The sequence below is a fragment of the Theropithecus gelada genome, chromosome 17, assembly GCF_003255815.1.
Source record: "Theropithecus gelada isolate Dixy chromosome 17, Tgel_1.0, whole genome shotgun sequence".
In the NCBI taxonomy this organism is placed as follows: Eukaryota; Metazoa; Chordata; class Mammalia; order Primates; family Cercopithecidae; genus Theropithecus; species Theropithecus gelada.
The window spans coordinates 49,603,748-49,674,955 of record NC_037685.1 but is presented as its reverse complement, the minus strand read 5'-3'; the positions used below and the strand labels follow the sequence as shown (position 1 = coordinate 49,674,955).

Sequence of the window (71,208 nt, the reverse complement as noted above, 5' to 3'; positions counted from 1 at the left end):
CTTTTAACTGAGATGATTTTTAGGGCTAACTGACATGAACTCCAAAATTCCTGTTCTCCACATGACAGAGACCAAGAGAAAGTACCACCACATGATTACAAGAACAAGTTCCCAAGGACATGAAACAAGATGAGAGGAAAACATTATTCAGTGTTTTCTCCTCAGGAACCTGCAGCAAAGTTTGTTACTGACCAGTTTGCAAGGCCATTTTGAACAGCAGGCTTATGGCGTCCTAAGCCTGCATTTTATCCTAAGGTACCCCACTTTATGACAGAACAATAGAGAAAGATACGCAAAGCACACCAGATTTACTACAGCTTAAGACTAGCCTTACGAATCCCTTTTCCTATTAATCAAAACTTTATAGAAGAGGTAAACTGATTTTTACCATTCATTCAATGGGCACAGAGAGAGAGAGTAGCTTGCAGAGAGAGAGAGAGAGAGGACAGAAGTCTGACTGGTAAGAAATCTTTTCCCTTTTGCTGGCATGCCAGGTTTCTGTGTTCCCTTTCCCTGAATGGCCCTACTGATCTGGCTCGCTACTCCACAGCCCTGGGGGCAAAGCCGCAACACAAAGGAAAATTATCTTTTTCTGTTCTGGCCAGAGCAAAATATGTGTGACAAAACACGGACATTAGCGTCTCTGCTTAGCACTCAATATCAAACTGGCAAAGCTCAAGCTTCCCCCGGCTGGGCCCCGTCACTTTTAATCCAAACTCCAACCAGGAGTTTCAACTTGTGGTCTCTGCGCAAGATGTTCGCCCTGAGTAATAGAAAAGATAAGAAAGGAAAAGGAGAGAGAGAAAAACCATCGCCTACGGCAGGGTGGGGAAGGTGAAGAGCTCAGGGAGGCCAGAGAAACACCCACCCAGTGTAGGGACACTGAAAAGTTCAGGCAGCCATTTGTCAGTAGCAAAGGGATCTTTTCCAGCAGTCCCATTAGCTCTCAAGTTTCCCCCATTAGTGAGCAAAAAGCCCCCCTGTGTCCCATGATTCTGTACATGCATAATTCTGTCACCCATAGCCATCAGCAAAGAGTGCAAGGCAGATTAATCCAAAGAGAATAGCAGTTAACATCTCTTCGTGCCAAACACGTTCTTAGCTGAGAGGGACTTTACTGAGAGGGGCCTCTCACCCCCTAAATCTTAGGAAGAACTCTAACCCTCCTAAGTTGGGCCTTGAACCCAAGTTTGGTCAAGCTTTCTTGCCTTTTATTAGGAGGTGCCTTTAACCCACTCTGTCTTAGGAGAGACTCTAACTCCCCTAAGTTGGGCCTCTAACCCAATCCCATCCTTCACCCAGGTAAATGCAACCGACTTACCCAAGGTCAGCCAATCGGTGTGCAGTCTATTTCCTTTGGGTTGGGGGTCTCCTTAGTAACATCTCTTCCACGGTTCACCAGAAAGGTTTTACCAGAAAGTGGCCCCAATCTAGACCCCACGGGAGCGTTCTTGGATCTCACGCAAGAAAGAATTCAAGGCAAATCCATAAAGTGAAAGTAAGTTTATTAGGTAAGTACAGGAATAAAAGAATGGCTATTCTATAGACAGAGTAGCCCCAAGGGCTGCTGGTTGCCCATTTTTATGGTTATTTATTGATGATATGCTAAACAAGGGTGGATTATTCATGCCTCCCCTTTTTAGACCATACAGGGTAACTTCCTGACGTTGCCATGGCATTTAGAAACTGTCATGGTGCTGGTTGGAATGTAGCAGTGAGGATGTCCAGAGGTCACACTTGCCATCTTGGTTTTGGTGGGTTTTGGTCATCTTCTTTACTGCAACCTGTTTTATCAGCAAGCTCTTTATGATCTGTATCTTGTGCTAACCTCCTGCCTCATCCTGTGACTTAGAATGTCTAACCTCCTGGGAAAGCACTCCAGCAGGTCTCAGCCTTATTTTACCAAGCCCCTACTCAAGATGGAGTGGCTCTGGTTCAAACGCCTCTGACAGAGGTGCATGCATTGTGGGAGCTGTCATGAAGGAGGTCAAAGTGTTGCTTTCACAAAAGGAGATGCGCCCTCTTACTTTGCTTACCTCAAAACAGCTGGGTGAGCCTAGACATCCTTGGGACCAGGACATTGTCTCGGCCTCTCAAGGGGTGATTCCAGGGACAAGGAGGGCAGGTTCAGCTCAGAGCTCCTGGGCAATCATCCTCCATCCTCACAGCCACCCCAGGGATGAACATTTCCCCCCATTTTACAGACAAGACGCCCAAATCCCAAAGAACTTTCCCAGGGTCATCTCTCATGGCCTGCAGGAGGGACTGGAACTCAGGCAGGGCTCTGTCAGGCCTCTGAGCTGAAGCTAACCCATTGTAACCCCTGCAACCTGCACGTATACATCCAGATGCCCTGCAGGAGTCAAGAAGTCTGGAGCAGCTGAGAAACCACAAAAGAAGTGAAACAGCCAGTTTCTGCCTTAACTGATTAACCAACCTTATGACATTCCACCATTATGATTTGTTCCTGCCCTACCCTAACTGATCAGTCGACCCTGTGAGATCAGTCGACCCTGTGACATTCTTCTCCTGGACAATGAATCTCATGATCTCCCCACCATGCACCTTGTGACCCCTCCCCTGCTGACAACAGATACCCACCTTCAACTGTAACTTTCCACTGCCTACCCGAGTCCTATAAAGCTGCCCCTCTCCTATCTTCCTCCGCTGACTCTCTTTTCGGACTCAGCCCACTTGCATCCAAGTGAATAAACAGACTTGTTGCTTACACGAAGCCTGTTTAGGTGGTCTTCGATAAAGACACGCCTGACAGGCTCTTTCCTCTAGAGGGGGCTGGTGGGCACCCGCAAAACCCTATCCATTTAAAGAGAAGCAAATGCAAATTCAATGAACATTGTTAAACTCTAGGGCTTTTATTTCTCCCTAGGTTCAAGTTCTGGCCTGCCGTCAAGTTTATCAAGTTTTTAAAAATATGGATGACGATATGGCCACAGTATTTGGTAAGGAAGTCCCTCCTATCAACCTCTGGCCTGTATATGAAGGGAGCTGGATGGTTGTCTGTGGCTTTTTCCAAGATAACCTGGTACAAGCTGCGGACAGTGGAGGGAACTGATTGGTTTGAGGCTAGAATCACATTCCCATGGCCCATAGATTTAGTGCTGACATCTAAGAGTCAAACTCAAGAAAGTAAGGAAGACAGAATTTTAGACCATTACACCTAAGAAGTGCCTGGGAGCCTTGCTTCTCAAAGTGACGTCCGAGGACCCGCGGCATCTGCATCACCTGGGAGCTTGTTAGAAACGCCCAGCGGCAAGCCGGGCCCAGCCCTCTGGCACCAGCGCCACATTCAACCTGATGCCGCTGATTCCTTGCACCTGAGAGGCCCCGTGGCTGAGCTGTCCCCTCCTCCACTGCCTCAGCCCTACGAGCCCCCTGAGAAGATAGTGGAAACCACGGACCGCCTGGCCTCACCCCGGGGATGCAGACCATGCTGATTTGGCTGGACCTGGTGCCTCTGTGCTTCTCTAGAGTTCTGCAGGTAATGCTAAAATACAGCCGCTGTGTTTCTATTGGACGGCTGGGCCAGGGCCACTCAACAGAAACACAGCGCAACCCACAGATGTGCTTTTCATTGTCTAGTGGCCACATTAAAAAGACATAGATGAGGCCAAAGTGGGCAGATCACGAGGTTAAGAAATGGAGACCGTCCTGGCCAACACGGTGAAACCCCGTCTCTACTGAAAATGCAAAAATTAGCTGGGTGTGGTGATGTGTGCCTGTAATCTCAGCTACTTAAGAGGCTGAGGCAGGAGAATCCCTTGAACCCGGGAGGCAGAGGTTGCGGTGGTCCGAGATTGCGGCATTGCACTCCCACCTGGCAACAGAGCGAGACTCTGTCTCGGAAAAAAAAAAAAAAAAAAAACACAGATGAAACTCACTGTAATAACATTTTATTTCGTGTGATGATTTCAACATGTGATCAGTGTAAAATCATTACTGAGATGCTTCAGTCTTTCCATCACGCTGGATCTCCACAGTTTGATGTGTCCTTTGCACTTCACGGCCATTTCCGCGTGGACAGCCACACTCCAGTGTGTGAACGTGTGGCCAGTGCCCGCAGTTCTGGTCTGACCTCTCATTTTACATGTGGGAAAACTGAGGCCTAGGGTGCTGGGACTCAGAGCACGCGGTCCTGACCCCCGTTCACATCGATGCCCTTGGGAAGCAGTCAGCTTCCAGGACCTCTGCCAGCGTCACCTGTGCAGTGGGGTCAGGAGTAGGGGCTGGGGGCCACCTTCCACCCGGCAGGGCCTGGGACTGCGGCTGCGGAGGCTGCACGGCCTCGAACAGGGGCTCCCGTGGGAACGCAGGGGCCCCCAGGTGCTGGGCCGCTTTCCAGGAGCTGCTGCTGTCAGAAGTCAGGCTTTGCTCCATTTCCACGTCTGGGTGGGAGAGTCTGGGAAAAGCTCTGCCTGCGGCGTTCTGATGGGTTAGGTGGATGGATGAGTGAGTGCCCCCGTGAATGAATAGATGTTCCCATTCTCGCTTCTGCCGCCCCGTCCGCTTTCCGGGTACTCAGTGGAACTGCCCCAGGTGGGAGTTAGGCTCCCCAAGGTCAAGGAATGGCTGTGACTGGACTCACTTTCCTGGTGAATCTGGCGGTTGCCAGATTCTGAGTTTTCGTCCTGAGACCAGCACCTGCTCCAGCCAGTGGCTCAGTCACCACCGACGAAACAGCGGCCTCAGGAAAGGACTCAGGAAGAGGAGAGACTGGCTGGAGTTTCTGATCGTTTTCCTGGGTCCTGACCAACTAAACCTAGAAGGAGGCGGCAGCTCCTACCCCCATCTGCACCCCCAAATTTCCTCTAGGTAGAAAGCTGAAAGCGTGACAGTGAGAATTCAAATCCCCGTGGACATCAGCAAAGCCCACCCAGGCAGGCCAGGCCCAGACTGTCTGTCCAGAGCTTGCCCCGGCAGGGGAGTCGCCACCATCACCTGCAATTTCAGAGCCTCCCAGTCAGGCAGGGGATGGGGCCTCACTAGGGCAAGAGAAGCCCAGGTCCCAGGCAGGCTTTGGCCAGGGGCGCTCGGGGCGGCTCATCAGACAGGCGGCGGGTGTTGGCGAGGGAGCGTGTGTGAATGTCTCTGGGCGGCTCTGAGTTAGAAGCGAGGACAAAAGCCAGAGGAGCCGTCGGTGATGAATGCACTCCTGGCCCTCTGGAGCTGGCTGGCACAGGGGTTGCGGTTTGGCTGCCTGAGTTATTACTAGAGGAGCTCTGATTTCCTGCAATTTGACTGTGGAGCAGGCCAGCCCCCTGGACTGGCTGCTGCAGATGTGATCAGCTCTGTTTCAATGGATGCGCTCGTCATTGTTTGTATTTTAGCCTCTCCTCTCTCAAAAAATTCAACCATCAGCAATTAGACATGGTTTTAAAACCTTGTTCCACCTGCTAGCTTCATCTCTACCTAAAGCATTTTTCTATCCCTGACCAATCTCCTCGTGGGTGGGGAGGCCTGTGGAAGGGTCCAGGCAACCTGTCACTGTGGGCAGCTCACCGTGGGTTGGCTCGGCCTCCCGCCTCTCCTTGGCCCCCAGACCTGTGGCTGCTCTCCGAGCAGGAGCGCGCCTCCCCGCAGCTGGGCCTCTATCCACCCATCTCAAGGACTCCCAGGGTGTCTGCAGCTTGAGGAGTTTGGGTCCCCAGGAGGCCACTCCCAGCTTCGGCCATGGAGTGGACTGGTTCACACTGGGCCAGGTCACGGACTGTGGGTGCAGTTGTTAGAGATGAAGAGTTGCAGAGAAAGCCCATCCTCATGGACAGGAGTGACTCCCAGTAACGATGGAGTAACTGAAGCTAGAATTGGCCAGGAAGTTCAGACAGTGCCCCAGGAGGACCCACTTCTTTTTTTTTTTTTTTTTGAGACGGAGTCTCACTCTGTCGCCCAGGCTGGGGTGCAGTGGCCGGATCTCAGCTCACTGCAAGTTCCACCTCCCGTTCACGCCATTCTCCTGCCTCAGCCTCCTGAGTAGCTGGGACTACAGGTGCCCGCCACATAGCCCAGCTAGGTTTTTGTATTTTTTAGTAGAGATGGGGTTTCACCATGTTAGCCAGGATGGTCTCGATCTCCTGGCCTTGTGATCCACCCGTCTCGGCCTCCCAAAGTGCTGGGATTACAGGCTTGAGCCACCGCGCCCGGCCGAGGACCCACTTCTTACCTAGTCAGCTGAATCCTGTCCTCTGCCTGCCCCCATCTGCCCTGGGGACCCATCTGCCCTTGGTGGGTGTTCTGTTACTGCTGACCTGCTGTGCCTGCTCACAGCTATAGAATCCTGACTCCTGGACATGGCTGGCTGGAGTGGGACAGAGACCAGGGACCGAGGCTGGGCCATCCTTGGCACCCCAGCACCTGGGCAGTGTCTGGTTCAGATGAGTGCCCAGTAAATGCTTGCCATTCAAATGCGTATCCACTCTTCTCCAAGACCCCTGTCTCACTGGACACCATGACTGTTTAGGAACTTGGAATTCCTAAGATTGGTGCTTCTGTCCAATCACTGGCCAAGGTCTCCTCAAGGTGGAGGCCAGTGTTGCCAAGGCAGTGCCCCAGCTGGGACCACAGCCGGCCCCAGTGGACAGAGTGGGTCCTGAGTGGTAGCACCCAGCCCCTTGGCTGGGATCTTGGGGCACCTGAAGCTAAGAGGGAGGTGGCGCCGCCTCTGGTCTGGCAGTTCCACAACACGAGGGCATGTCCCTGAGGTTGTCCTGGCCTCTCCTCAAGCTCATGCCTCATGATCAAGGATGGTATCCACAGTGCCAGACACCTCATCTACTCCCAGGGCAGGAGGTGGGGGTGCAGGCCTGGACACTGGTTCCCCTTTTATCAGGAGGAGCAAATTCCTCACAGAGCTGGTGGACTCTTGCCGACCTTACAGGGCTGTAGCCCACCCGGCTGCAGGGGTCCTCACTGGGGGCACGCATTGCCAAAAGCCAGCGCTGTGAGCGAGGCAGAGGGAGAGTGCGGCTGCTGGGCGAGACACCGAGAGCCCAGGATGAAGCATTTTTCTCAGGCGTGTTGGTGGCATCTTCATTTCCAGTGGCATTTTCAGCCTCTTCCCCTTTACCCTCGCATTCCGCACGAGCTGGTCCTGGGGTGACCAGACACCCGCTTTGCCTGGGGCTGAGGAGCTCCTCGTTAAGGGACTTTCTGTGCTAAACCCAGAGGGCCCGGCAAACCAGGACCCACTGCCCAGGCCAGCACTGCAGCCTGGCCTGGTGACTGTGCTGCAGAGACAGCGGTGACTGTCAGTTGCTGCAACACCTGGCCATGGCCCAGGCTTCATGCTGAGCGCCTTCTGCATACACTGCTTTACTGGACCCTCAGAAAAGCCCACGGGCAAATACAAACCCCTGTTTTACAGACAGAAAACCGAAGGTCAGAGCTGTGAGGACACTTGTCCAAGATCACATTCTGGTGGGAGCAGAGCCCGTGTGATTTTTCTGGGTCTGTCAGACACAAAGCTCAGGGCTCTCATGGTAAAAGCTCCCCAGGAGGACTCGTAGGGACGTCAAAGAAGAAAATGAGGCCGCGTTGACGCAGAGATCAGGAGCGATGTTCGCTCACACGTGGAGGGCAGCTTCGGGAGAGCCTCAGGGATGGGACAGAGGGACCCAGGGCAGGAAGGAGACTTAGGACCACATGTGGGCCAAGCGTCCAGCCTTGTACCTTTGGGGGGCAATGTTCAGTGTCCAAAACGTCCCCGTGGTCTCAGTTTTTCTGAAGTGATTGAGGGAGGCAGCGGCCTGCCCACCCAGAGAAGGTTCTTTCCAAAGTCAAGTCCCACATCCCCTGGGGTCCCGGAGTTCCTGTTTCCCACTCACTGTGTGCACAGATGGCCTTAGGGGACAGAATCACAAGGGCCAGCCCTGCAGGGCCAGCTCTAATGTGCTCTTGTGTGCTTCTCCCAAGATGAAATTCTAGTCCAGGAGATTTTGGACATGAATAAAACAACATGGACCGAAATGCCAAGCACAGCATCGACATTGTCAACAATACGTAAGGAAAACCGCGAGCACACCCCTTTCTAACCCGCTAATCGTACTGATTCCTGGAGCTCTGTGCTATTGAGTACATGACCTACTATTTGAGCATTAAGACCAGCTATTTCCGGGGCAAGGGCACATGGAGATGTGAACAATATGGTGTCTAAAACCATTTCTACAGCTTCCCGAGACAGAGGAAGTCAACCCTAGACTGGCAGAGATAATTCCCTTTACTCTGGGATCTTTGGAGTGCAGGTTCAGGCACGTTCTCGCCGTTGGGAGCCACTGCAGAAACGCAGGGCACAGGAACGTGAGAACCCGGCACTAACCAGCAGTTTCCAGTTCCTCCCACACACGCCCAGGCTCTCACTTCACGCTCACCTAAGGCTTCTGAGAGAGCAGGGCAGTTATCATTACCCCATTTGACAGAAGGTAAAACCAAGGTCTAGCAAATGACTTGCCCAAGGCCACACAGTGAGTCATGAACAAACACAAAGAATGTGCCTTCCCCAAGCTCAACTTCACGTGGGCAAAGACATATGCAAGTAAATAGAACACCACGTTTAGAACCAAGACAGAGTACTGAATCCACAGTTGCCAAGGAGAGAACTGGGAATCGGAAATCCCCACGCAGTGCATGAAAATGTATTCCGCAGCAGGAAAGTTCAGCCCTCTCTTGAAATCTTGCGTCCAGATGTAAATTCCAGTTCCTAGGATTGGTTCACCTGCCATCTGCCAAGGTCCACACTGCTGGTTCAAGGGAGTCAGAGGACACCTGACTCTGTTTACACATTCACTTGCCAACGCACATGTCCAAATAGAGCTTGCAAATCATATTAGCATCCCATCCCTACATTTTAAAATAAAACATGGGCCAAAAATGTTTATACCTGTATAATCACGAAAACTTTTCCCCATTTTTTCCATGTTCTTCATCAAAGAAGTCCATATTAAAAAGGATTATGACAACAGCACTTCTCAGAAATATCAGAAAAAGCAACCGTCTTCTGGGAATACAGGCAGACTTTCCTTTGATTGTAATTTCAGCCTTGCAGTTACACCTGCCCAAGTCCAGCTGTAACGGAAGAGGCACGAGGCAGGCGGACGCAGGCGGAAACATCTCCTTTGTGGAGGATAAACCCTTGGTGGGTGAACGTGCCTGCTGCCCCCTGTTGGGCAGATCTCCCGTCTCTGCCAGGACTCTGTCAGGGACCCTTAGGTCTCTGTCAGGGTCCCCTAGCACCCCCCACCCCCTGCCGTGGGGCCAACCCTGGAAAAACCACAGCCCAGGGAAGCACAGCAGAAATGTCTCATGGGCAGGCAGGTGTCAAGACAGGGAGGCAGGCACTGCCACAATACCTGGCCCCCTCTCTCAAAGCTTCAGCTATGTCACTTCTCCTCCCTGGGGCAGGTGCAGAGAAAGCCAGAGTGTCCCTGGAGGGTTCCCTCAGGAGCAAGGAAAAGCCTCCCTCCAACAGATGAGTTTGCTGCAAAAAATACAAGTGTGCAAAGGCTCAGAGGGTGAGGCACTTAGACTCCATAGGGTGTGAAATATCTCCTCTTTACCCTAAAGATTTAAATCCAGAAAGGACATCAGTGTATAGCCAGAACACATGTGCAGGATGTCTGTCGTATACCCCACACTCAGGACCAGGTCACAGCTCCCGAGCCCAGTCATGCTCCAGGCACCAGGGAGGAGAGCTTACTAAATACACATCCCTGGGTCAAGCATCTCTGTTGGAGCCCAGGAATCTGCATCCCAACCCATTCCCCAAACAGTCCCCCAGTGGGACAGCCTCTGGAGCTGGGAAGGATTGAACTGGAGATTTTCTGGGCTTATGCAAGAATAAGATTCCACTTAAACCTAACATTCTTAATATCTCTGAATTTTTCCCACTCATTGGCTTGTGCAAATTGCCTGATGGTTATCGGTTAAATATCACTGGGGATCTTCTTGCCAGTGGGCCCCATGGCAGGCGAAGTCACAGGCGAGTCTACAGGAGGGACCTCAGGATCCAGCTCTGTGAGTCAGACCCATGAACACACTGAAGGAATGAGAGGAAATAAGAACAGACTGAGGCCCTGAGGCCGAGGCTGAGATGGAGGCAAGCGGGGAAGGTCTGAGCCTGGGGAAGCGGTGGAGGAAGAGGGGACGGCATAAGGCACACCTTGCTGTCAGAGAAGCCACGGAGAAAGAGCCCTCCAGGGCCCCGGGTCCACAGCCACCCTCCGAGGGCTCGGTGCTCATGAGGACAGCCCAGGAAGTCAACCCACATCGTCCTGAGCCTCCACCACGTCGTTGCTACCTCCTCTGCTCAGCCCTAGAGGCTGCCTCAAGGCCTACAGGTGGAGCCTCCCTCCCTACACAACTCCTGAGCTCAGGACAGCACCAGATTCCTTTGAGCTCCAAATGCTACACTCTAGTGTAAATGAATCAACTGAATTGAATTGTTTAGCTCCTAACCACCAAGCCAAGACCAGCTGCATTAGGGACTGAGAGAAAAGAAAGGTAAGTGATGAGTTTGGGATGATGGGGAGGGCCAGTCTAGAAGGGGACGTGGGGACACACAGAGGCTAACATGACAGCCTGGTAGACTGGGGAGAGGGAAGGCATGGTGCCTAGAGATACCAAGCAAAGGGAGGAGAGGGGAGATTGGAGAGGAGGGTCCCCACACAGGGTCTGTGGTGAGGAACAGATACTCGGTGACATGGTGTTTCAGTCTGTTCTCGCACTGCTATAAGGACATACCTGAGACTGGGTAATTTATAAAAGAAAGAGGTTCAACTGACTCACAGTTCTTCAGGGCTGGGGAGGCCCCAGGAAACTTACAATCATGGTGAAAGGGGAAGCAAACACGTCCTTCTTCACATGATTGCAGGAAGATGTGCTGAGCAAAAGGGGGAAAAGCCCCTTATAAAACCATCAGATCTCGTGAGAACTCACTCACTCTCATGAGAACAGAAGCAAAGACCTTCTGAGCTTCCCTCAGTAATTCCTCAATCGGTTTCTCATTCCATCCATCAGTGTTTTGTAGTTTCTTAGTAATTTTACTCTCAGGCCAGCTTTTCGTTACAAAATTAGCCTTTCAAATGCCTTGCCCTACTGGGTCCTCTGGATCTACTCCTGAGTATTTTTTCATTTGATCCCAGAACCTCTGCAGAAATGCAGAGGCAGTCTCCTCTTTTTCTTGTTGAATCTCAAATGCTTTCAAGGCATTTTGTGTCCTAGGAATGGACTCTTTAATCCCCCTGATTAGTTCCCTAAGGTCTTGCATTTGGCCCTCATCCCCGGGGTCATTGTTACCCCATCCGAGATTCGCATTTGGGAATTTCTGCTCCCCCGGCAGGACTCCTTGCCCGGGATGATGCTGTCTCACCCAAATGGTCATGGCTGCCCTTCTCATTATTGCCCTCTCTTCTTCAGTAAACAGATATTCGTGATAAACATTATCTTAGCCCAAGTATAAAAATTGGGTCCTAAAAATTGATTTAGCTCTTCTTCTAATCCAAGGGGATCTTCTAAAAGTGGCCTCATTTCCTTTTTAAAATTCCTAACCTCAGTACTTGTTAAAGGCACGCTCGTAAATCCAACTTCTCCCAGTCCCATAGGGCCTTCTTTAAGAGGAAACATGTTGGACATCTCCTATTTACAGCAAATAGGGAAATTCTTAACATTCTTCTTACATTGCTTTAATTCTTTGCTTAAGTTCAGATAAGGATTTAAGGGAGCAGTGGGTTTAGTTTCCTCATGGCCCCCAGATTTCTCTTCCTCCAGCCTTTCTGTTGTCCCCGGATCTCACTGTTCCTTATTTTGTGAGATGTATGGTGGGCGCCGGGGGAGAGTGCCCACGTGTGTTAGGGCATCCCAGGGCTTTTTATCTGGTGAGGGCTCTTTACTATGCTCTTTTTCTTTTTCTTTGACGGGGAACATGGGGGCTAATTCCCTGACCCAACAGATAGCATAACCTGTCTTTTCTTGTGAGGATAAGGTTTTATTATTCACATGTAGAATTAAACCTTGGCACACCCAATCCTCATCTGAGCCAAACTTAGGCCAAAAGACCAAAGGCTTACGAATGGGATCTTTGGGCCCAATAAGACAGCAATACTTTATCATCTTTTGCTTTTCCTTGTCCCCGGTTTGAGGGTTATACCTGCAAACCTGCAGCATTCTCCCCAATGGACTATCTGCGGGAATGTCAAAGGGAACCTCCTCAGTTCTCTGTTTCCTATTTTCAGTTAGTCTCTGTGTCTTTTCCCTCGGTATGCAGCCCCTGCTGCAAGAGCTTTCTTGCACACCCTGAGAACTGCTTCGTCTGTCTCTGGCTGTTTCCCTTTGTGGGAGAACAGAACCACAGATTGGGACTCCACACTTGCTTTTTATCTAAGATACGTGTCAGTCACACACACTTGACCTCCAAAAATGCCCCACCACCAAGGCAATACTTACAGTCTGATTTTCTGACCTTGGCTAGTGCAAAAGGTTGCCTGGTTTCTGAGGTGCCTGCTTTTTTTCCCTGTGTCATCTCCACTGCCTCCTGGATAACAGTCTTGGGTTTGTCTGTGACTTCTGTGGGGAGCTGCTATCCCCAGACAGAGTAGGCCACCTAAAGTGGGTGGGACGTGTCTCCCCTCTAGGCTGGAGTCCCACTCCATGCAAGCACAGGTGTCCCAGATGAGCCCCCAGGTTGTGAGAAACAAACTCAGCCCTTCAAACCTAAAGAATGGACTTAGAGACACAGGGAGCAGCAGAAGTGAGACTTTTCATGACAGTCTTGCAAGATCGAGGGTCTGGTGGACAGGCACACTCAGCACGGTTACCACAAGCAATTTATCCCCTAGTGTGCAGGTCCTTCCCCTGATTCCTCATAAGATGAGTACTACGGGGTCACAATCTTCCCAGATGTTGCCTATTGGTCATTGGTTAGGGGCTTTTAGGTATATATTTTAGGGTCACCTCACTGCATTCTGTTGCAGCCCACAATGCATTGCAGTTATAGTTAGCTCAGGGGCTTTTTAAATATTTGACCCATGACCTAGGTAGGCAAGCTGATAAGAATAGATAAAGCGAGCTATTTTGGAGGCTAATAAACTTTTATTCTAGACTAAACTTCTTTGGTTCGGGTGAGGGCAAAGAAGGGGCCACAGCAAGCAGGCACTGGCTATCAAAGCAGAGGCCTTATGTAGTGTGTTCTTCAGTACTTTGCAGATCCAAGCCTATTCAAGGCACTTTGTCTTGGAAATGGACCAACACATACATTATTTCCTTCAATACCTATTAGGACAGCTAAATTAAAATAGTGATAACACCAAATACTGGTGAGGAGGCAGAGAAGCTGGACCTGTCATGCATTGCTAGTGGGAATGTAAAATCGCACAGACACTTCGGAAAATTATTTGGCCATGTCTTATCAAATGAAGCACACAAATACCATACAACCCAGCAGTCACACTCTTAGGCATTTATCTCATAGAAATAAAAATTTATATTCACACCAAAATCTGTACACAGATATTCAGAGTGCTTTTATTCATAATTGTAACAACCTAGAAATAACCCCAAAATGTTCAACTTTGGTATATCCATACAATGAAATACTACTCACCAGTGAAAAAGGAACAATCTATGATACCAACAATCTGGGTAGATCTCAAAGGCAATTGTGTTCAGTAAAAAAATCACAGGGGCATTACTCTCAGTGGAAAAAGCCCACCTTAAGAGGTTATATACTGTGTGATCTCTACAACATTCTCAAAATGAAAAACCAACAGAGATGGAAAACAGATTGTAGTTTCCAGGAGCCGGGGACTGGGAGTTGGGGTGCAAATATAAAGGGGTATCATAGCCTGGGAAACATGGTGAAACTCCATCTCTACAAAAAAAAAAAAAAAAAAAAAGAAACAGTATTCTCCTAGCAGAAGAAACAAAACAATTAGTTATGTGATTTATTGATAGATGAGATACATATTAGTCTCCAATATCCCAGTGCCACTGTATTAGTCAAGGTTCTCTAGAGGGACAGAATGAATAGGATAGATGCTCACATAAAAGGGAGTTTATTAAGGAGTACTGACTCATACCATCGCAAGGTGAGGTCCCACAATAGGCCATCTGCAAGCTGAGAAGCAGGGAAGCCAGTCCAAGTTCCAAAGCTGAAGAATTTGGAGTCCGATATTCGAGGGCAGGAAGCATCCAGCACGGGAGAAAGAAGGAGGCCAGAAGACTAAACCAGTCTATCTTTCCATGTTCTCCCACCTGCTTTTATTCTGGCCACACGGCAGCTGATTAGACGGTGCCCACCCAGATCAAGGGTGGGTCTGCCTCTCCCGGTTCACTGACTCAAATGTTAATCTCCTTTGGTAACACCCTCACAGACACACCCAGGATCAATATTTTCCATCCTTCAATCCAATCAAGTTGACACTTAACTATCACAGCCACCCAATAAAAATAAAATTTGAGATATATATGTTATTTAAACCTTTTCCCTAACCACACACCAAGAAAAGAGAAACAGGTGAAATTAATTTGAATATATTTTCCTTAACCCAGTGTATCCTAAGTATTATCAATTTATTATATCAACATATTTACACATTTTTTTTTTTTTTCTGAGACAGAGTCTCACTCTGTCACCCAGGCTGGAGTGCAGTGGCCGGATCTCAGCTCACTACAAGCTCCGCCTCCCGGGTTCACGCCATTCTCCTGCCTCAGCCTCCCGAGTAGCTGGGACTACAGGCGCCCGCCACCTCGCCCGGCTAGTTTTTTGTATTTTTTTAGTAGAGATGGAGTTTCACTGTGTTATTAGCCAGGATGGTCTCGATCTCCTGACCTCATGATCCGCCCGTCTCAGCCTCCCAAAGTGCTGGGATTACAGGCTTGAGCTACCACGCCCGGCCCTATATTTACACATATTAACATACATTCAACATTTAAAATCATTAATGAGCTATTTCATATTCCTTCACTTTTACTAAGCCTGGGAAGTTCAGTGTGTGTTTTACAGCACATCTCAATGGGGCACTAAAGTTTCACTGAGAACAGTGGAACCTTAGATTTTAGACCATTACATTTGAAAGAGTTCCACGCACAGATCTAAGTTGTTCCAAACCTACTTAAGAATTTTCCAATAACTGAATCAGGCTTCAGTTTTTAAGTTCACATTTAAATAAGTTAAAATTAAATAAAATTTAAAATTTAGTTCCTCAGTCTCACAGGCCACATTTCAAGCGCTCTAAAGCACCCTGTGGCCAGCAGTTGCTACAGACCACACAGCTTTCTACTGTCCCTTACAAGCAATTGAAAGAGATTTGCAAGTGTTACAGGAAAGGGGTCCCGAACTCCAAGAGAGGGTTCTTGGATCTCCTGCAGGAAAGAATTCAGGGCAAGTCCCTAAAGTGAAACCACGGTTTTTAAGAAAGTAGAGAAATAAAAGAACTGCTACTCCATAGACAGAGCAGCCCTGAGGGCTGCTGGTTGCCCATTTTTACAGCTATTTCTTGATGATATGCTAAACAAGGGGCGGATTATTCATGCCTCCCCTTTTTAGACCATACAGGGTAACCTCCTGACGTTGCCATGGCATCTGTAAACTGTCACTGCACTGGTGGGAGTATAGGAGTAAGGACCACCAGAGGTCACTCTCATCACTATCTTGGTTTTGGTGGGTTTTAGCTGGCTTCTTTACTGCAACCTGTTTTACCAGCAAGGTCATGACCTGTATCTTGTGCCAGCCTCCCATCTCATCCTATGACTTGGAATGCTTTAACCATCTGGGAACGCAGCCCAGTAGGTCTCAGCCTCATTTTACCCAGTCCCTATTCAAGATGGAGTTACCCTGGTTCACACGCCTCTGACACAAGGGCAGTTTTGACTGGGAAACAAGCAGCAAATGATTTGAATTTGTCACTCAATCCCTAAAGGCACAACTCCACTGTAAATTTAGTTTTACCTAAATGTATTCGTTAAAGCATTTAGTTAAATTCTGAGTATCTGCTGTGAAGGAGGCCTTGTCTCTCCGGGCCATCCATTCAAGGGGGCCAGGACAGTCAGTGAGAAATCAGATCATTCCAGAGGTATATGCTGGGAAGAAAGCAAAGCAGGCGCTGCAGAAGACGACTCGGGCTGGGGTTCAGGCCATACCGTTCCTCCGAGACGACATTTGAGGGGAGGCCTGAAAAACAAGGAATCAGCATTGTGAGTCTCAGGTGACAGCATTTCCAGCAGATGGAGCCCAGTCCAGGAACAGGAAGCCCGAGGCCTGCATAACCCCAGTGAGGGCAAGAGAGAGCAGTAGAAGGCTGGGCCAGAGGGGCTGCAGGTGCCCAACAGGGCACCAAGTCTCTATGCCGTTTGGATTTTGTTCCAAGTTCAATGAAAAGGCATAGGAAGGTTTTAAGCTGGCGCTATTATTAGATTCATATCGTAAAAAGATCCTCTGCCTGCTGGACAGGAAAAGCCGAGAGGCTACCGTGTCAGTTTAAGTGAGAGAGAATGGGTCAGGGAGATAGGAGGGGAGAAAGAAAGAGGCACGTGGACTTGAGATATATTTGGAGGTAGAGCCCCCCTGGGCTTGCAGGTGGTTTGCACGTGGCAGTTGGGAAGGTTTTGAGCTGCAGGTGCTGGACTCAAAGCCCCTGGATAGGTGGTGGTGTTATTTACAGAGTTAAGAGAACACTATGTATGTGTGGGATGGGCAGCAGGTGTGGGGAGGGTGACTCAAGAATTTCATTTGGGGCATGAGTAGAGATGCCCCCCAGAGATCCAAATGGAGGTATTTACTAAGCCATGGGATTTGAGTCTGGAGCTCAGAGGTCAGGTCTAGACACATAAATTTAGAAATCACCAGCATGTAAGTAGTGTTTAGAGGTGTGGGATTAAATGACATTGCTTAGGAAGAAAATACAGAGAATGGAGGATCTAGGACCCAGTCCTGGGGTCTTTAAACATTTGGGGGTCCAGCAAGAGAGTTGATGTGTCATGGAAGCCAGGATAGAGTGTTTCAAAAAGGAGCTAATGGTCAACTTGTTGCGTGTTCCAGCAAGATAAAGCCAGATAATAGAGAATTGACCATTTGGTTTGGTAGATTTGAAGGACTATGATGAACTTCCCTGGCTATCCCTGGGAGTGTTGGGGGCTGATGTCCAGTTGGAAAGGGTTGAGGAGGGCCTGGGAGACAATGGCTGCAGACAATTCTTTGAAAGGGCAGAGGAGAGATGGGCAGGAGCTAGAACGGAGTATGATGAGAGCGTGTGCTTATTTTAAGGTAGAGAACCACTGTAAGTGGTCGCAGCAGATTTGCCTGGTGAGGGGACTAATCCATTCAGTAGGGCAGAGAAATTACTGATTTCTGAGCATCTTGCTTATTGGACATTTAAATATCTTTCTAGTAAATTGCCTGTCAATATCCTTTGCCCCTGTTGTTCATCTCTCTCTTCTTGATTTGTAGAAGTTCTTTTTATATGCTGAATAAGAATGCTCTACAGTCATGCCCTTCATATAACCTTTTGGTCAATGACAGGCTGCATATACAATAGTGGTCCCATAAGCTGATAATACCATTAATATATTTTGACTGTACCTTTCCTATGTTTAGGTATGTTAAATATGCAAATACTTACCGTTACGTCACAATTGCCTGCAGTATTCTGTATGGGAACATGCTGTACATGTTTGTAGCCTAGGAGAAACAAGCTCCACCATCTAGCCTTGGTGTGTGACAGGGCTGTACCATCCAAGTTCGTGGGGACGCACTCCAAGATGCTGAAATGAGGAAATAGCCTAATGGTGCATTTCTTAGAACGTATCCCTGCTGTTAAGCGAGGCATGACTGTATGTGTTAAATGAATTGCAAACAATTTCCCTTGTTCTGTAGCTTGTCTTTTGCTTTGAAAGAAGTTATGTTATTAATTAATAACAATTGAAAGACATTATTATATTATTACTTATAACATAGGCAAGTTTGGACATTTCTATGGCTGTGCTTTATGTGTCTTGTTGAGAAATCCTCCACCCCTCTAAGGTCATAAAGATGTTCTGCTGTTTTCTTCTAAATCTTTTTCCATTTTGCTTTCACACTGAAGTCTAATCCATGTGGAACAGATTTTTGAGTGTGTTTGAACTTTAATTGTTCCTCTGTCCTTGCCCACTACTCCTTGGAGTCAGGCTGGAGTGAAGCAGCAGGAAGGCACATCCAAGTAAACAGGAGCGACTCTGGGTTTCTGGCCCTGGTTATTCTCTGTGGAGTGACACATCCTTGCCAGCACACCGAACCTGCAGTAAGTGTGGATCAAAGTCACAGGCTGAGGGCTGCTGCACATTGGAAAATGAAGAGGAAACAGCCATCCTACAGGGATGAACTCCCCACAGCCAGAAGTCAGAATGCTGCAGTCTCAGCAGCCTGTGTAGAGGACAGTGCCAGGTGAAGCAGTACCCCAGGGGCACTGGGTCCAAGGAGCAGGGCACAGGAGCCCAACAGGCACTGGGGACACTCTCAACAGCTGGCCTGCACTCAGTGGTGCCAGTTTCTGACAACAAAGCCCCTAGCAGCCATTACCACTGCAATTTAGCCTTCATGAAAATGCAAAACGAACAAAAAAAAAATAGCAATACCTAGTATCAGAAAGAATCGGGAACTGGGATTTTGGTGAATTGCTGTTGGCAGTGTAAATTCATAAAGGCACTTGGGAGAACAATTAGTACCCAGCATCTTCCTGGTCTAGAGATCCTTCCACACCCAAAAGCTCACCTGACCCTCACAATGACCTTTACCTGGACAGGAAAATTATTGTCTTCCTTTAATAAATGAGAAAACTAAGGCAGGGCAGGGAGGAAACCCTTCCTCCAGCAGAAGAACCCCCTGTGCAGTGTTGTTTGCAATATTCTTTTCAACCCAGCCTTCAAAAACAGGGAAAAGAAAAAGAAGGCGGTCACCACGAGAAACTGAACTGTCCCAGTAGTCGCCCACGGGCTCTGCACCGGGGCCGGAGCTGTGCTGTTTTCTTGTTTCCATCCCTGCTTCTGGCTGCTCCCTAAAACACTTGGTTAGCCAAGGTTATAGAGTCAGCGCTCACGTTTGGAAGAGCCAGGAGGGATGCGGAAGGTTTTAGGCGCTACAGGAAAAAGGGAGACAATCAAGCGTTTTTCTGCTAGGCAGAGCCCACCCTGTGACACCAGTGATTTGATCTCTTTGGCTCCCCACGCCCTGGTGCTTCTGCAGGGCTGGGACTGTTCTGCAGTCACTGTCTTATGCTGTGAGGTATAAGTGGTTTTAAGGCGACATCCACTTCCTCTTATAATGAGACGGGTGGATTATTTTATCCTAGGTCATGAAGATTCCTATCAGGGTAAATGCTTTTGTTTTTAGAACGGTCTTAAGGAATAAATACAATAATGGCAATTTCAGGAAGGGTGAGGAAGATGTAAATCCCTTGAGTCACACAAGGTACCAGGGCCTGGTCCAGCTGGGAGCGGGTCAGTGGGCCCTGCCTCGAGGCTGGGCACTCGGCTGGTGGAGAAGAGCATGTGTGGGGGGTGGGAGGGCACCAGCACCGCTCCCAGGAAGATTGGCAGAAGCCATTTTAATAACAGCAGTGACTCACTAGGGACTTTCCTCTATGGTAGCCACATGAGGAAGTTAAGGAATCGGTTGAAAACATTTTCAAGGACTGTATGGTTGCTAAATTAAAGGTCAAGATGTCAGAAAACCACCTGCGGGTCATCCTCCCCCAGCAGCTCCTCCGGCGGCTTGCTCTTTCTTTAGGGGGCAGGGACCAGCGGGTAGCCTGTTTCCTTTTCCTTCCTCCAACACCCTGGCCCATCTATCCCTCCCCACTCCACAGTCGGTCTCCCGCAGACAGGCCTGCCCTTGCTTCTGAGTAGAGCTGCGGACTTTTCCTTTTTTTTTTTTTAAATGGGAAATCGCTTTTGCTAACTTAAAGGGATTTTGCTAATCACTTTTTTAACAAGACAAAAGCAAGACACAGGATGATTAGTAAGATTCTAGAATCTTCACATTCTTTATATTCAAGATCCCTGGTCCATGGTGCTTTCTCCCTTTCTGAAGGGAGCTATCAACTGATTTGAAGCTCAGTCTTCCATTTCAATTTCATGCCATTCAGGACATAGGCACTAAGGACTTAATATGGGCTGGGCACTGTCCTACTTCCTACGTTCGAGGGATACAGTAATGATGGAGAGAGAGAGAGACAGACAGAGATCCGTCTGTGACACTGCTCAGTAGAACACGGAGCATCAGCCAGAAGTATTTAATATTTTCAGAGCAGTCTCCTCTACCCGCTTAAGGGGCTCACCAAGAGCTCCCCTCCAGAGCAGAGAGGGAGCAGCTGGAAAGACAACTGTTGGTTTCCACACTTAAAGCCCCCAGAAGCAAATCTCTGGTATGTTTCTAATCACAAGAGTATATGAATAGGGGGATGCAGTCTCAGGCACGCCTCTCTACTGTCAGGATTTTTTTAAAAATCAATCTCTTTCATGATTAGAAATAAGAGTAACATTTACTTGTCTGGTTTTTAAATTGTTTCATTTGGAGGTGACAGGAAATCCTGTGAGGGTAAATGCTTTTCTTTCTAGAACGTTCTTAAGGAATAAATACAATAATGGCAATTTCAGGAAGGGTGAGGAAGATATAAATCCCTTGAGTCACACCAGGTACCAGGGCCTGGTCCAGCCAGGAGCGGGTCAGTGGCTGGGCACCCGGCTGGAGGAGGAGAGCATGGCAGGGCCACCAGCACCCCTCCCAGGAAGATCGGCAGAAGCCATTTTAGTAACTCGCTAGGGACTCACTAGGGACTTTCCTCTATGGTACCCACATGGGGAAATTAAGGAATCAGTTGAAAACATTTTCAAGGCTAGACACCTGGATCCTCCCGGGCCTGCCTGCAGGGGACGGAAGCTCCTGTCTTAACATGGGAAACAGCTTTGGAAAGGGAAGTGAACAGCAGCGGAGAAGCCAGTGCACAGGGGCACCCAGGGGGTGGCTGGGGCCTCCCCACCTCGGGCGAGAGAGATGGAACCCAGTAAGGACCAGCGTGTTCTTTCCCGGAGCCGGACGGCTTCACAACAGAAATGTGTTGTCCTGCAGCCCAGGCCCAGATGTCCTGCAGGCTGGAAGGCCCAGATGTAGGTGTCAGCAGTGCTGGTTCCTGCTGGGGCTGTGAGAGAAGGATCTGCTCCAGGCCTCTCCATGGCTTCTCGTGATTTGCCCTTGGGGTTCCTTGGCTTGTAGAAGCACCACCCCCATCTCTGCCTCCATCTTCACATGGTCGTCTTCTCCCGTGTCTGTGTTCAAATGTCCCCCACCCCTTTTGTTTTGTTTTGTTTTTTGAGACGAAGTTTTGTTCTTGTGGCCCAGGCTGGAGTGCAATGGCCTGATCTCGGCTCACTGCAACCTCTGCCTCCTGGGTTCAAGCGATTCTCCTGCCCCAGCCTTCCGAGTAGCTGGGATTACAGGCATGTGCCAGCACACCAGGCTAATTTTTTTTTTTTTTGTAGAGACGGGTTTTTCTATGCTGGTCAGGCTGGTCTCAAACTCGTGACCTCAGGTGATCCACCCACCTCAGCCTCCAAAGTGCTGGGATTACAGGCATGACGAATGTCCCCTTTTTATAAGGACACCAGTCATATGGGATTGGGGGCCCACCCTACTTCAGTGTGACCTCATGTCAACTATTTATATCTGCAGTGACCGTATTTCCAAACAAGGCCACATTCTTAGTTCTGGGGGTTAGAACTTCAACACATGAATTTAGGGGAGACACAATTCAACCCAGATCAGAGGGAGTGGACTCTGGGACAGGGCAGGGAGCAGCCTTCCAGGCAGAGGTAGCCCTAGTGTCAAGGACATGCTCTGGACAGCCCTGGGCAGTGACATAACAAGAAGTCCAAAGACAGGCAGTCGGCCCTGGCTGTAAGGACATCACCCAGCCAAGGGTCTGATCTGGGACTTTGCTTGCTGGGAGCATTTTCCCAGGTGTGGTCTGAAAACCTCAAATGGCAGAAGCCAATTTGGAAGGTTCACAGAACAAACTCTATTTTGATATCTATTTGTTTAAATGGGTAGGGAGAAAATGTAACTAGCACTACAAACTAATGTTTTATTAATGAGAGGATATGAATGAAGTAGCTAAGTTTTAAAAAGGTGAACCAGTTTTAAGAAAAAAATATCAATCCTATGTAGATATAAAAGTCCATATAGGGCCAGGAGCCGTAGTTCACACCTGTAATCCCAGTGCTTTGGGCTTTGGGAGGCCAAGGCAGGAGGATCCCTTGAGCCCAGGAGGTCAAGGGTGCAGTGAGCCATGACTGTACCACTGTACTCCAGCCTGGGTGACAGAGTGAGATCTTGTCTCAAAAACAAAAACAAAAACAAAAAAACAACAACCCACATGCAGATGGTATCTGAACGACAAGTTTTGGAAACTGTTCTTGCATCCATTTTTAAGCAGATTTGCCCTCTCAAAAGATGGATCTGCCAGCGTAGTGGATGTGGATAGGAATCGAGAAGGGGCCAAGGAGAAAACAGCAAGGCTTGGAGGCCCACGTTGAGTCCTGAAGGTGTCATCACAGTGGGCTCCCTGACCTCCATCCTCATAGCCAAGCTGCAAGTCTGACCCGGGTCCCCCCACTCCTCCACCCCAAGTCATCACTCCCTCCCTTAAATGGCACAACAAAACCCCTCATTGGTTCCCAAACGTTTTGAAATTAAAAAGCCACTCCTTAACATGGCATGCTTGGTATGGAACATCAGCTGGGGCTTGCCTTCCTCTCCAACTCCACGTCCCTCAGGGCGCACTGCTCCTGGTGTAATACCAACGCTCGAGATGCCCATCAATGTCTGTCACACGTATGGACACTGTATCACTGTGCCATTCACACAACAGAGCTCTGCCCCATTTCTACAATTGCTCACACAATACAATCCTTTTTTGGAAAAAAAAAAATTCCAATCTAAAGGCAAGCTTAATATGTTTTGAGTTTTCCTGTTTTCTTTCACGGATTTGGATCCTATCTTCAAATGCCTAAGTTGGCTTCTGTATGGTTGCTTCATCAGATGAAAAAAATGTTATGACTCTACTCTTTTCTTCTCTTTGGAGCTTTTTAAAAATGAGAGTCCCAAAGGAAATCTGAGATTGGTAATGATTATGTTACAGGAAAGGGGTCCCAATTCAGACCCCAGCAGAGGGAGGGTTCTCGGATCTCACTCAAGAAAGAATTGAGAGTGAGGCCACAGAGTAAAGTGAAAGTAAGTTTATTAGGAAAGTAAAGGAATAAAACAATGACTCCTCCTTAGAGCAGCCCGAGCGCCTTGGTTGCCCATTTTTATGGCTATTTCTTGATGATATGCTAAACAAGGGGCGGATTATTCATGCCTCCCCTTTTTAGACCATATAGGGTAACTTCCTGATGTTGCCATGGCATTTGTAAACTGTCAAGGCGCTGGTGGGAGCGTAGCAGTGAGGATGATCAGAGGTCACTCACTCTTGTGGCCATCTTGGTTTTGGTGGGTTTTAGCTGGCTTTACTGCAACCTGTTTTATCAGCAACGTCTTCATGACCTGTATCTTGTGCTGACCTCTTACCTCACCTGTGACTTAGAATGCCTCAACCCTCTGGGGACGCATCCCAGTAGGTCTCAGCCTCATTCTACCCAGCCCCATTTAAGATGGAGTTGTTCTAGTTCAAATGCATCTGACAATTACAAGAGTTGGGAAAACCTGGGTGACCAACCATGTAGACCACTGGCATTGGGAATAGTCAGTAGACACCATCCTATCCACAATCCTCCTGCCACAGTTACAAGATCTGTCCTGGGGATTCATCACCAAGTATATATGTCAGTCTACTCCAGTACAGCTACATAAATATGTATACAGTCGAAATAATCTTTTAAAAAAACCCAGTCATCTGAAGCCAGGAAAGACGTACACTGAGTATCCCATCACTACAACCTATTTTATCTTCCTAGCCTTTAAGACTTGATGCAAAATAAATTCCAAAGTTAAAAAAAAATCTAACAGTGGGTTGGAACCTAGGTCTGGATAGTATTATAAGCTCTGCTGCAGGCATGCAGTTTGCCCTCGGGCAAATTCCTTGACCTACCACTGGCTCTGTTTCACCATTCCCAGAATGCAGCCTAGCCAGTAATCCCTCCCTTTCATTATATGGAGAACAAGATACACTCACGTCCCTTTGCAGAATGGGACGCCTCTTTCCTAAGAAAGATTGAAATCATTATCAGGGGGATATATTTTAAAGAGATTAGATTAAAATAAACATGGCATGTGAAAAGAAAAATGATTAAGTTCTAGAGTAAACAAAACCTGAAATGAGTTTATAAATATAGTCTATTCTCACCCTTTTGGTCGAAACAAAAAAGTATTGCTTGGTTATTCTTTCCAGCCTCACTAATAGATTACAAACTCCTTGAGAGAAGATAGATTCTATGTGTCATACTTTCCATTCATTAGCAATTGCTCACTGAACTGAAATATTTGCTACTTCCTCACTAGAGTGCTTCTCAATGTGTTTCATTCAGCATTGTACTCAACAAACGTTTGCTGTATGAAGAAATGTCTGTGTTGAGTAGTTACACCACTAGTTAACAATTTCCCTTTGTTAAATATTAGGTTTCTATTTTTTGTTTTACTAACCAATGCTGCAATATGCCTTCTCGTGCATCAGTGTTTCCCTATACATCTAATTGCCTTGTTAAAGTTCAATTTCTGTGACGTAGAATTTTGCAAAAAGGAAGGAAATTTACACAGCGGAAAACTATATATACAAATGAAACAAAATACATGATTTTAAAACACCGCATATTTAGAAGGAAAGGAAATATTCATAAACATTGCGGTTATTCCTCAATAATGAAATCACTGATGCTTTCACAATCAGAACAAAATTACATATGTAAAAAAGCCCATGATACTGTCATTCGAAACAAGGAATTTAGTATTCCCTTACAATTACACAGTTCTCAACAACAAGCCTTTTATTTTTTGCTCTGTCTGGTCTTCTGGCTCATCTCTTAAAGCTGCAAAAGTATAGTGTAGCCCACTGCACTTGGTTCCGAGGAAGGCGTCCCTCAGACAAAACCGAGGAATGTCCTGCTCTGTAAGGAACTAGGACTTGTTGATTCTCAGATTTTAATGCGGAGCCCTGCTCTCCGTAGGCGCTCCATAAATTTTAACCGGACATCTTCACCGCGCTCTACCGGGCCTCGGGGAGACCCGTGGCTCCCACCTGCTCTGGGCGCTGGCCCGCGGAGCCTCAACCTGCGCCCCCGGCAACCGGGACTCCCCGCCCAGACCGGCTCCCACGCTGGAGACACCACGGTCCGCACCCGGGGCGCAGCCGAGACCCACAGCGCGGGCGGCCACCGGCCCCGCTCACACCAATGCCTGGCCGCTCTACGCCCCCGAGCCCCCACACAGCCAGCCCCGTGACCTCAGAGCCCCGGAAGCTGCCGTAAGCAGCGGCCCAGCCAGGCCCCGCCCCCAGTACCAGAGCTCCAAGCGTTGATTCTAGACAGGCCCCGCCCTCTGTCTGGCTACTCCAGGCCCCGCCGCTCCAGGCCCCGCCCCCTGCCCGGACGCTTCAGCCGTCCCCTGGCCCAACCCCCTGCCCGGCTACTTCCAGGCATCCTCTGGGCTAGACCCCGCCCCCTACCAGCCGCTTCAGACGTCCGAGCTCCAGGCCCCGCCCTCCGCCCGGCTGCTCCAGGCGTCCTCCGGCCCAAGTACCGCCTCCTGCCCGGCCGCTCCAGAGGTCCGCGGCTCCAGGCCCCGCCCCCTGCCCGGCTGCACAAGCCGTCCTCTGGCCAGGCCCCGCCCCCAACCCGGCCGCTCCAGGCCCCGCCCCGCCCCCTCTGTGCGCGCTCCGCTCGGCAGCCTGTGGGACGCGACCGCGGCGCTAGTCTCGTTCCTTTGTGCTTCCGCGGCGGCGGCTTCTCGAGTCCTCTCCGACGCGTCCTCTCGGCTAGACAGCCCCGCGCTCTCCAGTGACGGACCATGTCGGCGGCGGGAGCGGGCGCGGGCGTGGAGGCGGGCTTCTCCAGCGAGGAGCTGCTCTCGCTCCGCTTCCCGCTGCACCGCGCCTGCCGCGACGGGGACCTGGCCACGCTCTGCTCGCTGCTGCAGCAGACGCCGCACGCCCACCTGACCTCTGAGGACTCCTTCTATGGCTGGACGCCCGTACACTGGGCCGCGCACTTCGGCAAGGTGGGCGCGAACGCTTTAAGGCGCCATTTTCCGCGGCTGTCCAGTGGGGGGTCGGTGAAAGCGGGTCTGAGGTGCGGGGGACGCGGGGCGTGCCGGGATCGCGGGGCGGAAGCAGGGTCGGCGGCGCCTATAATTCGCGGGGCCTAAGGCGCCTGTGCGGCAGCGCTCGCCGTCAGGGGCCGCGGCGGGGCAGCCGGGGGGCGCGGGGCGTGCCGGGAGCGCTGGGCGGAAGCGGGGTCGGCGGCGCCTGCGCCCCGAGGGGCCTAGGGCGCATGTGCGGCGGCGCGTGTAGCAAGTTTCTAACAAGGCGGGCTCCAGGAGTCCCGGCGCCTGTCGGCCGGAGCCTGCGCGCGCGCGCGGATGGCGCGGGGCCCTCCAGGCCGGGCGGGAGGCGCGGGCGATTTCGCAGAGCCGGGTATTATGCCGCGTAGTCGCCGCGGCGGCTTACGGGGAGCCGAGGCGGGGTCGGAGGCGTCTTTCGCCCTCGCGGTGCCGGAAAGAGGCGCGCGGGGAATGCCCGGGCGCGGTCGACCTTGTGGTTGGGCACACCCTCGCCGGGAGCCAAGGGCCGCGCTGCGGACGAGCTCAGCCGAGGACCGAGCTCCCCGCGGGACTGGAAAGCTCGGGCAGCTGTGTGGGATGGAGGCCGGCTCTCCAGCTTCTGGGTTTGCCTTAAAGCTCGTAACTGGCCCCGCTTCAGGAAAATTAGTGACGGCTGTGTTTATCTGGGATCTAAATTACTGCAGAAGTGGTGAAATTAAGCAGAATTCTCTTCCCGTGGAGCCTTTACGTTCCCCTGTTTTTTTAAACTGAAAATTGTGAGGGAACGCAGTGCTGCTCTAAGGTTTTAAAACATAGCTACAGTTTCCTCCTCTGTGAAATCGTTGGGGTGCTTGCTCAGAGAAATCTTAAAATGAGATTTCACCGTCCTTTTCAGAAGTGGCTGGTTTTAATGATTTTTTTAATGATTAATATTTTTAATTCACTAAAATTCAGGGATATTTATAGTGTTTTTCTCGTAAATGATGAGATGGGGTTAAATAGTTTTGCAGAAATATGTGGGAGATAATGTGAAATAAGTTATTTTAAGAAGGCCTGGCCCTGGTAGTATCGTTACCAGCTGACAAAGTTGCGCTTTACCTTGCTGCCCCTGGTGCTACATTCACAACGCAGTTGTATCTTTTGGGAAGCAGTTTCTGATTCTCCTTTTAAAGTGGAAAAGGCACTTTTCTTTCAACAAAAGAAATGAGAAGGAGTTTTGACGATCGGGGTGGGACAAGCAAGTTAATCCACCCTCAAGGGCTCTTAGGTTCCTGTGGCACAGTCTCTGAAGTTGTGCAACCGTAGTACCAGCTGGAGGAAACAGGTGCCCAGGGGAAATGAGTTTCTTAACAAACAAAAGTAAAAAAGCCGCCTCCCTGCGCTTCTGCCTGAGGCCTTAAATAGATTTCCCGAGGTAGTCAGTAATCTGAGGATTTCCTCTCTCCAGAGTGTCTCTTGCTGTGGTTTATTTTTACACTAAACTTTAGGATTCCGTGCTTTCTACCCTGGTTGAGAATGACACATTACTGGGTGACAGTCAACAACGATCTGTAGAATGCTTAAAGCTTCATTACAGATGGTCACTTACAAAATTTAACCCAATGGCGCCGCCACTTGTCTCTGGGGATTAAAATAGCCATAACTGCTTTAAAATGGTAATTTTTAAGGTGTATTTTATCACAATTTTTATAAAAACACCAACTGAAATCACTTTTCAAAAGTCTGCTTCCATGGAACTTTGAGTAGTAGCTTTACCTTGGTCATCAAATGTTATAACAAGCAGTTACTTCATTGTTTCCAGCTGTGTGAATCATAGGGCTGTTTGGTCTTAGATACCGAAGGGGCCTTAGAAAGCCCCTGTCCGGGGTCCAAACATTCCCTTCTGAGAAGAAGCTGTTAGGACAGAAGTCAGGCCTGGACTCAGGGCTGCCGTTTGCGAAGTCTAGGCTTTCTCCCCAGCCCTGCAAACGGCTGCCCTCTTACACAGGTTTCAGGCTCCTGTGCTCAGAAATGTGCCAGTGCTGCACAAGATCCCTAACCGCTGGTAAGACTCGTTTGTTTCCAGAGGACTAAACGGGTTGTTTAAAATCTCTGTTGTACTTTTTATGATACCATATTGAACAGTATCTTTCCGGAATAACAAATTCAAGTTTCTAAACTAAACCCAAGGGTAACAGGTTTAAGCCCAGCGAGCCCTCAGTGGATGATTTTTGGTACGCCAAGTGATTTTCATCCGTTTTATTTTCATTGGATTTGAGACTTGTTCATCTTATCGCTAGTTAATACTTCCATTTTCACCCAGTAAATTAATAAAGGCAATAAATAAAAATAGACGGCCGGGTGCAGTGGCTCACGCCTGTAATCCCAGCACTTTGGGAGGCCGAGGCGGGTGGATCACGCGGTCAGGAGATGGAGACCATCCTGGCTAACACGGTGAAACTCCGTCTCTACTAAAAATACAAAAAACTAGCCGGGCGAGGTGGCGGCGCCTGTAGTCCCAGCTACTTGGGAGGCTGAGGCAGGAGAATGGCGCGAACCCGGGAGGCGGAGCTTGCTGTGAGCTGAGATCCTGCCACTGCACTCCAGCCTGGGCGACAGAGCGAGACTCCGTCTCAGAAAAAAAAAGAGAGACATCAGCCTGTACTCCCAGGTCCAAGTTGGTTGAAGAGGGTGTTTTGAGTCTGTGGACCCTTCATCTCACAGGAGTGTGTATTGAAGGCCTGACAGTGCTTAGAGAGATGGAAAAGGAAACCTTGAGGAGAGATGGGAGAGTGTCAGGTGATTTTGCTTCAGGTGAGGTCGCTCGTCTTCAAGAGACTTGCTTGCGGTCAGGCATAGCTTGTTCCCTAATTGCGTTGTGATTGGAGTGAGGGAAAACGAGCAGTCTAGGATCAGAGAAGGTGGGTTGAACAATTGCTTGGCACATGGTAGGCACTTGCTAAATTTGTTGAATGTGGTGAATTATTTTAGCCAGAGGCTATCATGGTATTGGTGCCTGGCCACAAAGTCTTAACTTGCCAGTGTTAGTCACCCACTAGGTGCGTTGCTCACTTATGCTGTAGGCTTTTTTTTTTTAACATAGGGTTTTAAAATACAAATCATTTGAAAAGAGTAAAAAAATGTGGAGAATGGGGTCTCAATTGAGTAATCAATGAGTATTCAGTGCTGGCTTGTGTAAAAGTGCACAGTTGTGCACACTATAGAAAATAGTCTTTGACTATGAGTTTACTATGGCTACACAAAGTTTGTGGGGTTTTTCGTTGTGTTTTGTTTTTTTGAGACAGGGTCTTGCCCTGTTGCCCAAGCTGGAGTGCAGCAGCGTGATCTCTGCTCACTGGAACCTCCACCTCCCAGGATCAAGCGATTCTCCTGCCTCAGCCTTCTGAGTAGCTGGGATTATAGGCATGCACTACGCGCCCAGCTAATTTTTTGTAATTTTGTATTTTTGAAACGCCAACATGGGGTTTCACAGTGTTGGCCAGGCTGATCTTGAACCCCTGACCTCAGATGATCCATCCGCCTTGGCCTCCCAAAGTGCTGGGATTACAGGCTTGAGTCACTGCACCCGGCATTACACAAAGTGTTGTTTGAGATGGAGACTTGCTCTGTCGCCCAGGTTGGAGTGCAGTGGCGTGATCTCAGCTCCCTGCAAACCTCCGCCTTCTGGGTTCAAGCAATTCTCCTGTCTCAGCCTCCCAAGTAGCTGGGATTACAGGTGCCCGCCACCACGCCTGGGTAATTTTTTTTGTATTTTTAGTAGAGACGTGGTTTCACCATGTTGGCCAGGCTGGTTTCGAATTCCTGACCTCAAGTGATCCACCTGCCTTGGCCTCCCAAAGTGCTAGGATTACAGGCATGAGCCACCGCTCCCGGCCTACACAAAGTTTTTTAACCCACCAATCCCTTTAACATTTTTGTTTAGAATAGTCTGTGCAACATACATTTTTGTTGGAAGTCTTGGAACAGCGCAGTCTAGTATTTTCTGATTTTGGCTTATTCAATTGTAGGGAAACCAAAATATTTAAATCTGTGTAGTATTATTAGTCTTTTTGCATTTTTCTATTTCTATCTACCATTTTTTTCATAAGGACAAGAGAAAATGTTATTTTAAATGCTCTTTAAAATTTGCACGGCATTGGGAAAGAGTGACTTAATTTGATCTATTAAAAAACTGGTAACAATGCCATTTGTCACCATTATAGAATTTAGATTATTCCTGTAATATTGAACAGTGTACTGACATGTCTGCGTGTTTTCATTACCCCTCTTGTTTTCGAAGTTGGAGTGCTTAGTGCAGCTGGTGAGAGCTGGAGCCACACTCAACGTCTCTACCACGCGGTACGCGCAGACGCCAGCCCACATTGCGGCCTTTGGGGGACATCCTCAGTGCTTGGTCTGGCTGATTCAAGCAGGAGCCAACATTAACAAACCGGTAAGAGTGCTGGTGATGGGCTTTTGCTTTTGGTTTTGGTTTTTGCAGTTATAATTATACATGGTATTGCTTTAAATGGAGGCCTTAATTAGAGTGTGATATCTTTACCTGAGGGCAAACTGGAGTTTATGTTTCTTCACTTGTTTGTGAAGGATAATAGACCCTTTCCATAGGAATGCTTTCTGTTCATAGAGTGCTTTCACCTGTTGTGTGATAAACTGATCCAGGGTGATGTGCCCAAGGTTATAGCTTGTAATTAAAGGAGCCTGGCCTTAAGCCCAGGTTTCCTGGCTTTCTACTCACAGCTGCCTTAGCCTCATTTCCTCAGATAATTATAAAAACACTTTCATCCTAGAAAAAGCATGACTATTAAGTCAGCTCCAAAGTGAGCTTTAGATACAAGTTGATGCCTTGATGCATATAAGTAGCTAAGTATCATTTACTAAGTCGGAAGAGTAAGTGACTTGAGGACTTGGTATTTAAGATTAAGCATACAAACAGGAACATAATCATGCCAAATTTTTTTCACGGTGTGTTTTCGGTATCAGTTCACCTAAACCATACACACGAGCGTTCAGATTGTTGGGTACTTGGTTGTGTAAGACAAGCAGCATCTGATAACCATCAGGTTGTCTGACTGGGAGCAGTCCCTGGAATCAGTGTCCTTTGCTGAAGATGGATTAGTCCTTAGACTAATTTATAATTTTCTTCTCTTAAGACTCTGGGAGCTGTTTTTTATGCCTCTTTTACTCCTATTTTTAAATGCTTTATAGTCATCACGGTCTTGTATGCAAAGTTGTCTTTGTATTTTTCTGTCTTTCCCAAAATTCAGTCCTTGACTATAACCAGGTATAAGGTTGTTGCTAGTCCCTCTCCTAAAAACTCAGCTGCCCATCTAAGCAGTAATTGAGAAAGAAGATGTGTTTAGCCATGATTTAAAACAAGGATCAGTGGGAAAGTGGGGTAAGTGATAAGAAGGCAGTTTGTCGTCTTAAGAGATACGAAGTGTAAAAAACAACGTAAGGGAAAGTGGCCAAGAGTTTAGGCCTGTTTGTTACTAAACTGAAACTTGGGATGTGGGACAACTCTTAAGGTTATGCTGCCACTTCCCTCCTTCCATCTCTGCATGTATGCCTTTACATAATGTATATTTCTCTGCTGCTCTGTTGCTTGTATTCATAAATTCAAGAGTTATGAATTAACCTACTCTATACCCTTATGTGCTGGGCATCGCCTTGTTTTTTTCCTTCTTCCCTACCTCTGTCCCCTGGTAGAAAGGGCAGTGTGGGCTTGATTCCTTGGGCAAGTCATTAACTTGATCTGTGGCTCAATCTCCTTATCAGTAAAATACGGTGAATAATTCCATGAATGGCAGTAATTAGTATGGAATTTGTATAATTTTTGTATGTTAATTTTCATGAAATTGTTACATAGCATCTTATTTAGAGAGGACTAGAGAAATTGTCTAACACTGCTTTCCAGACCTTTTTAAATGGAGAAGCCCCCTTTTCAAAGTGTCTTATGGCAGTTCAGTATTTTCGGTAGATAAAGGGAGTAGGGCAGAAAGTGTGCCGCTGTGTCCCCCACCTTCCTCTCAGATGCCTCTAGATAACACAGATAACACCTTCTGGAAACCTGTACCACACTCTGCTTCTTCCCAGGCAGGATCCTAAAATCTTTTTCTTTGCAGCCCTCCCTGTCTACTCTGGGTAGACATTTCCAAGTCCTCACATGTGCCTAGGGCATATCATTTGGCATTGTTAAGCATCCTGGAATTTCTCCTTAGTGGGTCTTAGGTAGTTGTGGTCTGCTAGTATGTGGAGTTTACATCCGAATCTCAGGCATCATCTCACTTTATTATGTAGTGGGTGAATTTCGGCACCCAGTGACTCTTGAGGACACAATAGCCCTTTTGTTAGCTCCCCACCCTGCCTACCTGCTGACTCATCTCCAGGCAGATGGTTTCTCATTTCTCATAGAAACTCAGGAGGCCAGATCCAGGTCGTCTTTGTTGTTTGTATCCATTTAATTTTTTGAGCCTGTTGATGCAGTGTTTTAAGACAATTTGTAGTCTGTTAATCTTTTGGAGTGTTAGCTACTAACAGTTCTAAGTTCATTTTCCTCAAGGTTAATACCACAGACTTTTTTGGCAATCTGTAAGGTGAGCCTGTGAGATTACCAAAGCTCATATGCTGCCTGGAGGCCCATGTTCTCGGTTTCCCCAAGAGGAAATGAAGTCAGCTTTCCTGTGATTTTGTTTTTAGTGAATCTATATTGACTAGCCTTGGTGTGTAATTAGCAAACATTCTCTTTCATATGCCTCTTATAGAATTTTGCTGGCATTTGATGTTATCTTTAATTTTTCATGTCTAGATTAGAAATGAAATTTTTCTTTATGAAAACCCAGGGTGCCCAGCCTGTCTTGAGCATTCTGGCACTGCTCCCAGTTCCCTGTATCACTCAATTTGCCGTGGCTGCGATGTGACTGGGCTGAGCTGGAGGCCCGGGCACCTTCACCTGGCTCTTTGCTGGAAGTATCTTTTCTCTTGGCTACCTTCTCTCAAGGTGCCCGGGCTTTTCTTTAGTGTTTGCTCTGCCCTTAAAGATTGTCCCTGAAGAGCTTGGTAGTTTTGCTTTTTCTTTGTCGTCTGTTAATATCCCACCATGACAGACCCTTACTTTTTTGTCTTGTTCCAAGGATAACTTTAAAGACCTTTTTTCTTTTTTAGCTTTTTTCTTTTTTGGCAAAACTGTATCTAAGTCTCAGCTCCAGTTTTCCTGGGAATGTTTTTATGTAATTTTTATTTGTCTTTGTTTTGTACTGCTTCTCTCCCCTCCCCACCTCTCTTTTGGGGAGGTTAGGGCTAGGTTTTCGCTTTTTAAGAAATCCGTGTTGGCTGGATAGTTTATAGCTGCATGGTTTTCTGTGTTTCTGTCTTCAAAAATGGATTTTTCTGTTTAGAGCTTTACATTGCTCTATATTCTCTTTAGACCTTTGTTTAAATAAATGTGCACACTTTTCCCTCCACCAAGCACTCGAGCCTTTCATACTCTTATTTTTCTGTGAATTAATCTACCGCTGCTTTTTTAACTTTGGGTGGCCCTCACCTCATGTTTTTTCCTGTGAGTACGCGTTGGTGAAGGAGCTTGGCTATTTACTGAGTTTAGGAATGAACTGTTTTCTAAGTGACCCACAATTACTGCACTCCTTTTTATCTTGGTTTCTTAATTGTGTGGTAGTCTGCGCAGTTCAGCTTCCAGTAAGGTTTCTGTGTGAGTATTCAACACGTGTTGCTATGGAGCCCCCAGGATTTCCCAGAGTCTTCATTTTCCACCAGAAATCACTTACTTCTCTTGATTGCTGTGTCTGATTGCCTTTCCTCTCTCTTGCTTAGCTGATAGCCTGTGAAGATGGTCTTTCACATTGTTTCATTCATGCAACGTAGAGCTGGGTTGGCTGCTGATGTTCACAGTGGCTTTCCTGGGTCTGCTCGCCTTCCTCTGCCTCTGTGTGTGCTTCACCTCCCCTCCGCCCCAGCGGCGGAAGTGCACTTTCTGAAGCAGGAATTGAAGCTTGGTTTGCTTTGCCTTTGTGTTCTTTTCCCTTTCCTCTAATAAATACTGAAAATAGATTGGGAATATCTAGTAACTATTCCCTCTAGTAAATATTGAAAATAGATCAATCATTGAACCTTAAGCCATCTTGTCTAAGTTGTGGTCCCACTTCAAGTTCAAAGCAGAAGATTTACGATCGACATTGATGTTGACTCGGGTTGGCCTTGGGGTAAGCATAGGGGAAAGTGGGTAGCTGAGACCATATGTCAGCTCTTACGTGCCATTTCTTGGCCTCGATGACTATTTTAATGTGTGTGTGGTTGGTTGGTTTGGTTACTTATTCTGGGTTTATATAAAATACACATGTGCTAAGATCTGCTAAGATCCAGCATAAAGTGATTTATAAATCACTGTTGAGAGCATTCACGCTGTCACTACTGGAGAGGCCCCAAGATACTTGGTCATTGACCAAATTTTGCTTTTTGTTGTTTCAGGATTGTGAGGGTGAAACTCCCATTCACAAGGCAGCTCGCTCTGGGAGCCTAGAATGCATCAGTGCCCTTGTGGCGAATGGGGCTCACGTCGAGTAAGTGTTTTTCGTTTATTTTTTCCAGCTGAAGATGTAGTTGAGGATGTTTTGTTTAAAGGTAGTACCTAAGCAGCAAAAATCCTAGAACTTTGTTTTCAAAATTAGTAATGTAATTTTGCCTTTTAGAACAGTTGGTGTTAGTGAGGAAAATTGTGTGGATTAAATTGATCTCTAGAGGAGGGGGTTTAATTTCACAGCAGCCTCAATATTCTTGCCGAGAGAGAGTATTTGAACTGAAAGAACAGTTAACTATTTAGATTTGGAACTTGGCATCATTACTTTGCCACCATTACTTTGCCACTAACTAGTTGTGTCACTGTGGTCTTTAAACTTTTCTTTGCCAAGTTTTGATTTCAAAACAAGAAGCTTGGATTGGATTAAAATATCTTTTCAGGCCTCTCTGGCTCAAAAGTTTCTGAAGAAAATTCACTTTTCTTTGTTTTGATTTCCACATCTTAGCAGATGTGAGAAAGTTATGTTTTAAAGCCTATTATAACTTAATGGTTGATAGTTCCTTGTAAAATAGGATTATTTCATTAAAGACCTCAAGCTTGCTGTAAGCTTCTGGTACTGGTGGCATTATTTTAAAATATCTTTTGTTTTAGCCCAGCTTACGTCAGTTAGCTTATTTATGCTTTGATAGGACAATCTTAATGTTTACGTGTATTCTTTTAGAAGTGAGATCTTATATGCAAATCATTAGCTAGCCATGGCATTATACATTTATTTTAACTATTAAATTTATTTGTATTAACTTTTTCTTAAAGATTTATATTATAAAAATTTTTCTTCTGCAGTTCACAGCATTAACAAAATGGATGCGGTTTTCACCCTTAAATATTGAGTGTAAGCTATAGAGCCATAATAACCAAAATAACTGATATCGGCTTTTTTGTTTTACCTTAAATGTTACGAATAATTCATAAAGATTAATTATAAACCACATTATTCTAATCAGAAATGTGAACATTTAGACTTTGGAGGAAATAAAACCCACAAAACTAGTTTAACCCTTTGGTTTCCATTTCATTGCTTTGACTCTGTATTATAGTAAATATTGAAAATAGATCCTAGACAGCAAAACCATACAGGTTCATGCACAACATGTGTAGGTACCAGAGGCTGTCAATCATCTGTGAATATCTTAGCTTCTGTTTTGTTAAGTTTATTGGCAAGATTCGCCATTAGTTTGGGCTGTGATCCTTATATAGTGATTTAGTAGTATAAACATGGCCTCTATTTACTGTTACATTGCAGGGACTCTCTCGACTTCATGTATAGTTGTGACTAAAGGTAATGTTGAAACAATTGATAGTATGTTTTATACAATAGTAGAACATTGAGATGATTCTCAGTGGATTGCTTTAAAGCAAAGTTGTGCATTTTTCTTAGCTGTAGTTAGATTAAAAACTCATCTTTAATTTTAATAACAGAAGCTTTCATTATAAAATACGGAGTCATATGATTAAATTGCTTGTCATTTATTGAAACAGTGGATAATTAGAAGGTGATATTTTAATGACTTACTTTCTAAATAATACTCTAATTGGTCCTGAACATTTTATTACAAAGGTGTTTTATTCATTTTATGGATAGCTTAATCTTTAGCCAATAAATATCACAATGTCCTTTTTTCAGTAGGTGTCTTTTTAAAAATGAGAATCTTTTATTTACAATTCTGTCCTTGGTTACAGGGCCCTCAAGTGTCTCTTTTCCACCAGGTGTGGCTGAGATGGGCTCAGGTGCCAGTCTGTTTTTCCTTCTCAGTATAAGAGCCACCCCTCAAGACCCTGCATTATGGTGACTTCCCTGGACTGAGCTTTCATATTTTTTTTTTACGAGAAATATTTAGCCTGAGCTACCTAGCCAAAAACAATTCTCAAAGTTATAAGCCTTTGGCCTGGAGATAGAGCACAAGTAATTATTATTCATTGCTATTGTATATGTGGTTATTTCATTTTAACATCTAGATAAAATGTCACTTTTGTCAGTAAGTTAATTTGTAAGTTGCTTCTTGATTTCTGCACATTTTTATACTTTACCCCATTTAGTCCACCAACGTGTAACAGTTTGAATCTCCAAAATAATGGTACTAGGTCTATTTTATTCCCTCTAATGCTGCTTATATGGTAAAGTGTAGTCCTAGCAAATCATAACCATTTCTTTTTTTAAGACGTTCAAGGAGCATAGAATTATTTAAAGTTACTTATTTTTTTTTTTCATTCAGAATGGACCAGATTATTAACTCTTCATATTACATGCTATAATATTTAGGAGATAACATAAATTTTTCCTTGTCCTGTGAATAGATTAAAAGCTGCCTTATATGAGTATTATTAAATTAATTTGCTCTTAATTCCTGCTTTGCTTTTTATATATCTGCTACATAAAGTGCCCAAAGTCTTCAATTGTTGTGCTTTTTTGGACATCAGGTACATAATTATAAGGGCAAGTACACTAAGTGTCTGTGGCTAGAACGGTTTGTTATATAACTTACTTGTTAATGTAGGTTGCATCTGTAAGATAACGCATTTCAGCTGCTGTGCATCGTATTAAATTTTCTAGCACCACACGTGAGTATGTTAATGGACTTTCTTTTTCTTTTCTTATTTTAAATCTTGAGTTTTGGTGCCAAGTTTTCTGTGTGTGAGGCTGTTTCTGGCTTATATGTTGGTCATTATTATTTACCATTGTTTAAATCTAAAAATTAAAATGCACAGGATTAAATCTAACTTGTGACCAAACTCAATGTTTGTATACTTTAAAGGACCTAAATCTCTGTGTGTGGAGTTTTCAGCAAGTACGTGAAGTTGTCACCATCCTTAATCTTGCTTATATAGTAGTTCCATTTTTCCACTACAGCGAGTATTTGAGTGCTGCTTGCTTGATATTCAGGTTTTGACTGGAGGAAGAGGATATATTACAAAAAGATTGTCATCTCATTTTTCTTTTGGACGATGGAACAAGTAACAGTATAACATTAAGTCTTAATGTGATTTTGGAAAAAGACTTGAAAACTTACTATCTGCTGATAATTAAAATCTTTTCACTACTAAGATTGTAAATAGCAGAATTCGAGCCTTGGATTAGCTGTACTTTTAGTAATTTGGTACCAATTAATTTTGGCTACTTCGTCTTTATTTTCTTGAGATAAAGTGGAGGATGTTTCCATATCAACCAGCTAGTAAAATAGCTTTATACCACTGAGTAGAAATAAAGAGATTTAGAATGAAACCAGCATTCGTTGCATCTCAGGCAGATTTGTAGATGCATTTTAATACTACATTATACGGATGCCAGTGTTTAATGGCAAAGTCTCAGAACTTTTCTATAGGAGAAGATTTCTTTGGAAGCCATTTATTCTGTGGTAACCAGATCTTCAGCTGGGCTACCTGTATTTTAACTTATTTTTATCTTAACTGGGATCATTAGAGAGCTTGAGAAGCATCAATAGCCTTATATAAGCAAATTCAGTGACTAACTCTAGAAAAGTCTCTCCTGCCTAGTTTAGAAAGTAGGCACAGTTGGCTATAATAACAAAAGCCTAGAATGTGATGTTAGTAGACTATTTTAATGCCACGAAAACTGCTTCACTTTTAGACATTTTAATTAAAATGGAATTGTCTTAGTTTGGATCATAATTGACCATTTATGACCCACCTTTGTTTACCATAGAGCCCGGTCTAGAAATCAGATTTTCATTAGGGCAAATACAGGTGATGAGCATATTTAATACTAGTGTTAAATTCATTTGCGACTTTTGCCCTTGGCAAAATGTAACCTAGATTTACTTTTAGCCGTTCATTTTGAAATTTGTGGTTTATTTTCATTTGTTCATTTTTTTTGCCTGTCAGAATAATATTTTAGTTACAAAATCTACCAGAATTATGACTCTGAATTCATATTTTCTGATTTTAGGTCCTCTGAATTCTGGTCATCCTCACATCCTACTTTTTGCCTCTGTGGTTTTTTTTTTTTTTTTTTTTTTTAAAGAGACAGTCTCACTCTGTCATCCAGGCTAAAGTACAGTGGCATGATTATAGTTCACTGCAACTTCAAACTCCTGGGCTCCAGTGATCGTCCTGCCTCCGATTCTTAAGTAGCCAGGACTACAGGCACATACCACCATGCCCAACTAATTTTTAAAACTGTTTTGTAGAGATGGGGGTCTTGCTATGTTACCCAGGCTGGTCTCAAACTCCTGGGCTCAAGCAGTTCTTCCACCTTGGCCTCCCAGAGCACTGGGTTTACAGATGTGAGCCACTGTGCAGCAGACTCCTTTTATCTAGTTGTCACCACAGCACACTTGTCTGGTCTTGGCTATTTTCTGGTTGTTAAAGTATTTCAGGATGGAGGAATCTCTTCCTGAGGTAGCTGTTAAGTTCTGCCTGCTAGACAGGGACAGTAAGTGGGTTGATACCATTCCAGACTTAAGAAATTAAGTTTAGAATTTTGATTGTTTTTCACAGCAGCTTGATTAAAATACAGATAAAATTTCTTTACTGCTTTTGTAGATAGTGCTTTCAAATAAAACCAATGATTTCTGAATCCAGATGTCTTTTTCCCTTGCTAAATTATAGCAGGAGCACGCTAAATATTTCATCAAACTCCTGGAATGATGGTTTTACGTTTTAATGTACGCAAACATCATTGCGGTTCAACTGCAGTGTGAAACCATCCTCAGTAACTTTGAACTTGAAAACTTGGCACCAAATTTATTTAGGTAGAAACTCTTTAAAACAGTTTCTTCCTGTTATTAACTGAAGGATATATTTAAGAAAGTCTTCATAATTAAATCAGATTTTGGATACCAAAGGGTTAAAAATACACGTGTTTCTTTTGCTGAAGATATCTTAGATGTTTGCTAATGTTTTGTCTGTACAAATGGACAATTTAGTAATGTTTTTTATCTTTTTTTAATGATTCCATGTATTTGCTTATTTCCATCTAGGAATAGTTACTAATGTATTTGAGATACAGCATACCAAATTTAAAAGTAACCAGAATCGTGAGTTGATGGTTTTTAGTCCATACTGTTAAACTTATGTTGAAATATTGACATATTTAAATTGGCTTCATGCTAAAAAATTACCAAAGGTAATTTAAAAGGCAGTGTTTTAGAGCAATAGCTCATGGTCAAGGTGGTCACATGACAATGGCTTAAGCTCAGTCAGTGTGCTTCTGCACATTATGTGTGTCTATGTATTTTTAATCCAAATGTTGCCTGCAAATATGTGATCCCTTATTATTTAAGTTTCCTGTATTATGAACCATTGCCCGTTTTAAATCACACAGAAGATTCTGAATCTGTAAAAACTACACATGTCAATGTTTTACAGCTACGTAATTCGAATTGACTTGATTTTTGCAAGTAATCCTAGAAAGGGGGAGCATTCCATATAGAAACTGCTGAAACTGCCACAGGTGCTTCTCCGAAAACCTTACAGTTGTGGCATTGAATGTTCAGTATCGCTTCCTTTCTGCACACGAGGCATACTGTTGAGGTATTTGTTGCGGTGATTGGTTTTAACGCTAATCTAGGAATTCAGATAGAGATGCTTTAGATTTGCATGCTTTGCTTACCTAATTTATGATGTCTACCTTTCTATTTGTAAACTAACAATAGCTAAGTTGAGATCAGAATTTTAACAGCAATATTATTTATATAAAAATTGTTATGTTTTATTGTCACATGGCATTAACAATAAGAAAACACCCTGGAGGTGATGTGACAACTTGGATTCTAAAAATTAAACTTCGGGTATTTCCTGATCCTTGGTCTTTCAAAATTAAAACAAAGTCGTTCTCATCAGAGTGGCTTCTCCTTTGTTCTGGAATTGTGGCACTATAAGTGGAAAGTGGTGGGACCCTGGCTGGCTTCAGATAGAACCTGATTTTTAAAGTTCTTTGGGGGAGAATTCTTAGATATGAATTTTAGTGAAAGTTCTTTTGGGGAGAGTTCTCAGATACCAGTTTGAGTGTTTGAGGAGACAAGGTCTTCCTGTGTTGCCTAGGCTGGTCTCAAACTTCTGGCCTCAAGTGATCCTCCTGCCTCTGTCTCCCAAAGCGCCAGGATTATAGGGTTGAGCCACTGTCCTTGGCCTAGAGGTAATAAGTTTTAATATTCTATTCAGAGTAAGAAAATATAGCATATCAGCATTTGTGTCTTTAGTAAAGTTAATGCCAGTTTGATTTGTTTTTGCCAGTTATTTAACAGAACATGTAATTCACAGTAAAGATGATTCCGTTTTGTCCCACATTTTAATATTCCTGTTTTGAAAGAATAGTAGAGAGCATATGGGTGGCCTGCTCAGTGACTGCTTTTCCTAGTCTTGGTGAATGTTACAGGGAGAGAGTTTATAGATAAAAGCACAGCCATCATAGTTTCCACAATAAATTGCAGCACATTTAGCTTGCTAGCCTAAAAATCTGATCATGCTGAGTTTCTTTTAAAGAAAGTTAATTTTAGAACTTCAAACTAGAACCAGTTTGAACCGCAAGTTGACCGTTGTCTGAGTTTTAAAAATCTCTTCCCATTTCCAAAGATTTTTCAAATGGATGTTGGAGAGGACCAGGGAGGACAAGGCTATAGCTGTAGAACGACAGACTCCTATTTTCAGAAATGAACAGACACGCATTTTAGGTCAGGCACAGCCCGTGTATCCAGCTGCATCAAACTGGGAGTGCTCAGTTCAAAAGTGCGTGTTTTGAAGATTTCATCTGAAAATAATGTGTACACCTTCATTACCACCAGTTTGCATTCAAAATCGTTTCTGAGTCTTTTTAAACTCTTTCTTCTGGGTACTTTAATTTTCCCTTTGGAATAGTGTGCGTAAACACAGTCCAGATGAACTTTTGTCTTTACTACTGATACCTCACTTGAGGTTGACAGGAGTGGCCAGCAGTTAGTGCCTATGGTCACGTAATACACTAAGTCGGTACCTGTGGAGTGAAAATCCGGTCTCCATAAACAACTTAAAAACAATGGCTGGGCGCAGTGGCTCTTGCCTGTAATCCCAGCACTTTGGGAGGCTGAGGTGGGTGGATCACCTGAGGTCAGGAGTTCAAGACCAGCCTGGCCAACATGGTGAAACCCTGTCTCTACTAAAAATATAAAAAATTGGCCGGGTGTGGTGGTGGGCGCTTGTAATCCCCGCTACTTGGGAGGCTGAGGCAGGAGAACCTCTTGAACCCAGGAGGTGGAGGTTGCGGTGAGCCGAGATCACGCCATTGCACGCCAGCCTGGGCAACAAGAGTGAAACTCCGTCTCAAAAAAAAAAACAAAAACCAAAAACAGAAAAACTAGTTGGGCATGGTGGTGGTACCTGTGGTCCCAGCTATTCAGGAGGCTGAGGTGGGAGGAGCATCTGAGCCCGCGAGGTAGAGGAGGCTACAGTGAGCTGTGATTGCACCAGTGCACTCCAGCTTGGGTGACGGGAATGAGACCCTGTTTAAAACAGACAAAAAACCTGTGGAGTGAAGGGTAAAAGATGGAGTATTTAAAAAGTACTATGACAGAACAAAGTACTAGAAGTACTAGGTTTGAGTGTAGATAGAAACACAGAACCTGTAAATCAAGTATTTCATTTATGTGTCCAACTCTTGCTGAATTTTAGCAATTAAAACATGAAAACTGAAATATTGCTTAACAAATAGGAAAGCACATATGAACATAGAATTTAAAGATCTGAACCTCTTTTATGATCTTTAATGATTATTTGTTCTAATCTTTGACTTGGAAACCCAAATTATTTTCAGTCTAACGTATTTGAAATTTAACTATTAAAAAAGTTTGAGGAACTCAGACTTTGAAGTTAGGGCTCCCTTTTTCCAGATAAAGCACATTGCCTGGTTTATTGCAAGGCACTTAGAACATGTAACCAAAAACACTCAATTTAGGAATAGGAATGATTGTTTCACAGCTAAGTGCTCTCTCAGGGTCTTTTTTTTTACACCCCTCTCAAGTTTACCTTTATATATTTTTCTTGTTCTTTAATATTTTGTGACAGATTTGGCAACTTTTAAAAAGTTACTGTTTTATTTGAGTTGAATAGTGCATAAAATTAATAGATGTTTTCAGAAAATCCATTATTAAGAGTAGAGGAATATTAAGAGGAGAAATATTATTCTAAAGAGAATCAAAACCACAATGAGAGACCGTCTCATCCCCGTTAGAATGACAGTTATGAAAAAGACAGTAACAAATGCTGATGAGAATGCAGAGACAAAGGAACGTTTAAACACTGTTAGTGGGAATGTAGACTTGTACAGCCATTGTGGAGAACAGTATGGAGGTTCCTGAACACACTAAAAATAGAACTACCATATGATTCAGCAGTCTTACTACTGGGTATATATCCAAAAGAAAATCCATATACTGAGACATCTGCACCTGCCATGCTCATTCCAGCACTGTTCACAATAGCCAAGATTTGGAATCAACCTAAGTGTCTGTCAGCACATGAACAGTGGTATGTGTACCCAGTGGAATACTATTGAGCCATTAAAAAAACAAAATTTTGTAATTCTCAGCAAGATGTATGAGCTTAGAAGACATTATGTTAGGTAAGCCAGGCACAGAAAGATAAATACGCCATGTACTGTACTTACATGGAAGGTAAAAAAGATCTCATAGAAGTAGAGAGTGGCTCATGCCTCTAATCTCGGTGCTTTAGGAGTCTGAGGTGGGAGGATCACTTGAGGCCTGGAGTTTGAGACCAGCCTGAGCAACATCTCTTTCAAAATTAAAAGAAAAAAAAGCCAGGCATGGTGGCGCACATGCCTGTATACCTAGCTACTTGAGAGGCTGAGGCTAAGGAGGATCCCTTAGCCCAGGAGTTCCAGGCTGCAGTGAACTACGATTGTGCCACTGCACTCCAGCTGGGGCAACAGGGAGATACTCTGTCTCTTTAAAAAAGAGTGGTTACTAGATGGAAAGAGTAAATTCTAGTAGTGTTACCTTGCCCTGTAGGGTGACTAGTTAACGGTAATTTTTTATTTTTGTTTTTTATATAGCTAATTCAATACAAATGAAAAGTGTTTGAGGTGATGCATATGCTATTTTGTTTTTTTTAATCCCTGTATGTTGTATTGGAATTTACAGTGTACCCCATAACAACAGAGGAATATTTACAGTATCTATTTGGTTAAATGTTATTCAGCAGTTCTGGCCTGCTGCCTTTTTTTGTCTGACCTGTGGGCCAAGAATGGTTTTTACATTTTTAAATAGTTGAGCAAAAATCAATAGAATAATATTTTCTAGTATATAAAATTAGATGAAATTTCAATTTTAGTGTTCATAAATAAAGCTTTATGAGAGCATAGCCATGCTTAATTGTCTTGAGGCTGCTTTCAGCCTACAACAAAAGAATTGAGTAGAACTGAGAATGTATGGTCTTCAAAGTCTAAAATAATTACTACATAGTCCTTTTTAGAAAAGTGCCTTCTGGAAGATGATCCTTAATGATCATTTCAGGCCAGTTTCTATAATGTGCACTACACAGTTGAGCGACCACTTGCAAGGTTTTTAATGTGAGCAGGGATAGTGGAGGTGATGAATGTAGGTAAGGAGAGGAAATGAGAATGAAGACTTTTAGGGGCAAGAGATGGTGGTGTCGTTTTGTGTTGTGTTCCTGAGTCAGGTACCAACAGATTTCCTCAGAGAAGAATATAAATGCTATCAAGTTAAACTGTATGTTGTATACATTCAGCCCTTGGTAACAAGGGAAATGATGAGTTGAAATGTTCTTGTACCTCACTAGCAGCAGAGAAAGGGTGCTGGATATTTCTGTTTCTGATAATGCTGCATAGATAGTGCCAATTAAATGTAGAGCAAAATTACAGTCTCCTCTAAGTAATTCCTCCAATTACCGTGTATCCTAGATTTTGATACCCGTCCAATACAATTTCTAGAACTTTTTGATCTCCCCATCATGTCTGCCTTCTAGTGCCCCAAAATTATGTGAGCTGCTAGAAGTTGTTTGACCTGTGATTGTTCTTGCTTCCTTGGTCCTTATACACGAGTAGAGTATATAGCATAAGTGGGCCATAATCCATCTTTTGAGCTCTTTTAGTAAAGTAGGTTTTGAGATAATACCTAAGACCACATGGAAATTTGGTTGGTCTAAGTAGAGGACAAGCACATGTTTAACTACTTTTGGTAGGGGAAAAAGTGAAGTGGGAGAGCTTACCAGTGCTATCTGTGTGTAGGCTAACACTCTCAAACTTCACAGTCTCCAGGAATCTCCATATGTTGGCACTATTTTGTTGATTATTTTTCTTTAAGGTTATATTTCTTTGGAAGATCAGTAAACTTGATGTTTTAACCCAAATTCAGTGTAGTCTTCAGCTTCTGAATAAGGAATAAAAGTATTGAATGTGCTTTGGATGTTCTTTTAACAACTTCAGAATGTTGGCATGCCCGTTGAGCATCTAAACTTCCCTCAGCGAATTGGTATTTATTTATTTATTTAGAGATAGAGTGTCACTCTTGTCGCCCAGGCTGGAGTGCAGTGGTGTGATCTCGGCCCACTGCAGCCTCTGCCTGCCAGGTTCAAGCGATTCTCCTGCCTCAGCCTCCCGAGTCGCAGGGACCATAGGCATGTGCCACCACAACACTCAGCTATTTTTTTGTTTTTGTTTTTGTTTTTGTTTGTTTTTTTTTGTTTGTTTGTTTTTGAGACGGAGTCTCGCTCTGCCGCCCAGGCTGGAGTGCAGTGGCCAGATCTCGGCTCACTGCAAGCTCCGCCTCCCAGGTTTACGCCATTCTCCTGCCTCAGCCTCCCGAGTAGCGGGGACTACAGGCGCCCGCCACCTCGCCCGGCTAGTTTTTTGTATTTTTTAGTAGAGACGGGGTTTCACCGTGTCAGCCAGGATGGTCTCGATCTCCTGACCTCGTGATCCGTCCGTCTCGGCCTCCCAAAGTGCTGGGATTACAGGCTTGAGCCACCGCGCCCGGCCTATTTTTTTGTATTTTTAGTAGAGATGGGGTTTCACCATGTAAGCCAAGCTGGCCTCAAAGCTCCTGACCTCAGGTGATCCACCCGCCTTGGCCTCCCAAAGTGCTGGGATTACAGGTGTGAGCCACCGTGCCCAGAATGGTATTTATGATTCTAAGTGCCATTTCAAAAATCTGTTTGCTCTTTTTTATCCTCTGGTCCACTAAAGAGTAATTTTTACTGTGGGGTTTGTTTCATATTTTTATTTGTTCTAATACTAAGTAGTAGCTTCTCATGTCTCTATTTCTTGATTTTGGAGAGCAAGTCTGTGCTTATCTGTAGAAATAATCAGTTTATAAACTTATGTTCTCCTTGAAGAGTTTTTGAATTTTCATGTGGAAACTTTTTTTTCTGTTCACATTCTTGACAGAGTAGACCCTCCCAGGTCATCTGCACTTCTGATATCTTTTGAAAGTGAAATAACACCATTAATAAAAAGTTCAGCTATATGATTAAGGTGTCACTTAATATTAGTATATTTTCTATTTCAATAACAAGGTGATCTGATTTTGTACAAACTGTAATTGATGTAATTCAGTCTGCCCAAACTTTGGTGCTTCCTTTTCATTTAATTCATATATCAAAATAAAAATATGCAATACTAGAAAATACGGCCATTCATAGCCATGAAGTCTTATTGGCTAATAAAAATACCGACTTTAGTCTCTAATCATCCTGCACATAGCTGCCTGACATTTTTAAGAATTTTGTTGGTTTCTGAGATTCTCAATTCTCTTATACCTGATCAAATAGGATTTGGGTCTTTTTTCAAAATGTGTAATACATTTATGCTTTAAAAAGTAGAGACACGTTTAGTGAGTGTCCATGCCCACTTTTCATTTCTGAGGTCAGAGCTTTATGATGTCCGGAAATAACGAATACGAGAGTATTGTTCTTATAAATAAGAAAATATTATTTGTCCCTAATTCTGTAGTTTTCACTCTCAAATGCAGGGTTGGTTTGTTTTTGTTTTTGTTTTGTTTTGTTTTGTTTGCATTAACAGTAACCCCAAGAAAAGCATCAGGGTTCTGGATTGGTTGTTTGAGAGACACAGCACAAGGCCTTTATTTCATCATGCTTTTGCTGTGGATGTAGTGTAGCTTGCTGAACAGGTATGGAAGGTGTCTTTGCTGTTAAGTACTTCTCCAGTTTGTTTATCAACCTGCAGCTAACAGGATGTCTGCTTTTTTACAGGTTTATTTCACAGAGCAGTGTACATTCTTGTCTTCCAGGGGAACTTCAACATGGAGTTACCTTTGATCCCTCAGTTTTAATTCAGTGTCTAAAGGTTTACAAGTTCAACTTACTCTATTTTATTCAGCTCTTTCACTTATTCTGCCATCACTTCCTACTTTAATCTGAGTTTTAGCTACTGTAGAAATCCCAGACCTTTCCTTTTTAGTACTATTAGCCAGGTAAAACTTTGGTTCTTGTGAGTGATAAGGATGAGTTTTTAGGACAGTATTCAAAGCCTTTTTAAAGGAACCAACTACTCAAATGCTCTAGAATGCCAAAAATGTAATACTCTAGCAAGTTTTTCCAAGCAAGGCCAAAACAATCAAAATCTGACAAAAAAACACAGCTTTTCAGCTCTGGAGTCTGGTGATAGTTACTTCAACGTCAGGACATCCTTCTAAACTTCCACTTACAGTGTCACATGTACGCATAAAGGCTGGCCTGTTGCTAAGCCATTACTTTTATTTTTAGGAAGACAGTTATGAATGCCATGGACAATTTCAGTACATGTTTGTTATGATTTTATTCACGCTAAAGGAATGGGTTATTAAAATTAAGTGCAGATAATATATAATTCAGTTTCAAGTCTGAAGTTAGCATAAATTTAGATTCTTCAGACTAAATTTAAACATAAAACATGATTTTGAGAAGTTAAATAGGAAGATGCCTTTTTAAAACGTTTAGCATATTTATTTTATCTCCCAAATCTTGCTTAGAAATCAAATGTGTATAAGAGAAGTTAGTTACAGAGCTAGATTGATTTAACTACTTCTTTAATGAAGATTTGCTATGAATTTGTTTACTCTTTCATACCACCCTCAGATAGCTAGTCAGTTCAGCAGGAGCAGAGACCAGGTGAGCACGCGGACGGGGTGTAATTCAGTGTTTTTGTGTTGTACAGCCTGAGGAATGCCAGTGGCCTGACAGCAGCAGACATTGCACAAACCCAGGGTTTCCAAGAGTGTGCCCAGTTTCTCTTGAACCTCCAGAATTGTCATCTGAACCATTTCTATAACAATGGCATCTTAAATGGGGGTCATCAGAATGTATTTCCTAATCATATTAGTGTGGGAACAAATCGAAAGAGATGCTTGGAAGACTCAGAAGCCTTTGGAGTAAAGAAAGCTAGAACTGAAGGTGAGACCACTTTGTGGGTGGGAAGAGCACACTTATTTTTCCTTTCTTTAATATGTTTTCTTTTTATGGCCGAACGCACCTTCGAGATGAGACCTTCACTTCAGGTGGTAATGTGCCTGGTGGATTGTGCGGTGACGGTGGAGATTTCTCCTGTACTGCCACTGCGAAGATGGGACACTTAACAAAAGGGGATGTGAGGGAAATACAGCCCAAGTGTAAATGTCTGTGTGGAACTTTTTGAGCACCCATGTTTACCTGCCGTGAATTAGATTTTTTAATCTGTTGTATCTGTTCGAAATATATCTATTAAAGAAAATCTGCCACTGTGCCTGATTTTTTTTATTTTTTATTTTTTATAATTTGTTTCTTGTAAATGTTCCTGGGCTTATAAAAATTGCTGATGGTCCGGCAGTAAAACATTTTCACATTTGGGAAGGTAAATGTTTTCTGTACTATTTCTGTACTATGATTTGACCTCAGCTGGTCTCTGTACCCCACATGGTAATACGTGTTCATTTATCACAGCAAGATCTGGTGTATAATTTGATCTTGAGGATTTAAGTCCCTAAGGTAAGTTATTTTCATTGTAAGTATTTTTCCACCCTTTTTTAAAAAGATAGTCTTGCTCTGTGACCCAGGCTGGAGCGCAATGGTGTGATCTCAGCTCACTGCAATCTCCGCCTCCCGGGTTAAAGCAATTCTCCTGTCTCGCCTCCCAAGTAGCTGGGATTACAGGTGCATGCTATCACGCTGGGCTAATTTGTATTTTAAGGTATGTTTGAGTTTGCAAATAAGCAGCCAGCCAATCACTCTTGAAGTTGAAAACATCTCCCTTTCCTATAGGAAAATCATCTGTATCTATAAGATGTCTTAGGCCAGTTGTCACGGCTCATACCTGTAATCCCAGCACTTGGGAGGCTGAGGCAGAAGGATTATTTGAACTCAGGAGTTTGAGACCAGCCTGGGCAACATAGTGAGACCTCGTCTCTTTAAAAAAAAAAAAAAAAAAAAAGTCTTAATAAGGTAAATGTGACAGCTTGGCAGGCGTATTTAGTGGACATGCAAAGGGAGAGGTGGGAGTGTAAAGTAATGAACCAGATTGTGAGCTCAGATTTGCTGAGGATAAGCAGTTTTGCCTGTTGGTTTAAAAAAAAAATCAACTGTACAAGTTATAGCATAAGAAAAACTGAGTGACTATCAGTTAAGCACTTAAAAATATAGAGGTCTTGGTTAACTTTAAATTTCATGAACCAATATCATCTTTTCTCCCTTATTTTAATGAGTGTGTCCAAGTGAAACATTTTTTTCCCTATAAAGTTGATAAAATGTCAGTATTATGTACTTCACAACTATTTAAATCTTGTCACCATAAAAATTCCTGTGATAAGACTTTTTGTAGTAATGTATAAACTTAACAGTTTTATAAAATTCAAGATTTTTATGAGTTAAGCATTTCCAGAAAGATGCTAAAGTCATAAGCATGACATGAAGATCTGTGTAAAATTCAAAATGGTTTTTTTTAATGGTGATGTATTCAGCATTGTCATTTATTTGTACCATGTTTTAACATATTTTTTCCAATGTATTTTCAAAGCCTTTTAAAGAGCATCCACTTTTTTAAAAAATCCTTTGTCATTTCCTTTAAAGCCTGGTTAATATTGTAGAGTGGCCTTGTGCCCTCATGCACGAATTGTACATGTCTGTCCGTGTATGTCACTGTATAGTCCAGATGTCCTTGAAAAATGATTTATGCTTCATTTTCTTATTGCTGATAAATCTTAAATTCTGTTTAGTATTTTTAAAAAGAGATCACTTAACATGCTAATTGGACTCAAAATGCACCTAGAAGAGTTTGTAAAACTAGGTTTCTAAGGTCAGTTGAATTGGCCAGTACCACATTGCTTAATTACCCTGAAAAGCATTTCTGAGGATTCCTTGTTTCCTAATCCTCGATAACTACATACATTTGGTTTAAAGAGTCCTGCTGATTTCCGGGGATTTTATTTTCTTCCTTTAGAAGGAGGATTTGTTTTGGTTGACCAGTGATTAGAAGTTCACATTTTGCACATTAAACTCGCCATGCAGCCTTCCCAAACCATACATTCCTGGTCCTAAGCCTGAGGGTGCTAATTTAGACAAAAATATGGCTGGAGCCGGCACTTCTGCTTAAGTGTTGCAGGTAATACGTAGACCTAACAGGTTGAGCCACTGTTCCAGGTACACAGTACGTGACTGATGTTTCTGTGATTATCACAGTAGAAATATTTCAGCCAAGATGCACATTACTTTAAAGCCGCTCATCTCTGGTTTTCCTAATTTGTATACTGACTGTGACTTGACTGATTTCCTGGAACTTCTGATGGTTCTGTCTTTTATGTAGTTGACAGTCCTTCGATTTGCCCCACACGTCACAAGAGTGTGTTGTGTATATTTTTTTATTTTGTGTTTGTGTGAGTAGAGATGGGCATCTTCAGCTTACCCACACTTCCACCACTCTTTTCCCTGTGGGAAAAGGTGATTTTTTCCCCCCCTTTTACATTGCATACTGAATGTGGTATGTTGGGTATTGGGAATCATTCTTGATCATTGAAACAGGATTTTTTTTTTCTCCCAATTACCTGAGTGTTCTACATGAAATTGTTCTTGGTTTCAGTAGATACATAATTATTTCCATTATTTGGCCAGTTTTTTAGTTTTGAATTAAAGATACATTGCTTTAGTTTAATTGTAATTTCTGGCATCTTGTTTTGATTTTGTTTAAATGTGTGTGTTTTAAGTTTTGCTTAATCTGAATTACTAGGTTTTTGGTTGTCATGCCAGAGTAAAAAAAAAAATAATAATAATAATAATTGTTTTTTCCTCATTTAACACATGCATATAAAATACTTTGAGTAACTTCACATATAAAAATATTTAGAAGAGTTTAAGCTAGGTTTTTTGTTTAGTTTGGCTTTAAAAACAAGTTACAGGTGCCAGGGATAATATCGTGGCTGCATAACTTTTACCAATAAAACGTAGTCTGTTCCGTTTTCCTAGAATTTAAGAGTTAACAAATATTGAGGCTGTTAGTGTGGAATTTATATTTACAAAAGTAATTACTTCCAGAAAGTTTTCTCTCCTAAGGAGATCCCTGTAAAATTCACTCTTAAAAAAAAAAACAGCCAAAACGCTTGTCTGAATGTTAACCACTCTTCCCCACAAAAAGTAGGATCTCTGCTTTTAGTAAACTACCTTCAAGTATTTTAAATTGGAGGAATTTTCCTTTGGAAACTGATCTGAAAGATCTCAAGTGAAGAATAAAGACTTGGCCTTTTGTATTGCTTGAATATTACCTGTCTTGGAAGTTATGCTACAAGAAGTCAGACTTTAACTTTCATAAAGTTACTTGCATCTGTATCAAATGCAGTTTAGTCAGAACATATAATAGGTGTAGACATGAACTCTGGAGGGTGAAATACAATCCACAGTTACTTAAGCAGTTTGTTTTGATGGAAAGTATCTTGGGATAATACTTTACCCAGTGTGGGATTTCGTTCATTTTAGATGGCGCAAGGAAGTATCAGTCTTTAAATTTTTTTTGTTTTCTGTTTATCAATCATTTGCTCTGATGGTATGACGCATGGGCGTCGGGATTCCAGCTGCACCGTATAAAACTGAGTTCAGGTTTGCCTAGTGTTCTTGGTTAATCTCCAGGAATAACCCAATGCAATTATTTTTATATGTACTCCTTGGAAACTTAAGTTTTTCAGTGATCCTGGTTAGAAAAGAATGCCAGTCCCTTCCATGAGTGAAAACTTCATTTTGCTGATTGATAATTGTTTTGGATGGAGCTTAAGAGTTGTGGGGAAGAAGCAGGGGAACACAGTGTGAGTTTAAAAACTGACGCAATAACTTCAATTTCACAATTGGGACAACATTTGCCCCAGAAGTAGGCTGTGGTGACAGCAGATCTCAAGCGTTAAACTGACTTAACAGCTTGGTTTTAATCATAGGCATATTATTGATTGTAGAATCTCATTCATACTGTGAAGGTATTGAATATAAAAACACCTTACAGAAAGAAATATCTACAACCTGATGATACAGAGGTAAAGTTACTGGTGGAAAGTGTTAACACTTTCCCAGAATGGATTTAACCTGGATAAAGGATCTCTGCCTTTTGTCCTTAACTGTTCGTGTTGAACAGGGTTAAAAACTGGTAAAAGAGGGGCAGATATGACCGGCTGGTTTGTTAAATGATAGATGGCAATTGCTTGAAACTTGAGAGGAAATAAAATGCCTCCCAGGAGTAAATTTGTAATTTAGTTCCTTCTAGTTTAGTTACATATTAGAGCACTGTAACTGCTGACATCCTTACTGTTTTCAAATTTGCAGTATATTTGTTTATAAAAATTCGGCCAGGATGATAGAACACACCTACCTAATTGTGTTCAAATAAGGAATGATTGTTTTTTCTTGATCCCTGAAGATGTGACGTCTTGAAATACAGTCTGCATTACTTCCAGTCCAGACAGTGTCTGCGTTTTCCACTGTTAAAAAGTCTCCATTTGAGCAAACTTAACGGGCCTGAGTTGTCCTCAGCACAGTTGTGGACACCCCAGTGGGAAGCAAAACCAAGACTGGCACACTTGATCACAAGCTGCTTTTGTATTTGAGCCAAACCCCCAGTCCGCCCTAGTCTGTCCAGAGCGCTCACTGCCTTCCTCTGTCCTTGGGTTGCTGCTGCTTCCTGCTGCCTGGAGTCATCCCAGCCCTCTGCACTGCTGGAATCTGGGCCCTGGTGGGTCCCACAAAAGGTCACCTTGTAATAGAAAAACATTTTGGTTTTAACAGGACCTTAAAAAGTTGAGTAAAATGTGCTCTACAGCAGAACAAACAGTAGTTCCAGGTAATGACTGGTGGGAAACCGGGAAGGCAGAGCATCTTTCCTTGCTGCTTTAATGAGAGGACATTGAGGCTTCCCCAATGGAAGCAACAGCAGGATGCATTCAGTTCAGTGGAAAGGCCACAGGCGGGAGGGGTCCTGGGCCTTTTGGCCACCTTTCAAGGGTTGTGGGTCAACACCTGGGACCCACACAGCACCTAGAGGCACAGTAAAAGGTAGATTACAAGTCTAGGTCATGATCTCAAGCTTCGCCTAAGTTCATTGTGTGAAACTACTTGGCAGTTTTTGACTTGTAAAATGTCTCCTGCTTTAGTCTTGGGAAATATAACCAGTATGGCTCGGGTCTTGGGAGTAATGTCCTGTTGGCTGATAGGAGCCCCTATATCCCAAAATATGACTGTTCATAGAGTGCTTTTTTTTTTTTTTAATGTAAGATTAAAGTTAAGATCAGGCATTTTTCCTAAACCTTACATGTATCTGCAGGCATGCCTGTCAGTTACAGTCCTGTTTCCCTGTGTGTCGGTATGAGTGGTGCCCCCGGAGTGTCTTCACCTGGCCAGCACTCCCACAAGCCTCTGTAGTGGCACGACCTTGATGTCCAGGTGCGTTACTTCTGTAATGCGGCAGACCTTCCCGAACTTGAAACTCAGACTTTTTTCATGGTTTCAAGCTGCTGGATCCTGAATAGCTCATAGTTGCAGTTACTGGGAACTGCCTTTAGGGGTTTTGTGCAACCCCCAAATTTCAGATGAAAATACAAATGCAGACCGTTTAGTTGCCCTGGGCATCAGCCCCAAGTGGAGCATCTCTACGTGTCCCCCAGGGTCAGGAATGTGGGTTTCTCAGCCAGAGGCATGCTCTGCTGGCTTTAGTTCTCACTTAGGAGGGCAGGCAGTGACCACATCTGGACGTAGCTGTATTTGTGAGCAGGGAGGCTGGAGGTTTTGAGCTAGTCCTAGGTAGGTTTCCATCCTGAACGTTGTGTCTCAGGTGTACTAGAAGCCTGTCTTCCCAACAGACACCTGCTTTTACAGTCAAGTAAAGACCCTTTGTAAAAAGTGGTCATGCTAACATTTTCAGAAATAAACATTGTTTAAGAGTCAATAGGAAGATAGGAAAGGATAGTGCTTCCTAAGTAAACTGATGACCTTGGAAGACATGTTTTTCTGAAATTGTACAGGCCACCTTTCTCAAATGCAAGATGTAATTGATTCCTTCAGCAGTGGCAACAGGTGTGTGGGAGCAAATGCCACAGTTGGCAGGGTCTTGGTTGTGGGAGGAAACGGGTCCAAATCCAATGTTCTTCAAATTTTGAGAGGCCAGTTTCAATTTCATGGCTTACAGCATAATTTAAAGAGAAAATTGCAGGCTTAGTATCTGTACCAGCCAATTGAGAACTTATGTATAGCTACTAGGAATGAAGAAGGCGGCACTCATGAAACAGCATTACCCAAGGCTCTGGGACAGCTGGTTGTGGGAACTACACTGTATACAGAGGCCATATCTATGGAGATAGAATGAAATTCTAGGGTGTCTGTTGGCATGATTCCCACAATCGGAATCTTGCTTGGTAAAAGATGGAAGCCTTTTATTCTTACCCTGTTTTGTTAGAGAAACCATCTGCATTAATAAAAGATGCGTCTATTCAATGGAGCAGTTTCTGAGAGGTCCCTGGCCGCCGTGAGCCTTCTAGTTACAGGATGAATTGCTGGGAGATAGTGTTTTGCCCGCTTTCTCTTCCCTGGGCTGCCCTTGGCGCGGCTCTTCCGGCCGCCTAGTGGCGCCTCCTGCACCTGCACCTGGCACGGCCAGGCCTGCCTGGATGGTTGTGATTCCTCGGGTTGTATTACAGGCTGCGCCGGCTACTGATCATTTGTTTTTGTTTACCTTGTGTTTTTGTTTCTCCTGGCTAGTGAGTGGGCTTCATGGACCTAGTGAAGAAGGCAAACACCCCAGCTTTCCTGAAGCTATTCTCTGTTGGGGTTTTCTAACCTGTTTTTCAGAGGTGTGAAATTGCAGGTAACCCCTAGTTGTCACTTTATCTGGGGGAACATTGGCATCTGAATGCCAATTGAGTGTGTAGGTATTTTAAGCTGTCTGCATTGTATTCCCATCAAAGTCCACGCTTTTGTGCAAACCGTGTTCGTGGTGGGCTTTGCAGGATTGCAGCCTGTGGGAGGAGCGAACGCTGACCTGCTCTTGGCTGCAGGTTCTCCGTGTATGCATGCCATGAAGGCTCCTGGAGGTTGGGACGACTTTCGCACACTTGGGAGATCTGCTCTTCCACCACCCCACGATCCCATTTTTTTTTTTTTAATACGGAGTCTCACTCTGTCACCAGGCTGGAGTACAGTGGCATGATCTCAGCTCACTGCAACCTCTGCCTCCCGGGTTCTAGTGATTCTCCTGCCTCAGCCTCCCGAGTAGCTGCGACTGCAGGCACTCGCCACCACACCTGGCTAATTTTTGTATTTTTAGTAGAGACGGGGTTTCAGCATGTTGGCCAGGATGGTCTTGATTGCTTGACCTCGTGATCCACCTGCCTTGGCCTCCCAAAATGCTGGGATTACAGGCATGAGCCACCACGCCCAGCCCTTTTTTTTTTTTTTCTTCAAAAGATGCCCTGCTTACACACTGATCTCTTAAAAGTGCATGCCTGAGTCACAGTGAAAGTGGAGCCTGGCCTGTGGGAGATTTTTTAAAGCTTTGAGTAAGGACTAAAATCCACGATTTAATGCCTCTGGTTTTAAAGCACCTGTATTTTAAGAAGGCTTTTGGCCTCCTACCTATTCAGACTTCTGACTACCCCCAATCCCCCCAGCTACACAAATCACACTGCTCTGTTTCTCTCCCAGATACTAATTCAGAAATCGGGTTTCTCATCCTGTACATTAGCATCTTTGTAGAAGAATCCAGATCTAGTATATACAGTATAATCAAAAATGAGTTGTGTGCCTCTAAAATTAGAGCTAATTCAAGCTGCAAAGTTCCGTTCTCCCTATTTTTAAATGTTTATATGAAAGAGGTATTTAGCACTGAAAGTTGCTATTTGTGGTGTGTATTCTTTGGCCCAGAAATAAGTCTAAGTATCTGAGTTAACCAGAAATACACACAAAAATGCATTTATGAGTATGTTAATTGTGGTGTTCATGATAGGAAAGGAAAGGGCTAAGCAGCCCAGACAGCTGCAGGGAATTGGGTTAGGTGAATCGTAATACAGTCATAGGGCAGAGGAGAGATTGTTTTGAAATTAACTGATACAACATTTATGCCATGGTAAATGAATAAAGCAACGTGTAACAGTGATTTGTTAGAATCCTTTTTGTTTAAAACACATTTTTAAACACTAGAAGCCGTTCAGACACGTGGAGCTGCTTGTAAGAAGTGAGTCTTGCTAGGATTCGGAGGCGGAGGTGCTTGTGCAGAGTGTATCACATGGGGCATTCGCATCTCCACAGTGCAGAGGATGGTAATCTTGTAAGTGAAGTGCCCATGTAGCTTTAACTTCACATTTCTAACTCTTTCTGTATTTTGGTGTAATTATTTTACTGTATTTTGGTGCTCAGATCAAATGCCACTCTGGGACAGTGCTGACAGACTAGTCTTGAGTCTCTCAGCCTTTACATTATTTTTTTGTTAATGGAAATAGTGGATTTTTTTAAAAATCAGGATTGTTTTAATTGTATGTTAATTTAAGAATTGTCTTAGTATTTTTGTTTTTAAAGTCTACTGAATTTGAAAATGGAGTTTAGAATTGTTTCCAGGTTATATAACCACTTTATGTCCTCTAAATGGCCAGAAAATTAGAATTTTTGCCATCAAGTAAATCTATAATAGGTATCTGAAATTCCATGACTTTAAACACTGCACATGTCAATAAATTTTTTTGATTGTGGAAAAGTTTTTCAGTCGTGTGCTAAGCTCATTAGTGACCTGTCGATTTTTTTTTTTATGTGATTGTTTAAAGTGTTCAGTGCCCACACAAAATAATGTAAACTGTGTGTCTGAACACTTATCTTGTTACAGACAAAGGAATCTGAAATAATCTTTGTTTTCTGTGCAGCTCAAAGCTTGGATTCTGCCGTGCCACTCATGAATGGCGACACAGAAGATGATGCTGACAAAATGCACGTTGATAGGGAGTTTGCTGTTGTAACAGGTGGGAGTGGACAGTTTCCTGTTAGCTGCAACAACAATCCAATGGTCGAAGACACCAAACAGCAGGAGAGTGGTTCTGTTGGACCAAAAGAAATAGAAATATATACTGTGTCAGCAATGCAGACCCCCTGTCGTTGCAAGAATCAGTATGCGTATTATTTCTAACATGAGTTTTTCTCAGATGTTTTGCACTGTGTTGTCCAGTGTCTTTTTAAAAATGTTACACTATAATTTGCATATCTTGGGCAAGTTTGTAGATACAAGGATCAGTGTTTTGGGTATATTCTATGAACATGAAAAATGTAAGTGCAATCTTTCTATTCTGATTTGAAGCTGTTGCTTAATGTGCCTTGCTTATTTTTAATGAGGTTTGCATTTTAAATTTTTCTGACATATGGCCTTTGGGTGAATATACCGAACATGCTATGGTTAATATTTTCAAACCAATATACCGCAAAGAGGACGACTAGCAGTAAACACTGAGAACTAGTCAGTGTGGTTCTGACTCCACCCGGTCACTCCAGCATGGAATCTTTTACCCAGGACTTGGTTGCTTTGGTTTCTGTGGTCTTCATTCTGAGTCTGTTAAAATGGTAAACACTGTGTTTCACAACACACGTTTTATACATTAATGTTTTTAGTATATTAAAACTATTCCTATTTCCAATTTTTAAAAGGCAGAAGCAGCTCAGTTCTTATAGCATTTAGAATATCTACAATGATTTGTCCATTTAGCTATTGCTTTTTTTCTGCTGCTCTTTTCTTCAAGTAACTACAAAAACATTTTTAGCCATTCTCTTAACATGTAAATATATTTAGAAGTAGATTTTTTTTGAGTTTATTATGTCTTTATGCAAAATTCATAACTGGGGATGAAAAAAAAAAAAAGTATGTATTTTTTTCCCAAACCCACATGAAAAAATCATTTCTGTTCACTAAAGTTAAAAGAAAATGTGTTCATCTTTCTGAAAGCTACAGAATTGCTGGGGTCACCTTTTTCCCAGTAGAGAAATTCAGATCAGTTAGTATTACTTAAAATAATAAGTTTTCTGTAGTCAGGGACTATTTGACCTTAGGTAAAGATCCATAACAAAACTCAAATCCTGCGTTTTTAAAAAATGACCTTGCTACCTGCTTTTGAATAGGCAGAAGTGGCCACCCTTTATTCATCAGACATTACTTCTTTGTTAAACTATATCCAAGCTGGAACGTACTTTTGAAAAACCCAGCCCATCCCGTTTACCAGATGCTAAGTACATACACCCCGTGTTTCCCGTCATTTGATTTATGACACTCTGACTGAATACACAATGTGTTAAATCACTAGAGATTACTCGAGCTTTTCCTTATGGGACATGGCACTCCACGTCCACTAGAAGCTTGAGGGAGCTGCCTCCATAGTCCTTTGAGAATCAGACCAAAGGCTGCTCTCCTTTAAACACTTGAGTAAGTTCAAATTTTTGTTTGGCTAAAATTATTTCCAAAGAATACATTTTTGAACAACTGTGTACAGCTATCTTTGCATTTTAAATGCCCCTACTTTGAGACTCAGGGGAGGGTCAAGCGTCCCCACCCCTGGAAAGGACTCGGGTAGGAGGGTGCTTGCTTCTAAATCCCGATCTTCTCTATGGGGTTGGCTGGAAGGGAAGTAGGATCTTGTCTGAAACCTCATCCCCAGCATTGTGTGTGGATGTTCGTGGGATCCGGGGGCTGGCCAGGCAGACAGTGAGAAGGGAAGTGCGGGTCGTGGCCGGCAGCTGGGAGCAGAGGAAGGGAGAGTGCTGGAGGCTGTGATGTGTGTGCTGTGCCTTGGTGGGTCTGAGGTGCCCGCTGTTTTATGCTCAGTTTTATTAGATTCTCTGTAACAACATGAGCTTACCAACCAGCCTTGATTTGGAGATTAAATAATAGAACAGATTTAGTTTAACTGGGCACTGAAGTAAAATTCTACTTACTTTATTCTCTTAGTAAAAACTATACATACAATAAACAACTGTCAGGGTTGCCATCATATTTGAGTTTTGTCACCTAGGAAAACATTGTTTATACTTTGTTTTTGAAAAAAATCGTATGAATTTCCCCAGGAAATAACTTGTTTTATTTCTGTTTTTATTTTCTATTTAGTCCTTGAAACACATGTTTTCTAGTCTACGATTTTAGCCAAATAGAAAAGCTATCACTTAATTTGGAGGAAAAAAATCTATTGTCCTATGAAGAATTTATAGCAATTATTAAACTATGTTGCTTAAATATCCAAAAACTGGACGATTAATGGAATATTTAGATAATGTTTCCATTCACTGAACAAGCCGTGATCCTTTACTGGCAGGAAGAGTTGCAGGACGTATCAGAAAGCTCTGTCAGAGGTACGCAGGCGGTGAGATGGAGGGAAGCCCTTCGTGGGAAGAGTCGCGCAGTGTGTGACGTGTTAGGGTAATCGGATGTGTTTAAGCTGCGTCCTTATTCTAAAAGTTATTAGAACTGAGCTCTTCTAGATTTAATATCATGCTTTGCTTTGGTAGTGAAGAACATTGAGATAAAATCTAGTATTACCAAGTTAGAGATAATTTTAGATCATCCCTTATACTGTTATGTGAATTGTTGTGAACATGAATATCACTGATTCTCAAGTTCCAGTATACAGAAGAATGACTTGTCGTTGCCTGTCCTGGTGTGCCCAGATGTTCGTGATGGACTCTTTATCCCATAAGACATCTCCCTCTTGATAGATGTCTGTATATGCAGATTAAACTATCAACATTTTTTCCAGCAAAGGTGGTTTTTGAAAGTAACCTAATGAAACCCTGGCTGCCATGGTCATTTTAATTGCTGGACTGAGAAGAAGCGACTCCATGTTGTGCTGTTGGCCCAGGCCTGCAAGCGTGAGGACTGTTGGCCGTTACAGTTCCTTGCTGTGGTCGCCGGTTTCTCTGTATCCTGCCAGTGCTCTCATGTGGCATTTGGCAGAAGTACTACGTAGATTTCTGTGCTCCTGAAAAAAATAAAAACTTAGGGGTTCCTTTTAATAGCCCTGATTTGAGGCTCAGGGGAAGGGTCAACAGTCCCTACCTGATTTATGAGAAGATTTTTTAAAAACCTCACGTGATGCTGTCATACATAGTTCAAAGAGCTTCCTTAATTCACTTAATTTACCTTTTTTTCCATTTTTGCTTGAGAACTAGAGAAGTTTGTGTTCTATTGGAACCCTCTGTAGAACACTTTACACTCAGTTCTGATGGACCTTTTCAGGGGCGATTTTTAAACCACTCTCGAAAGTAGTCCTAAAATGAGAGCACTTTATTGATGGCTTTTCAGGACTGTGTTGGTATTTTTCATGCAGTGTATTTCTCAGCTTACATTTTTCAGTTGAGCTACCTGATGCTACTGACATGCATGTGATTTTCCTATCTTACCAGGCAAATACTACTGTTAACGTTTTAATATTAAGTCTACTTATGCACATTCATTTTACTTTGAAAAAAGAACTGGTTTAAAAGGGAAAAAAAACCCAAAAACTAAAATTCTTTAAAATTGTAATGGCAATGAAGCATTTTATAGTTTCTCCTCTCTCACTGGTTCTGAATTTTGGTGACAGGTGTATTTCTTAATGCAGATATGAAAAACAGTAGCTCCGTATCGAATACATTGACAAATGGATGTGTCATCAATGGACATTTGGACTTCCCCTCCACGACCCTGCTCAGTGGGATGGAAAGCAGGAATGGCCAGTGCTTGACAGGATCTAACGGAATTAGCAGTGGATTAGCCCCAGGACAGCCGTTTCCAAGTAGCCAGGGTTCTCTCTGCATTAGTGGGACTGAGGAGCCAGAGAAGACCCTGAGAGCTAACCCTGAGTTGTGCGGTTCTCTGCACCTGAATGGGAGTCCAAGTAGCTGTGTAGCCAGTAGGCCTTCCTGGGTGGAAGACATTGGGGATAACCTGTACTACGGACACTACCACGGGTTTGGGGACACTGCTGAAAGCATCCCGGAACTGAACAGTGTGGTCGAGCATTCCAAGTCTGTGAAGGTGCAGGAGCGGTACGACACTGCCGTGCTGGGCACCATGCACCTGCACCACGGCTCCTAGAGACACTGGCCTGGCTCTTGGAAATGCAGGAGTCCTTCCTGGTAGCCAGCTTAGAATACCGATGTAGCAGCAATTTGAACGAATGTCACAACTTGTACTATTTTTTTTATACTTTAACTTTCTGAAAAAGTAAACTTCGACAAGTTCCCAGCGACTGCTTGTTTGTGCATGAGTAGGGCTTACTAAGTGCATAGATGTTTCTACAGTGAGGTGTCCTTTTTATAAGATGTACTTTTGGAGTTTTTCTGATGCCAGTCTCAACATTGTCTTTTTAATACTGTCACCAGATATTGCCGTTTTTCCTTTTGTTAAAACATTATATGATCAAGATAAATTGGGGCGGTAAATGAGGTGCCTGGTAATTTATCTCTTTGCACATGGGCATCATTTTAAAAAGCTTGCTTCCACTGTTTTCTGTAGAATTTGACAGAATACAACTATTTCCCTATGCAAGGTACAGCCTTACAAAGATTTCTGCAGTGATTTGTGTGAAGAAGAGAACGTTTGTCTTTTTCAATGAAGCTTTGCAGATCACCATGTGGTTGGAGGTTTTAGTTGTAGACGGTGGTCCCTCCTTGGTGGGATCACTGCCTTGGACTTCATGAAAGCAGGCCCAGCCTGGGGCTGCGTTCTGATTTACTGTTTTTAATTCCACATTTCCTACTTGGTCTCTGGAAATTTTACCACACGTAACAGATTCCTTTATATGTAGTGGAAGTTACTATTTGTAGGAACTGTCAGGTCAAAGTATTTAACTGACTTTTGACATGTATTTTCCTTTTTCCTTGTTTTTGTTTTTTGGAGTTTTCCGCTTTAAGATATATACCACTATGTATATCCAGTTAACTGAGAGAATTTTTACTCTCTTCATAAAACTGCATTAAGTTTTTGATTTTGTAGAAATTAGCTTTTGTCTAGGCAACTAGTGGTTATACTGTGCAAATATTGTAATGAATTTTTACTTTTTTGATTTTTGTAATAAAAATTGGTGCAGATAGAGAAAATGTCAAACGAACAAACCAGTGTTCTAAGAGTGTTACTAACATTTTGTTTTGAAACTGTCCTTCACAAATTGAATAAAAAACTCTCACACTCAGTTTGTCCCTGGGGTTTCTCTCCGGGCTTGGGGGCCAGCAGGGTGTGGATATCTGTGGAAGGAATGGGAAGGGAGGAGAAGTTGACTATTGTTTCATTTTGCTTATAAGATTTTACTTGACTCTTCTGACAGTCTTCATAGGGTGTTTTTTCCCGTTTTTGAGTTTCTACTCTAGTTTTATGGGCCCTGTTGGTGCTGAGCCTCTGTGGAGGAAGGATGAATTGCATGTCAGTTCAGCATCGTGCCTGGGTGCTTATTTTCATAAAAGACAGCAACCATCATGTTCTAAACCTCTTTGGTTTTAGCAAATGTTCATTAATGTAAGCCTTTTAGGAATATGAATTACAGTTATAAATAGCACCAAAATAGCCATTCTGGCATGCCTACATATGTTATTTAAAACATTCAATACATCATGCATATTCTTGTAAAAACTTAATAGACCACAATGAGAGCATTACGCTTTGGAAGTTTTGCAAAAATCACAGAACAAGAAGAGAATGCATAGTGCTGTCCAGGCCACCGCCCCCCATCCTATGGCAGACACTAGTAACCAAGCTTAGAACTGAGATTTGGCCTCAGACTGATCCAAGAAGCCACCCAAACGACTGAGTTTTTAAGATGAAACTTGACGCCGTCCCGTTTGGACTGTTTTCTAAGGTATTGCAGATATTCTATAGTGAGTTCATTTGCTGAAAAACATTAAGTGAATCTCTGAAAACACTAAACATACTTTTGATTAGTCTTGAATTTTTGGACAGAATATGACTGCTTAGGAACAAAAATATTGCATAGAACCTAGAGTAGGGCAACATCCACACTTGAGTGGATGATTGAAGTAGTTTGTCATAGTCTAGTTTAGAGTCATTTACACTAGTATATTCAGTTCTTATTTAGCGATACATAAGGAAATGGTGATGATGGAATTAATACTATGCCTGGAATTTGCTTCAAAATATAAAAATATGAGTGGAGCCCATGCTCTCTGGTGAGTGGAGACAAGGATCAAACACAGTTGGTGCGAGCTGATGTTAAAGCTGCGTAGTGGGTATGTAAAGGTGCATTAGTCTGTCTACTTTGTATTTATTTGAGACAAGTGTTTTTGGGGTATTTTTAGGACTTGAAAAATGCTGTATTAAAAAATATGGTTGTCATTTTAACATTGAGAATAAGTTTAGGTTTTTCTGTGTCCACCAGAATTGACATTTATACTGAAAGAATAGCTCCCTGAGTCTTAGCCTTTTTGGCCTGAAGATACTTTCCCATGCATGCATTCGTTTGTACTAGTAGAAACAATTGGAAAATGAAATAAAACCCATTTACAGTGACACCCGAACCATAGCATACCTAGGAAAATATCTTAAGATGTTCAAGACCTCTACACTGAAAACTATAAAACATTATTCGGAGATAGAGTACCTAAATAAATTTTTGGTTGAAGTATGTGGAGAAAATCTGGCCTTACACAGATAGGTAATTGAAAAAAGGGATATTTGAATTGTCTTTGCAGCCCAAACTCTAGTGGTCGTGGGGCAGGAGAATAGGAAGTTAGGGTAACCAAGGGCTAAGGCATAAGCAAAAGAACAGCAGGTACAGCCAGTTCTAGGCAAGATGAGGCAGCACTCAGGCCAGTCTCCTACCTATGATAAAAAGACAGTCTCTGCTTCAGCCTCTGATTGGTTGCAGGCCAATCTTTCATAGGATGCAGCCAATTGGAGGCCTCTAAAGGGCACCTAGGGGTGTTACCAAATTCTTTTAGCTTAGTGAAAACCCTAAACCGGGGGAGGGGGGGGACTCTTGAGCCTGGCTCAAGTTGGCTCCCATTCTGTGGAGTGTACTTTTGCTACAATAAATCTGCGCTTTTTTTTTTTGCTTCTTTCGTTGTTTCCTTCTTTTATTGCTTTGTGTGTTTATTCAACTGCACCAGGAACTTGGACAACTCGCAGTCAAGACCTTCCATCCAGCAACAGTAGTTTCTTAAAAGGCTAGTTGCAATATTGAATCAGGACCCGCATCAGTGAGCTTGTATTAGGTTACAGTAGAGTCCATCTATCTTTCACTTAGAAAGGACCTTTAACCCATGCGTAATTTTGTAACTTTATGCATTATTTACTTGGGAAAGATCTTTTAACTGAGTTCTGCAAGTCTTTCAAGTGTTGAAACTTTCATTAATATTAAAACATTGATCACCGGCCAGGCGCAGTGGCTCACGCCTGTAATCCCAGCACTTTGGGAGGCCGAGGCGGGCAGATCATGAGGTCAGGAGATAGAGACCATCCTGGCTAACAAGGTGAAACCCCATTTCTACTAAAAATTAAAAAAAATAGCTGGGTGTGGTGGCACCCACCTGTAATCCCAGCTACTTGGAAGGCTGAGGCAGGAGAATCACTGGAACCCGGGAGGCAGAGGTTGCAGTAACCCGAGATTACGCCACTGCACTCCAAACTGGGTGACAGAGCAAGACTCCATCTCTAAAAATAAATAAAACATTGATCACCAATAATCTCATGAAAGTCAAAAGTTGGAAATTGTCAAGCACATGGTACTGGATATAAGTTTTACAACATTCTGATTTATGCTGAAAAACTCAAATTTTATCACTGGACACAAATACTGTCAGTTTTCCTTGAAGTAGAAGGTTCACTGGGTTAATTTCTTTGTTTTTGTTTTCTTTTTAAGTGGAGGCAGGGTCTCACTCTGTCGCACAAGCTGGAGTACAGTGATGTGATTTTGGCTCCTTGCAGCCTTGACCTCCTGGGCTCAAGGGATCCTCCTGACTCAGCCTTGAAGGTAGCTGGGACTACAGTCGTGCACCACCATGCTCAGCTAATTTTTATTTTTTGACATGGGGTCTCACTATTTTACCCAGGCTGTCTCAAACTCCTGACCTCAAGCAATCCTCCCACCTTGGCCTCCTAAACTGCAGGGATTACAGGCTTGAGCCACTGCATTATAACCTGGTAATTTTTTTAAAAAATCACATAGCTTGCCAATCATTATTTCAAATGAAAATGACGTTTCTGAAAAAGCGACTGGATACACTTATCGCACAATCAGCCAGAGATGTGCTTTTCCTGGAGACAACCGTACACAACAAATCCTTTACACGCACTTTCTTTACATCACACAGAATGCGTGCTGTCAAAATGTACTCATTTTTGCTGCATTGAGGGCATTCTTAAGTGAAATTGACTTTTTTCTTTTTTTGACTGCACAGCAGTGAAGAATATAAAGGTGATCAGGTCGGGGCGGTTTTTGCTAAGGTGCTAGTAGCTTTACCCACAGTTTCTTTTGAACCCTCACAGTGCAGATGTCAACACTGAAAAAGGCAAGTCACATCTTGGTAATGAGACCGTTTTGATCTTGGGGACCCCCTGAAATGGGGTCCTGGGGACCCCTGGGTTCTGCAGGCCACAGTGAGAGAAGTACTGGAATGTTTCGAATGATGAGATCTAAGCAACTAGTGATAAATACTGGAAAATGTAGACTGGGTATTCATTGAATTACCCTTTTTGACTTTTCCATAGGTTGGGTTTTTGAGATTTTATTAAGGACGAGAAAATGGTAGAATAATTTCGAGACAGAACGTGGGAAACATTGAAGAGTTTCCCGGAAAAGGCGAGTCAAGAAACAGGCAGCAGGTGGAAGGGGAGGAGCCATCGGGAGGGCGGGACCCGGGGGAGGGGCGCGGGTGGAAGGGGAGGAGCCATCGGGAGGGCGGGACCCGGGGGAGGGGCGCGGGTGGAAGGGGAGGAGCCATCGGGAGGGCGGGAACCGGGGGAGGGGCGCGGGTGGAAGGGGAGGAGCCATCGGGAGGGCGGGACCCGGGGGAGGGGCTCGGGTGCCGGTGGAGGGGGCTGAGCCGGGCGGTTCCAGCGCGGCTCTGCTTGGGGAACCGCAGCCGGGGTTGGGGCGAATGGGGGGTCCCGGGGCAGTGGGAGGGTAGTGGGGGCTGCGGCAGGGCAGCGCTGGAGCTGGGAGCTGCAGGTAGACACCACCCCAAGAGTCTGCACTGAGCAACGTGAACAGTGACCCCGGGCACAGCTGCAGCCAGGGAGACCCTGAGCGTGCGAGTGTGTGATGATGCGTATCAGTGTGTGCAAATGCATGAGTGAGCGAGCATGAGGATGTGTGTCCGTGTATGAATGTGAGTGTGCCAATGTGTGCAAGGACTGTGGGGGTTTGAGAGTGTCAGTGTGGGAATGTGGGGGGAATGTGGGGGGAATGTGGAGGGAAGTGTGTCGGGAATGTGTGAGTGTGCAGATGTGTGTATGGGAATGTGAAGGGAAGTGTGAGTGTTGTGAGTGGGAACCTGGTGTGTGTGAATCTGTGAATGTTTATATGTGAATGTACGTGATGTGCGGATGTGGATGTGTGTGCACGTGTGAATGTTGATTTGTGTGACGTGTGCGCAGATGTGTATGTGTGATGCATGTGGATGCGTGTAAATGTGTGTGGCTGCTGTTCATGTGTAAATGCTGTGTGTGACGTTTATGAATGCGTGTGTGCAGATGTGAATGTTTTATATGTGTGGCTGATGTGCATGAGTGGTTGTAGTGAGACTTGTGTTATATGTGTGCACGTGTGAACATGTGTGTGACGTGCATGTGTGGATGTGAATGCTGCATGTGGGTGTTGTGTCGAGGTGTGGGCATGTGTGCGAGTGTGACGTGTATCTGTGGATGTGTGTGAATGCAGGTATGTGAATGTGTGACTTGTATATGTGTGGATAAACGTGTGTGCGTGTGTGAATGTTACGTGTGTGACATGTGGGTGTGGATGTGTGAATGTATGCACTTGTGTTAATGTGTGACTTGTACATGTGTGGATGAATGTGCATGTGTGAATGTGACTTGTGTGGGTATGGATGTATGCACTTGTGTGAATGTCGTGTGACTTGTACATGTGTGGATGATTGTGTGTGCGTGTGTGAATGTGTGACTTGTGTGGGTGTGAATGTATGCATGTGTGTGAATGTTATGTGTGTGATGCGCAGATCTGGAGAATGGATGGAAGAGCAGGCGCTTGGGGAGGGGGGAGGATCAGAGGCCATGGGGAAGGGTGGAGGGAGAGGCCGTGGGGGAAGGGAGGCCGGGGTGGGGGGCACCTGCACACCATGAAGAGGCCCCAGAGGGCAGCTCGGCCTCCTGTTGGGGGGCAGGAGGGAAGGCCCAGGCAGTGCAGAATCATGGAGCTCAGGGGCCCTGCTGGGGCCCACTCAGGAGCCTAGGGGCCTTAGGTCTCAGGAGATGGGCAGGGGAGATGGGGCCGGAAAGGGGCCATGCGGACAGAATGGGGTCGGAATCGGAGTCTGCCGGGCAGGAGTCGCTGGGAAGGTGGGCATCTCAAGCCCTGGAGAAGCTTCCACTGCGCGGAAAGGGGAGAGGACTGCAGCTCCTGGGCGTCTGGGGCAGGACGTGGATGGGGTCACATTTTTCTCTGTTGGGAATAGCTCGTGCGAGGCGTGCCCTCGGGCTTTGAAGGTTGCAGGGTGGGGAAGGGAGGCCGGTGAAGTTCTGAAACCATCCCTGAGGGACTCTGAGTGACCACTTTGTGGTCAATCCACAGGGAGAGCTGAGGACGAGGCGGAGGCCCCACAGGTGAGGGCCAGGTGAAAAGCCCTACAGCTGCTGCGTGGCCAAGCCTCATGGGCGGGCAGGCAGGGAAGGGGTGGGCAGAGGGAGGGGCGCCATGGGTCCCCCAATTCTCTGGGCATTCAGCAGAAAAACCGGCAGGGCTAAGCCAGGGAAGCTGAACTAGAAGTTTCTAACCTGTACAAGCAGAGCCACACAGGTCAAGAGGACTCTGGGAGGTCCCAGGGCTCCGGGAAGTGCAGGCTTGGGAAAGGGGTCTCCACCTGGAGTTCAGGCCTCATCCCAGTAATGGTCACAGCCCCCAGATGACCAAGTGCCCCAGTACCTGGGCAGGCAGGTCCACAGTGCAGCAAAGAGGGATGTGCCTCTTGGGCAAGGTCTGGCAGAGGCTGGGGGGTGGGTACCCACCCAGTACCTGTGCTGAAAGGTCACCTCAAAGGGGTCCCCAGGCCATGACCAGGGCTGCAGAGTCCCCAAGGTTAGAGCTGGTCAGTGCAGCACTGGGCATCCCCCTCAAAACACAGCACTGACAGCAGCAGCAGAGCCTTGAGCTTTGAGGCAGGACATCCCCCGGGGAGAAGCCCCTTCCTTGGGCTCACGTTCTCATGAGATCGCAGTGCAGTGTCAGCCAGGGCTGCAGTCTCATCTGAAAGCTCCCCTGGAGCCTCTGCATCCAAGCTCATGCCCATGGCTGGTGACTGGACCCAGTTCCCTCCTGCTCCCCCAGGTCACTGAACTGAGGGCCTGAGTTCTTTGATGGTTGTTGGCCTAAGGCCACCCCAGCTCCGTGCAGGGGAGGGCAAGGGCCTCTCCACCAGGCACCCTGAAGAGTGCTCACCCACGGCAGGTAGAGGCAGGAGGGCTGGGGAAGGGCAGAGGACACGTCGGGTGTTCCATTTTATTGCCTTTTCTGTTTTTAAACAAAAAGATCTGAAGCCAGCTACATTCAGCAAGTTTTCTTAAGAACAAAATAAGAAAGACAAACTAGAGCAGTCCTGCTTGGCTTATCTTGGCCTCGCCTTAACCCTCCCTTCCCTGCCATCTTTCTATGGCTCCCCTCTCCCAGGTGCCCCCTGAACTTTAAGATTCCAGGACAGTTTGAGAACTACTTCGATTTTTCTATTTTCCCATTTATGAAGGCCACTGTGCTCTCACCAGGGAATTTAATTACAAGGTTTTTAGAAACAAAAATTGCAACTCAGATGCATCCGTGAATCAGTCCTATTCCCTGTCTGCTAAAGGATGTCTTTTCATTACCATCATCTACTGTAAGGCTTTTCTGACAGTTCATATAATTCAAGATAATTGAAGGCAACTTTGCAAGCAAAACGACAGGAACCACTACATGAAACAGCACATTAAGTCTCTGATTCATAACAATGGCACTATTTCCTTAGTGGTTTTAAAATTCTCTCGGCTGGGCGTAGTGGCTCACGCCTGTAATCCCAGCACTTTGGGAGGCTGGGGTGGGCAGATTGTCTGAGCTCAGGGGTTCAAGACCAGCCTGGGCAACAACGTGAGACCTTGTCTCTACAAAAAATACAAAAATTAGCTGGGCTTGGTGGCGCATGCCTGTAGTCCCAACTACTTGGGAGACTGAGGTGTGTCAATTGAGAAAAATGACAAGACAAGTCTCAATCATTTTAGGAGATTTGCCAAAGTTGAGGACGAACACCCGGGAAACAGTCTGTACCTTTCTCCGAAGATGATTTTGAGGGCTCCAAATTTAAAGGGGAAAGGGTGGGATAATGACAAGTACACAATTTTCATGTAAGAGGCAGGTAGAGAAAAATAGTCACGCCTTTGGCTCATTGAATCTGCATTATTTTTACACAAGATGACATAGACAAATGGGACAGGGGAACAATCAGGTATGCATCTGTGTCTGTCGGGCAGGGGTTGACTGCACCTGTAAAGATGAGCTGTGAATTTGCATTGCCATGGTGAAATCTTAACAGAAACACCTTAAAGATCTCAGAGCTCACTAGGAATTTCCTTGTGGGTAAAATATAGGGGAGGTATGTAGCTTTTCATCTTGCAGCGTCTTATTTAGGGACCAAAAGGGGAAGCAGGTTTGCACGACCCAGTTCCCAGCTTGACTTTTCCCTCTGGCTTGAGTTTGGGGGCCCAAGATTTATTTTCCCTTCACAGGTGGGAGGACGGTGTAAGCCTGGGAGGCAGGGCTGCAGGGAGCCGAGATCGTGCCACTGCACTCCAGCCTGGGTGACAGAGTGAGATCCTGTCTCCAACAAAACAAAACAAAACAAAACAAAAAACCTCTCTCTGGACGAGGGAGGGACTGTGAAAGCAACCGAGGAAACAGGCAGCTTTCACTCCCAGCAGCGTGGGATCCTCGCCCAAGGCCGGGAAAACACAGGAGTGAAATGACAGCTATACAAGTACACTCCACAGGCTGCACAAAAAGAACAAAAACAGCGCTACACACACCAGTAAGCAACGGCACTGGCATGCTCCACCTCCTGTGGGCAGCCTGGGCATGAGGTCATTTTCCAAAACAGGCAGTTGGGTCAGCATTTTCCATGCCCAGGGCAAGTTCCCCTTGATGGGCAGCGCCTAACGCCCAGCGCTGAGTCAGTCTAGGAGCAGCAAGACTGGAAACCCTGGCGCAGGAGCCACGTCAGTGTGACTCAAGCAATGGCAAGTTCTCACAGCAACAACACGAAACGCCCAACAGGGTGATGACTATGGGAGGAAAACGGACCAGAACCTGGACAGTGCGTGCACTGCACACCCTCCTGGTTAACAGCCCCACGCCCTGAGAGCTGCTCTTTACACAAATTTCTTCTGTTAAAGCAGCTCCTGTGGCTTCTGCAGCCTGGTGGAGCCAACACGTGCCTGTCATGGAGGTGAGGAGTGGGTGCCCACCAGCATTTCACGCTGACCTTCCGGAAACACGGTGTCCCTCAGAGCCTTCAGCCTGCAGAACAGAGCCACCCCTGGTCGTTCTGTTGGAATTTCGGCGTTCCTGTCTTTTAGGCGACATCCGCCAAGCGCAGTTTGTGTGAAGAAACGCATTCTGTCGTGTCCGCCGGGGCCCGGGGCGGCTGCTGTGCACGAACCAGCTTTTGTGGCCCACAGAGCGATGACTCAGTCTGGAGCTTGGCTACTCTCTGGCCCGGGGTGCTGGCATTTCCCTGG

The 71,208-nt window shown here is 44.5% G+C and overlaps 1 protein-coding gene and 1 pseudogene across 4 annotated transcripts in view; both read left to right on the top strand.

Annotated features, from left to right (window-relative positions):
- The first annotated feature begins 25,853 nt into the window (after positions 1 to 25,853).
- Positions 25,854 to 62,455, top strand: ANKRD10 (ankyrin repeat domain 10). 3 transcript variants are annotated; one of them, XR_003116453.1, is made up of 7 exons: positions 25,854 to 26,239; positions 30,561 to 30,713; positions 34,763 to 34,854; positions 47,049 to 47,142; positions 47,992 to 48,227; positions 57,176 to 57,239; positions 60,884 to 62,455. XR_003116453.1 is itself a non-coding variant. In XM_025364012.1 (6 exons), the coding sequence occupies exons 1-6, from the start codon at positions 26,030 to 26,032 to the stop codon at positions 61,357 to 61,359; spliced, it is 1,263 nt and encodes a 420-aa protein (XP_025219797.1). In that variant the 5' UTR covers positions 25,854 to 26,029; the 3' UTR covers positions 61,360 to 62,455. The 3 variants fall into 3 exon arrangements, 2 of the variants coding, with proteins under 2 accessions (XP_025219797.1, XP_025219798.1); XM_025364012.1 differs by lacking the exon at positions 47,049 to 47,142 and having other exon boundaries at positions 57,176 to 57,271; XM_025364013.1 differs by lacking the exons at positions 57,176 to 57,239; positions 60,884 to 62,455 and having other exon boundaries at positions 47,992 to 48,560.
- Positions 62,456 to 70,678: 8,223 nt separating this feature from the next.
- LOC112611065 overlaps positions 70,679 to 71,208 on the top strand; it is a 1,068-nt pseudogene continuing 538 nt past the window's right edge. Inside the window, exon 1 of the transcript XR_003116537.1 lies at positions 70,679 to 71,208. This exon is cut by the window's right edge and continues 538 nt beyond it. The product of XR_003116537.1 is annotated as a putative uncharacterized protein encoded by LINC00346 (transcript).

Excerpts from the sequence above, each read along its gene's own strand:
- ANKRD10 (XM_025364012.1), top strand. The coding sequence starts at position 26,030 with ATGTCGGCGGCGGGAGCGGGCGCGGGCGTGGAGGCGGGCTTCTCCAGC. Across the intron at positions 30,714-34,762 it reads GAGCCAACATTAACAAACCG|GATTGTGAGGGTGAAACTCC; the intron begins GTAAGAGTGCTG and ends TTGTTGTTTCAG. Across the intron at positions 34,855-47,991 it reads GCGAATGGGGCTCACGTCGA|CCTGAGGAATGCCAGTGGCC; the intron begins GTAAGTGTTTTT and ends TGTGTTGTACAG.